Source organism: Dermacentor variabilis, chromosome 1 (assembly GCF_050947875.1).
Source record: "Dermacentor variabilis isolate Ectoservices chromosome 1, ASM5094787v1, whole genome shotgun sequence".
In the NCBI taxonomy this organism is placed as follows: domain Eukaryota; kingdom Metazoa; phylum Arthropoda; class Arachnida; order Ixodida; family Ixodidae; genus Dermacentor; species Dermacentor variabilis.
The window spans coordinates 72,173,804-72,245,892 of NC_134568.1; the positions used below are offsets into that span (position 1 = coordinate 72,173,804).

General features: G+C 44.0%; 3 protein-coding genes across 3 annotated transcripts in view; all 3 read left to right on the top strand.

Moving 5' to 3' along the window:
• Positions 1-4,316: 4,316 nt before the first annotated feature.
• LOC142576517 (uncharacterized) lies at positions 4,317-55,408 on the top strand. The gene is made up of 6 exons (XM_075686696.1): positions 4,317-4,412; positions 5,944-6,385; positions 19,511-19,754; positions 43,053-43,131; positions 53,304-54,426; positions 55,124-55,408. The coding sequence occupies exons 1-5, from the start codon at positions 4,401-4,403 to the stop codon at positions 54,405-54,407; spliced, it is 1,881 nt and encodes a 626-aa protein (XP_075542811.1). The 5' UTR covers positions 4,317-4,400; the 3' UTR covers positions 54,408-54,426; positions 55,124-55,408.
• On the top strand, positions 40,453-43,239 carry LOC142579246 (uncharacterized). The gene is made up of 3 exons (XM_075689269.1): positions 40,453-40,604; positions 41,677-42,569; positions 43,053-43,239. Exons 1-2 carry the CDS (start codon positions 40,593-40,595, stop codon positions 42,538-42,540), a joined length of 876 nt encoding a protein of 291 aa, XP_075545384.1. The 5' UTR covers positions 40,453-40,592; the 3' UTR covers positions 42,541-42,569; positions 43,053-43,239.
• A 9,001-nt stretch (positions 55,409-64,409) lies between the features above and the next one.
• Positions 64,410-72,089, top strand: part of LOC142571473 (uncharacterized) — a 12,433-nt gene continuing 4,753 nt past the window's right edge. The window contains exon 1 of the mRNA XM_075679844.1: positions 64,410-64,628. Within this exon, the coding sequence (XP_075535959.1) occupies positions 64,500-64,628 (129 nt within the window). The 5' untranslated portion in view covers positions 64,410-64,499. The remainder of the gene's footprint in view (positions 64,629-72,089) is intronic.

Below are 72,089 nucleotides of genomic sequence, written 5' to 3' on the forward strand. Positions count from 1 at the left end.
GGCCCGGACCAGAAAGTTGAAACACAGAGAGATGTGGCTCTCTTGCAAACTATATAACCGCAATAATTATACTTAAAACATTTGCAAAGAATCGAATAGCATGCTTCACAATACAAACAAGGCATATATAATAAAATGTCGAGCGGTATAGTATTAATAAAACTTTTCTTGCATTTGGAGATGTTTTTCTTGGCAGCAGGTGTCCCTGCTTTTTTCTTTGTTCCTGTTTTGCTTTCCTGAAATTGTAAAAGTGCGGCGTTATCAGATCATCTTTAATAATTAGGATGATTCCTATATCGGAGAAGCGAACCAGTTTACATGTTTACAATATACATGCAAAGCTGGCGCAAAGCCAACAGATTCGTTATCTATATTACGAAAGTGGTGACATACTCGAACGCTGGTCGCAATGCTGGTCACAATGTAAGTACGTGCGTTGAAGTGGCAGCCACCCCGACAAGCTGCTGATCTCAGTATCTTTTGTAGCTGCTCCTTACATATACGTTTTGTTGAAGGAGAATGAAATGACTTTCATTCAGTTACACTCAATTCAATAAGAGGGAAGAAGTCAATGGCTTCTGTTTATTTAGCTGCTCGCCTATGTGCCCGTCGTCAATGATCCCTTTTTTAATTGGACTGGTCAAAGTGAACAAATCACAAAGAGGGATATGTTTCTTTGCTGCTTCGTGGTAAACGAAATGACGGAATCAAAAAGAAACTATTCTTTAAACATTAGGAGCCTTTGCGAGCAATTATATCAGAGTAATATCACTGGTTAATTGCGAATAACATGAGAGAAAGAAGAGGAACTCTCATACTAATATGAGTCATCTTGTAGCCTCGGTGATGGCAGACAAGATGCTGACTGAGTCGTACTTTAGACCATGATTTTTTCCCCTGGGATATGATACCTGTTTCGAAAATAACTGTTGAACGGGTGTGTTTCAAGAAGATTTTGAGCAGTGAACAGGATGTAAGCAATAGTATGGTGATTATATTTATAAATCAGTTCCTATGCTCTATAGGCTCTAGGGGGGGCGCAAAAGAATTCGAGAGACAATCATGAAAGCACATTATTAGCTAAGACTTAAGACACATGTCAAACGTTTTTTACGAAGCTACGAACAAAACGCGCTGTCAATTTCTACCCATATTTTTAAACAGCGCGTGACTGTCCTGCTAGCGCATTATATTTTCGTTTTGTTGCATTGAGCATGCCGTAGACTTAGTATTGCATCACTGGATTATTCAAAGTGCAGATAAGTGCATTTATCTTCCCAAGGGAAAGTCCTCCCACGTATTGCCTTGGTGTAAGACCATCTGCAATGAGGAAAAATCGCACTTTACTCGGCAAAGAGTAACAGATATTGCAACACGCTTGCCATCAAAAAATAAAAAGAAACAGTCAATACACGTGTTTATGTTCGCATCCTGGTTTGTAGGAGCTGGTAAGCCTGATAAGGGGTAATTGGACGCTGGGAGAGGCCTTCCTCCTGCAAAGGACATAAAAATAGGCTGATGATGATGAAAGAAAAGCAACCAGTGACTATACGTTTCTGGTAACACTTCGACCATATCCTTCGCTCAGATTTGCTGGATCCGTTATACGCAGAAAACAACGGATATGGTTTATTACAAATTGCATTTCTTGAAAAATCACACGCCTTATTTGGTATTCGCCGGAACATTTTATGTTCACTATACTATCGCGTCCGTGACAAATATTGTTATTATACGTATACCTATAGCAACCATCCCAGACTTCATATATATATATATATATATAAGGAGACGAAATATATATATATATATATATATATATATATATATATATATATATATATATATATATATATATATATATATATATATAAGGAGAAGAAATGAAGAAAAGCAACTCTGAGGTTTCGCTTTTTCTATTAACTTTAGGCAAGTGGCCAAGTTTATCGGCAGCGCTGCATTGCGGCGCCTGTATTAGCTTCGGTGCTACTTTATGGCATTAAAACAGCAACTTACTGTGTCATGTCTGCAGCAAAATAGTATCACCACATCGGTCAATGTTGTGTGTGGTGAGGTACCAAATGACCGCAAATAATCGCGGCACTATAGAGTTCTGGTTGTGCCCTAATTAAGAAAAAGCTGTACAACCCTAGGCTTCCGGACGCAAATTAATTGACGGTAGTGTTTAGCTGTTTCACGGATAAATAAATGCAACTTCATAAAATCAGGAGACTAATACAATACCTTCACATTCTTTGATAGCCTATGTATTCCTGGAGGCAAGCCCGGCAGAGTTTCAGCCTAAAACCCACACCCGGACTCCTGCTCCTTCTTCCCGTGGTCATCCACTTTTAAAAGAAGTTATTTTTACTATTCTTCAACCTTTCATTTCCAACATAAATCACATTTATGATGGGCCGTTTAATTAGCAAGCTCGTTTAGGGCATGTTACCTCGTCACGTATCGTTCGATTATTTGACATTGGGTGATGTTAAAAAGGTTATCATTTGAAAATTATTTGCCTCATTCGTAACAATTCAGGGGTATGTCTTCAAAAACCACATAATCAACATTTGCCTTCCTTTTCCCCATTATGCAGTATTCCAGGCTGTATAATATAAAGGGTAGCCTGTCATATTATTAATGTTGTAATGCAACTTTCCGGCCCAAGTGAGGTGGCATGGCAAAAGTCCTACTTCTGAGATCGGAAACGCAGTGACAAATTTGCGAGAACATCTCTTTCGCAATCTGATAAAAATATCGACTTACACACAGGTGCACTCGCAGTATGAGTCGCTGTTACACGTACACTTTAGCTGTAAGGTGGTTGCTCTTCGCGCCATTTTGTTAGGAGCAGTACGGATTCGCTGGAAAAAGAAGGCACACCTTTCCGTTTCTACTGAAAAGCGGTGCCTTCTTCCGTCTTGCTTGCTTCCTGGGTTATATCTTTCCAGGTGACGGCTAAAGGCGCTGACATCACTTCAAGTGAGACCTTGAAGAGCAATACTTGCCAAAACTACGAGTCACTTATTTCTCTGCGTTTCTCTTATGACAGCCTAAACAGTTTCCTTCCCTATAAGAGGAAACAAGAAGTTCGGAACAAAGTTATCGTTACCTCTATACAATTCAAGAACAATAATTCCCATTATCTGTTGCATAGATTTAGCTTGTTTATGAGTGTATGGACACCTGTGTCACACGTGTGTAGGTTACCGCACATATTACTGATCTGTGAATTAAATATTTCTCAATGCACTCGAATGAAGGACCTATGCGCGGGAAAGACTTTCTTTAAGTGGCTTGTTTGTCTTCACCCTGCCCAGTTGCCTGCCCATTTTTCGGCGTTACGACTCGGCCGTCGACGCGTGTACCGTTCACCTTGAAAACGGTCAGGCAGCAGAGCCGCTTCGAGCGAAATGCATGAACCACGACCTCAGCTATTAGCTGCTGTGTCTATAGCTTGACCCCGCGATGTACAGGGGGAGCGGTGCAGCGTGCGAATCGGACGACGACTTACGCGCACCCGCATGGCCAAATGAGTGAGCATCACTGCAGGCGCCGCAAGCAGCTGAGCGGTGGCCCGCACGAGAGTTTGGCCAACTGAAAAATAAAGGCCCGCAAGAAGCACTTTGAAGGTCACCTGCCCGCTCTTCTTTCCTCCTCTCCAATCTGGTACGTTACCTCTCTCAACGTTTATTATTTTTTTGTAGCTCTCAGTTGAGTTGTATTTAGTTCATGCACGTGGTCTCTCGTCTACACGGTATGCTGCAGTTTGTTTATTTCTCTCGCCCTTCTTGGCCCTCTCTCCAGGAGTCGTCGGAGTCAGGTGCAACACGTGGGGGCACCCCCATATCAGCTGGCGCCATCTTAACCACACGGGCACTGTCTGTTTTCGTCGTTTTTTTTTATTCTTACGTTTTGTTTCCGCTCGCTCTCAAATACTCGGTGACTGCCTCATGGGTCGTCCGCTTTCACACTGCGGGAGACTCGCGCAAGCTAGGGGGCTGGTGTTCCGCGAAATCGGCTGACGACTCCGTTGCCTCCGGCTGCACGGTCGGCCGACCAGCAGCACACTCCTCTCCTCCCGACATTCTGAGCAAGCCCAGCACACCTTTCGGGTGCACCCCCCCCCCCCCCCTCGCTCAGGACACGCAGCCTTCTCCACCCCTTCCCGGGCGATTTCGCTTCCGAGAGGGTTGTTGCACCGGACGCGGGCACTTTGAGTTGCCGTGTGCGTGGTCCGCTCTCCAGCCTGGGAAACACGGCCTGCTGCAAGCGTGTCCCCGGCCCCCACGAGCCGACCACCCGCTCCTCGAGCCTCGTTATAAAAAGCGGCTTTCGAAGTCGGCCCGGCTACAATCCGCTGCCGAGCTCTCCAGACAGCTGACACCGCCACCAACATGAGCCGCCTGGTAAGCAGCGAATGGGGCTTCGCTCTCTGTGTGCCCGAGTGCGCGATTGATGCTTGTGGGAAAAGGAGTCGAGGTTGACACACTGTTTAGTATGCGACCGATAATACGAGCGTGCGTCTGTCGCTTTGTTTCGAGTTGTGGCCGAAGAGAGTAAGGTCGAAGTCTGGCAGGCAAAGCTGGAGAGGGTAGGTGGTCAATCCGCGTGTTTTGGAGGTTGGTAACTTATTCGTCCAGTGATTTTGGGTAATGCTGCCCATTTGTCAGTCGGAGTGAAGATTCCATCTCGTTTTGCCGATTTTGGTGTGTTTATTCTGTGAATAACTTTCGTAGTAGTTTATGTTCATGAGCAGTTGGTGCACGTAAGCTATTCTTGACTCATCGCTGTGAAGACACATCACATAAGTTTTAGTGTACTCTTTGAATGGGCTTCAGATTACTGATACGTGAAATTGCTCTTGTTTTAAAATTCTAAGCATTCGTCTCTTTACCTTAGTATTTCGCAGTTAGAACAAACACCTTTATTTTGATGGATTTTTTAATGCCACACGCAAAGAATATCCTTTAGCAAATATGTGACATAGCGGAAGCCGCGGCCACACCGTTAAGGAGATGAACCTGAAACGCTTTATAGGGTGACTCATATTTAAAACATGAAAAAAAAAAGAACTCTGAATAAATGTCTCCTCGACTAAAAGTTAAACAGATGCAATATGCTTAAAATTGCTTGAATAACAATGTGTGTAAGTGGCGCAGTTATGGTTTGCGTGAACGACGTGGGCTTTTCTCAAAACGGCGCGACCTGTCGCCTTGACAGAAGCCTTCGTCGAAATTTCCTTGCTGAACTCAATTTCTTGTCGTCATGACGAAACTTGTCCTGGTGGCAAGGACTCTTCTCTGACTAGCCTCTTAGCTTGGGTACACAGTGTTCAGCGTGCTTCCTGCAGAAGCTCGCGTCCGGCTGCGTACTGCGAGGTATAATATTGGGTCGTGTGAGAGCTACATTCACGTTTATTCTGAGATGCTTTGAGTTCCTTTAGTTTTCAATTTAGAGCCTCAAATGGCGCCGATTTTTCCCAAAGTGTAGACAGCTATCATGCTGCAGAAGACCTCGGAGTTGTCACTTGTTATCGGAGTCATAAAAAAGCACCTGGACCCTTTCGTAGTTGTGAATTAATTAAATTCTGGGGTTTTACGTGCCTAAACATCGATCTGAATAATAGTCACACCGTGGAGAGAGATCCCGGATTATTTTGACCAATTGGGGTTGTTTAACGTGCGTCCAATTAATGCAATGTAAACAAGCGTTTATGCATTCCACCTCCATCGTATTACGGCGCTGCGGCTGCGGTCGAACCCGCGACCACGAGCTTAGCAGCGCAACGCCAGCCACTGATTTACCGTGGCAGGCGCTTTCTTTGTTGTGAAGACCTAACAGAGATATATATTTTCCGATACTCCACTTCAAATTCAAAGCGACGCAAACGATCTTCGTTGAAGGCATATTTCACAATTGACGCTCTTGGTCTTTTAGCTGCCCTTCGCTGCCCTCTTCGCCCTCCTGGGTCTAGCCCTGGCTGCCCCGGCCGAGGAAGTAGCTCCACCCGCTGAGGTTCCTGCTGAAGAGGCCAAGCCCGCCCCTGAAGGCGAGAAGCCTCTTGAGGGACGCACAGGCTTCTACCCGGGCTATGGGGTTGGGGCCTACGGTTCTGGCTTCAACCGCGGTGGAAGCTTTGGCCTGGGTGCCTACGGAAACACTCACGGGCAGGGTGGCTTTGGCTACAATTACGGAGGCACCAACCGCCGCGACTACGGCAACGTGCAGACCTACGGAGATCGCGAGGCCTTCGGTGTTGCCCAGAACGCCGGCGCAAACCGCCGCTACGGACAGGGCAGCTTCGGAAATGCCTACAACAACCAGGCCCATGGAGCAGGAGCCAATAGCTACGGCTTGGGATACCAGGCAGGCTACCTCGGCTAGTAAACCAAAGGTGTGAATGAAAGTTGCGGCTTATTTGTTTTAGTGAACTGCAGATTTAGCTCCAAGGCTACTTAACACCCTATAGTTGCCACTCCGGTCTCTGCGACTTCCCAGATTCACATGTGGCATGCAAGCCGAGCAATGCTGGCACGCAAGAAGCATGAGTGGGTTAGCTAGCACGCACGAAGCTAAACAGATCGGCAAAGCGGTAACCGTAACGGTAGAGCGTAAGCGATATCCCCGATCTCTGCGAATGAAAGTTCAGGCGGACTCCAGAGCGTAACTAAAGAGTAAACTATGATTCTATCACTGCCCATAGTTTATTTTGCAAAATGCGTGCAGCGATGCGTAGAACTATACAGCTTTCTCAGAAAACGGATCGTGATTTGAAAGCGTTTATAATCGCACCTACACTGGCGACCGTGTTCAGCGAACGTTCTGGAATCACGGGCGCCAAACTCATGTTAGCACATTTTATTTCCCAGAGTAGCAAACACCTACTCTGGGCATTATGCGTCTTAGGACAGTGCATTCCTCTGTACGAGCTCGAGATAAATTTCAGCAAAGATTAGTACTTACAGCGACTGTTCCGCTTTAATTGTGCTGATGCTGTTCAGTTGAACGAAATAAGCTGAAAATATATTCTCATCAGCGTGTGACCAGTAATGCGCATACGTTAAACTGGGCTGTGCTAATTTAATGCCGGCATTACCAATTCTGCCTCTCATCTATGATTGCAAAAATATTGACGCTATGTCTTCTTAACAACTGCAGGTATCTTCCATTGATATACCATATATACTTTGCAAAAAAGAGCGAACTGAATGCCAGGGTGGTATGTTTTGTTCTTGTTTCCTAATCTAAATAAAATACAACCTATTTGTGTACCAAAAACACGAAAATAATTAATGTAATTCAGCAGGGAAGTTTTATCCACGGCGTCTGGGGTACGTTCTGCGGCATTGTAGTAGAAAATTATTTTTCAATGCTCGTTAGTAACGTCGAAGCATTCATTCATTCTCAATTTTGCAACCGTTATTATAGTTAACAAAATTTTACGGTCATCAGGCATTCCGATTTGTTCATTACTAACCGTACTGCATCTCTTGTTCCTTTTCAGAATTCACACGATAGCTCTCTGCTTTCATCACTTCACTCTCGCCTGTTTACGCATTGACCAAAATGCAACGGAATGTCGTTAATTGGTACAGAAGGAAATAGCAGCCATTCTGCTGGGCATATCATCGAACGACACCTATAACAACATGAATCACGACTGAAAAGAAAAAAGAAAAAGCATTCATGGGCATTAACGAGGCACCATCTGAGGCCTTCAGTACGACAACTGTATCTTGTCCCGGCCCCCATACAAAGATGTCATGGATCAATTCAATAAAAAGAACTATTTATTTACGCAATCAACAGAGTTTCCGGAGTGCTTTCTCTTGAGAAACGATCTTCCACTATCTTGCAGATTTTCGAGGTATTATTAGTAGCCTTACTATATTTACAATTGGGGTGCGTTTTGCAGGCATTTTCCAATCATGAACAGCAGGTTGCCACTATCCCTCAAGAGAAAAGTATATAACAGCTGCATCTTACCAGTACTCACGTATGGGGCAGAAACCTGGAGGCTTACGGAAAGGGTTCTGCTTAAATTGAGGACGACGCAACGAGCTATGGAAAGAAGAGTGATGGGTGTAACGTTAAGGGATAAGAAAAGAGCAGATTGGGTGAGGGAACAAACGCGAGTTAATGACATCTTAGTTGAAATCAAGAAAAAGAAATGGGGGGCATGGGCAGGACATGTATGAGGAGGGAAGATAAGCGATGATCATTAAGTGTTACGGACTGGATTCCAAGGGAAGGGAAGTGTAGCAAAGTTAGGTGGGCGGACGAGATTAAGAAGTTTGTAGGGACAACATGGCCACAATTAGTACATGACCGGGGTAGTTGGAGAAGTATGGGAGAGGCCTTTGCCCTGCAGTGGGCGTAACCAGGCTGATGATGATGATGATGATGATGACGATGATGACGATGATGACGATGATGATGATGATGATGATATACATTATTACAGCTATGTTCCATTATTTCATTGTAGCCTCGCATGTACGTAGTTGCAAGTTGGTATCCACAAGTACTGAGTGTCCGGACGGCATATGTAATGTAACGAATGCCATAATCAAGCTCGTTGATGCGAATCCTAGAATAGAGGCAGCGCTAATGTCGTCTTTTCCTTGTGTTCCCCGTCCGTTTTGCGCGTCCTGCATGCATAGGTAACGGTTACCGCATTAACAGGGCGCGTTATAAACGAATGTAAGCACCTCAATGTAACTACCGTTCATCCTACGAAGTCTCTGCAGTGTAAAATTGTACTTGAACAATTAAATCTGATAATGAAAACCTTTTTTATTCACATGTCTAAGTGTTTTCGTCACGATCGTATTTCTGAAACTTTCGCCGTGCTTCTTTGATTTGTGGGAGTTATTAAGTCCCGAAGGAACACAAGGGCTCTGAGAGGCGCCGTGTGGTGGAGGCGTTAGACCTTTAGACCAACTGGTAATGTACAGGCTCGTCCACTCTTAGGGTGAACCCGGCTCACCGTGGCCGCGCTCCGCGTGGCGCCAGTGCGTCCGGCGCGGCGGCGCATAGAAGCGAAGCGACGCAGGCGCACAGGCGCAGACCCAGGGGAGGTGCTTCGCGTCGTCTGCTACAGAGCTGGAGCGCGCCGCTCTGGCTTTGCTGTAAAGTACACTTCGCTTGACCCAGGTGACTGAGCGACCGAGGCGGCGTTGCGGGAAGGTGCACTTCACTTACTGGAGCATTTTCCAGCTGGTTCGGTCTACAGCTTGTGAACAGCCTGCTTAATCAATATACATTAACAGAAACAAGCTTATCACCATATAAATAACTTAGCATGTTTTTATAAGTGATGAGGGTAAAAATACAGTCATTTTTTCGCGCTCTTTATTAGGCTGGGGAGTAGAGGCGACGCTTGATAGTTGTGTCAGAGACGTCACCCAGCCAGAGGCTGTTCTTAATTTCCTGAGCGATAAAGGTCGGGTTTGCAGCAGCCGCCGCAACAATGGTCATGTATTCAGCTTCAGTGGTCACTGTTTGCCGGGCTTTACGGGGAGCATCCGCAATTCTTCCATCCTTCTTGTCAGCCTGGACTATTCGATTCACTGTTTTCAGTGGCCTTTTCGTCATCTACGATATAACGCGTTGAGGATAGTTTTGTAGGCACAGATCAACAATGCGTCGTCTTTCTTTTTCCGGTAGCCGCGACATGGCCAGTTTCCGAAACTGCACCGGGGAAATAAAATCCTGCACTGTTGCAGCGTTTTTATCGCCGAAGTCGATAAATGTCGAGCCCGTTGGCCGACCACCGGCATGCTATCGGCAGACGACACTGAATTATCGTGGCCACGTTCGTCTAACACACGGACCGGCCACTTCCCCACGACGGCAACAGCATCGCATGTTCAAGGCGAGGGTTCCTGTGCCGTATTCATATTTGGGTTTTACCCACTCAGCCTCGCCACCCTCCTAGCCCCTAAAAAAAAGAGAAATCACTTCCTCCTTTTCTCCAAATTTATCCGATGCCCACCTATATGGCGTAACGCAGAGGCCATGTGCCGCTTCGGGACGCATATCGCACAATTATATGCTAGTGAGAATATGCATATGACCTATTCCGAGGAAGTACTGAAATGAAATACAAGCGAGTGACGACTTAATTACCCGGCAAGACGTAATTTAAGCTAGAAAACAGACATGCAGATTATAGGTTTTCCACTTCAATTACCTATTCAAAACGGACAGAAAGGGCATTCGCATGCGGAATGCATCGACTCCAAGGAGAAAAAAAACAAACAACCAAATAAACGACGGCGCCACATGTTTCACTCCACCTAATCAATGTAATCAAATAACTGACCGACGATTCCTCTAAATAAGAATGCGACTTCTCACGTCAGGTAGCCGTCAAAGGACCGGCACCGCTTCGGAGATTTTAACCAATCTGTGAAAACAAAAATGAATTTTTTTTATATGATGTAGAAAGATGAAAAGGGGGAGTAAAACTGCCGCCAAATCAGTTGCTATGCAGGGGAGAGCCCTTTCCTACATCGCGTAAAGCGCTCCATGCACCCCTACCAGCGACATTAACGCGTCAATAAGAAAGTCGCGAAGTAGCAGATGTCACTTCTTAGTTGCTGTCGAAGTAATATTATTGCCCTCCTTAATGGTAAAATCGATGGCAAACATGATGATGCATGATTGAACAATCGCTCTCTAACTTTCTGTGGAATTTATTGCGGGTTTAGGTCGCTTCTTTATATCAATTAAGCAAATTCGTTCTAGCATCAAGACATGCGCGAAATGGCGCGCTAGGCTCCATCACATGATGACTCCAACGAAGAAGAGCGCGCCTAATGGGTTTCTCGGTATGCACTACACCAAGTGCTGCGAGAGTAAAATAAAATGGCACCAGCCTAATAAAGAGCGCGAAGAAATGACTGTATTTTTACCCTCATCAGTTATTAAAAACATGCTAAGTGATTTATGTGGTGATAAGCTTGTTTCTGTTAATGTATATTGATTAAGCAGGCTGTTCACAAGCTGTAGACCGAACCAGCTAGAAGATGCTCCATTTAGTGAAGTGCGCCTTCCCGCAACGCCGCCTCGGTCGCTCAGTCACCTGGGTCTAGCGAAGTGTACTTTGCAGCAAAGCCGGAGCGGCGCGCTCCAGCTCTGTAGCAGACGACGCGAAGCACCTCCCCTGGGTCCGTGTGCGCCTGCGCCGCTTCGCTTCAATGCGCCGCCGCGCCGGACGCACTGGCGCCCCGCGGAGCGCGGCCACGGTGAGCCGTGTTCACCCTAAGAGTGGACGAGGCTGTACACGCCCAAGTCTCGGTATACACACGCTTTTCGAATCGGAAATCTTTCGCGGCGGGTTTTGACCCCCTAACCACTGAGCCACGTCGGAGCTTTAGCGATTGTTTACGTCAGTAAAGCAAGAGAGATATTCATCCATTTATTTAGGTACCCTAAAGGGCATAGAGGTCATTACATTCAAGGAATAATAAAAAAAAAACATTGTTTAATTAATAGAAACACCTAAATATGGCGAGTGGAATCGCTGTTTGCTGGAAATGTTTTCACATCCCGGGATATAAACAAGACAGATAGAGAAATAAAGCTATGTGCATTCAACGTACATCTGCGAATTTGTGTGAAGCGTTTAACCAACTGCCTATAAATTTGGCCATTTCATTCCTGCGTCTTTGGCATAAAGGATAAAGGAAACTGGCACGCCATGCATGTGCTCTCACGCACCCGCGCTACTCAACGCGACACGCGGCTATCCTCTTGGAGAGCTAGTTGGCATTGGCTCAGTAGAAGTATACTTGCTGCTGTATAGCTTAATGGTAAGAACATCGGGCCGCTGTGCCGGGAGACCCATGTTCGATCCCAGCTAGCAGCTGCCACAGTCAGAAAAGTCCGGGAGAGTTCGAAAAGAAAGGTTTGTTAAAAAAAACACTCATATTTACAGTAGAGTGCGTACATGCTGGAGAGCTTGTTCGTAATCGCCAGTAATTCTTGATTTCAATGTTTCTGAAAACAGGCGTTGCAAAATTTACAACCGATACCTTGTTCACTGCGCGAAAACTTGAACCTTGGCTAATTGGTTTTAATTGATGTGCTGGTCGGATAAAGAAGCTGCTGAATATGAAGAGTCATTGAAGACAAGGTGAGCAAAAGGAAACAAAGTGTTCTTATTTGTCGGGGCATTAATTGTTGTGCTTAACTTACATTCTGATGAAGGAGTAGAAAGTTGAAGGAACAATTACTTCTCACCTGTTTCGTTAGGTATTGGCATATTCTGCAACCCCCATTAGACTTGCCTCGCATTTCTCCTGATTCAACTGAGTACTGACGAGAAGACAAACCTGAACATTCATTTTTGCTGCCAAAGATGACGTGCAAGAGAAGGACACCCCTATAAACCCTAAGGGCCTTTACTGATCTATTTGCGGATCACTGGGATACATGTATCCGAAGAGATAATTTTCTGCGCACACGCAACACGATATGCATCTCTCGTGACAGTATACATTTCTTCTATCATGCAAACAAGTGAGTCTCAAACTAGTGTGTCTCTGTGAAACGTAGTGTAATATATAAGGTGTCCCAGGTAACTTTCAAAATATGCAAATGCTACGTAGCTGGACATAAGCAAAGTAATGTTTGACGAAAAAGAGCAACAGCGCTGGACAACGACTGACACAGACGAAGCGCCGACTTTCAATCAATATTTTATTGCTCACACAGAAATATATACAGGGCCTTGAATAGACAGGAAGGAGAGGAGAACACATCATAGTAGGAATACATTGTCAGGAAGATAGTGACGATGGATAATGTGAAAACCGCACAACTCACGCACATATCGTCTTTCTTGTCCATGCAAAAGGCCTCGTATACCTCACGTGCACGCTGGGAAAACCATAGCGCCTCAGTATTTTGCATTTTTCAAACAATGCAGGACAGTCACACCGGGAGCTACGCACGGCTAGGTGGCTGCCAACTTGTTTTTGCAGCAAAAAACAAGTTCTCCAGTATGTGCCAAAAAGTGAATAGGGAAGACACGGGGTCCCGCACGTGTAATAAGAAACACACAATAAAGCCTGTTGATTGCGGCCACAACGTAATAAACGAGAGCGCCCTCTCGTGCGGTCGTTGAAAGAGGATGCACAGTTACTGCACGTAGTCCTATCTCGTGGCGATTTGCAAAATGAATTGTAACTTTTAGGAGCGAAAGTTCTTCTTCTCGAGGTATAACTCCCAAGGCCAATCTCGGCGTGCGTTTGATCTTCAGGCGCCGGCATGCACGTATGAAGGTGTGACGTCACTTCACGTGATCCACTGTAGAGAGGCGTCGCATATGCGCACTCTCGAGCCTCGTCTTCGTGTACCACGTGACTAGGCGAGGGTTTTTTAACAACGGCTTCGGTGGCGCGTGATCACTCAGTCTCGCCATGGATGAAGCACGCGCCGTTGCAAGCGCGTCAACTCTTCGCCGCAGGTGCCAGGATGAGTCTGAGCACCCTGCCGATATAGCTCGCGGTGAAGAAGCACTTAAGAACCGTGTCTAACCATGCTTAACAGAGCTTTCGCCCGTATAACTATAGGTTCAAGCAACGTTGAACCCCAGGCAATGTTTATCAGTGCGTTTGTCAAAGGTGGTTGTGCAAGTGACCATCGAAATTTTAAATTTTGCTGCAAGAAGGAACGCACAACAATTCCCCTACTCTTCTTCATAATGGACGCGACAAGGGGTCTTTGTTTGATCAAACTAAGAGGCAAGCTTCTTGGAACACCCTGAATATTTCGAGCTGTCACCTCCACAGACTGCACCCTGCACTGAAGCTGCAGGCGTCATCACACTTCCAGTAGTGATGTAACTTTACTCCGTCGCCTCGGGTAAAGGATGGTTTTACAGCAGTCTACTCATTTCGTAAAGGAATGACAGATTCTCCCATGTGTGACTCGTGCAGCTCTGAAAAGACAACGGAACACATATTGTGTTTTCGTCATTGTTATAATGCCGAACGCGATATTCTTCGGACTTGTAGAAACGGGTTAGACCCCAGAATATTTTCCGAGACAAATCTTCTTGGACCATGGCCCCATGTGCCGCAGGCTTACAAAAAGCAAAGCGGGCGTCACATTATCAAACCGACTGGCCTCAATGACCAATTAATGTTAGGTGCTATGCGCAGCCCAATGTATGCGTAGTGCTCGTGACTCCCCCTCTCTCTTTTTCTTTCTTTCTTATGATCCATTAACCTCCTTGACGCTGCGTATTGTTGACCTCCCCGCAGGAAACAGCCTGATTTCTACATGCACGCACAAATATTTGCAAATATTTACGATACAATTAAGTAATAAAAGCAACATTATCCCCGTATAGATAGAGAGCCATTGCATAACTACTCATAAGTTTAAGAGACATAAGCGTTGAAAGAGCCCAATACGGAAAATAAAGTAACATCCCAGGCTGAAGCAAATGTGGCGTATATTTATGAATGACATTGAGAAATTGAAAGCTAGAAAAATAAAGAGGTGGCGAAATTAATATCATTCGAGAACTAAAAACTTTCTCATGTACACGTTGTATTAGTCCATGCTCATGGCATTCTTCACTTCCATTATCACGTTCCACATTTTTCACTTCTCAGTGCTTGCCTTGTAGTCGGCGCTCACTCTTTGGAGACTCCAACGTCTCCCCTCTTTTTCACAAGAATGAAACCATTCGTAATCGCTCTCTGTGTTTTTCCCAGAAGGTCTGCGACATTCCTTTTTTTCCTGCTTTTATGCTCTGATATCTGCTGTAGTAAGAAGGTGGTAACAGCGACCTTCAGATCACGTCTGTAGACAGTTGGACGGCGAAAGATAGATCGCTCTATTATGTCGCAATGGTTTTCTGGAAGAATAACAAGTGTGCTTCTGTGAGCCTGGGATGCATACTTAACTTTAGCCGGAATAACAAAAAGAAAATATTAAAATAGAGAGACTGTCATACGTGCCACAGAGATCCGTATTGTGTCTTCTATAGGGGCAATCACTTATGTTCCTTTTCATGCCAACCAAACCAAAAGTCTCATTATTTATTTTTCAATTTGTGCCAAGTTCTCATCAAGAAAATTGTGCTATTGCGGTCGACCTGGAGTTCTACGTAAAAGACAACTCCGGTGTAAAGCCATGAGGCCGATATCTTGCTTAGAATGACAAGAAAAAGTTGATGGATGAGTTCCGGAAACCAGTCAATTACCTGTCTGAAAGAAGTTTGATTTGCTATACGGGCGGGAAAGGGGGGATACGAAATTGGAAATTGTATCTATTGCAATTAGGGATTCTCGGAAATTGATACTGTGCTGTCCTTGGGCATCCTGTGTAGGCGTGCTTTTTGTTAAAAAAATGCATAGACAACAGCAACCGAGGTTGGGTCTGGTATTGAACCTCCCGCTATCCATTTCGCGTAAGGCTCGCTTCGAGTGTGTAGAAGCGTCTACGCTTTCTGACTTTGACATTGTATCTCATGAAGCCATTGCGGGCGAGCGCCGTGCCGACAGATGGTTGTTAACGTCGACTGCGTGCACTGTCACGCTAAGCTGCGGTTTTAGCTACGCTTTTTTTATCAAACAGGACACACATGAACCTGAAGCAGGGGTTGCCTTTTCCTCAAGAACAAGCATCAGGTGGCAGTGAATTTAAACTTGGCCAGAGGAAAGGTAGTGAAACACGTGACTGCAAGTTCATTGTATTCCCTATCACGTTCCTAAGAGCAGTGATCTTTTTATTCCAAGTAAAAGCGTAGAAATGTCATCGGCGTTCACATGCACTGAGTCTACTAAAGAACATATATGTATAGATATACCGCGGAACGTAAAATCCTTTTGAAACGTACGTATGTGGATATTCGCTACATTTTAGCATAGAACTCAATAATACGCTCTTTTTCTCAAGTACGGACTGTCACAGTTTCGGTTAGAAACGCAGGAGTAAACATACATACATATACTAAGGGATGTAAAAGCTCTTTGAACTGTAAAGTAACTGGACATTCGCTACATATTAACATAGAACTTGGCTGCTGAGCACGAGATCACGGGATCGAATCCCGGCCGCAGCGGCCGCATTTCGATGGGGCGAAATGCGAAAACACCCATGTGCTTAGATTTAAGCGCACACCTTAAAGAACTCCAGGCGGTCGAAATTTCCGGAGTCCTCCACTACGGCGTGCCTCATAATCAGAAAGTGGTTTTGGCACGTTAAACCCCATAAATTTAACATAGAACTCAGAACACGATCTTGTGAACAAATACTGACTGCGACAGTTTTAGTTCAGAACGCAAGTTCTTTCTCTCTCTCTCTCTCTCTCTCTCACACACACACACACACACACACACACACACACACACACACACACACACACACACACACACGCGCGCGCGCGCACAAACACACACACACACACACACACACACACACACACACACACACACACACACACACACACACACGCACACACACAAATCAATGAACAAATCTTAGATGTTATAGTGATTATGTGCTTTTGCCTGATTGATAAATGTACATTTGACGGGAAAGGGTGAAGCGCACAGTACCAAAGTTACCGAGTTTTAGACTTACTGCCGAAACACGCACTTTTTTTAAAAAACCTGGTGACAGTCACCGAGACATTTCAGGGCTAAACGCCGACTTTCGAACTGTTGTTCCGAAACGAATGGGAGAGAAGGAGCGAGATGAAAAACTTTACCTTAGTTTGGACAAGCAATGCGCGAAAGTGGCAGGATCTGGCAATTTTATAACGCTGCGATGACTACTGCAGTCAATAGAAGAGGAAGTTATTTCGTGATTCAGTTTCCATTGTGTTTAGCAGAGATGCTATTTTAATTCGTGATGCTTAATTTAACTTCACACTTCTCAGAGCGACCATGAAGCGGTTGATGATTAATATCTCAAAGCAGGAAGACCTCACACTTGAATCAAAGAGCAGGGAGCAGCTCAGCAGTTGCTTGCTGTCGAGTATCTGATTTACGAACGGCTTCTAGCACGGATTCCGCACTCACTGTTAGCTAAGGAATCAAGGCAAGGCCCTGGGTTACATTCTATATAACCTGCAATCAACAACATCTTAGGCAAAGCGCGCCGTAGTCGTGAAGCAACAAGCAAGTTACGCCTATATATTTCAAGCAACTGGGCAAGATGACCTCCCCGCGCTTTGATATCTACTGCCGATATTTAGATTTGTTAGGAACCAAATTGGAAAACGATCTCTTGTAGACATTTTGTTACAGTTTGCGTTGTATAAACAAGACAGGAACATTTATACATCAATTGTTTTTTTTTTCGCCAAGACAATGGAGGCCAGACTTCCGTGCGGTAAGGCGCCCTCCTGTCAACACATTTCGAGCAAACTGGGTCAGCAAATCTTGGAGGACACTTGCAATCACGACAGTGTAACGAAATGTTAGACGGTGTTCCGCTGCTCAACTAAGGTTTATGCTCAATTAATCTGTGATTGATGAAACGCCTTGTCTGCCCTACATAGAAGCGACCACAGCTAAAACTAACTTCATAAACTATGCCCATTCGGCATGCTGCCAACTTGTTGGTATGCTTTACCTAACACCTGTCAGGTCTTTTCTTGCAATTCAATTGGTCTTTTTCAGCACCGGGCAGCGCATATCTTTCTTAACTTATTCTCAGTCGTGAACACAACATTGGGCCCCTATTGAATGTCTGCTTTCTTATGTCGTGTGAAAGAGAACATAAGAAATATCCACATCTATTCTTACTCTCAATGCTTTCTCAACCATAAAGTAACTGGAAGACATGATGTATCTTCTAAAGCATTCCGAAACAGGGGGCATGACAACACGACGAAAGCTGCTGTGGGAAAGTGAATGCCGACATTGACGGACTGATTATTTCCACGGCGAGCTCGTGTAGAAGCCATGTTTTACGGTGAACAGCAGTTAGCATTTGAGGAATGCCGTGAACGTGTACCTTCCTAAAAAGTTTGAATTAGTACATTTTTTTTCGTGTGGTGGTATGTAGAATGAAACCAGCGCTTAGGCGGCTTACCATGTCCGTCAGGCGGTGCAGGAGCTCGAAAATTAGAGAACGGGGAAAGAAAAAGAGCGCTATAGAAAACGTTTCAGACTGCTTTTCGCAGTGATCAAGTGAATCAAATCGAAGAGTCATTGAAGTATGCCGGGTCTTCTGACATTGATATTATGCAAAACACAGTATACTTCTTGTTTTCGTACAATTTTAGTGTCTTGCTACTTGAATGGTTCATCGACGACAGACTTAGCCGGCGAATGAACGCCAACGCCACCCCAAATATGTGTAAGCCCTTGGTATATCTTTAGCTTTCTAAGAATCTTTGTGCTTTGTACTTAAGCACCTCAGGTTCAGTCCCTCTTACCTGGTGTTGGGTTCTTGATGATTATTGATATCCATCACTTTTTGATTGAAGTGCTCGAAGATTGAAGTGCGTCACAGTCGCCCGGAAAAGTAGGAAGTTAAATTCAGTATCACTCATTACAATAGTTCGAGAGTCGGTGTTTAACCTTGAAATGCCTTGGTGACTGCCGCCAGGCCTTAAAGAAAGGTGCGTGTTCCGGAAATAACTGTAAAACTCGACCCTTTTAGTTCTATGCAGTTCATCCATTCCCAATAAATGTGCATTTATCAAGCAGGCAAAAGCACATATTAACTAGAACATCTACGACTGGTTGATTGATTTTCTTTCGCGCGTGATGTACAAATAAGGTAGATAGCGCTCTTGCCTTATCGTTTAAGCCAATTTCAGATGGGCTCACCAAATTGCCACTCAGGCGCACGTCGAGAGCTCCTCCGAGATGCTGTACCCTGACCGTTACATAGAGCAGTGAACAGAAAGCGCGCTCGTTGCATATCGCCATAGGTACTGTCGATGACGACGTGCTTTATGTTTTAAAGTAGGCCTTCTGCACTACTGAACTGTCGACACTGAAGTTATTTCCGCCCCTGCTGGGACATTCGATGCATAAAGGATACTACAATAGATGTACCACAACGTTGTGGGTCGGCTTCGTGTTCCTTCTGCAAGACCACCGCCTCTTTCAGTGTTAGCCAGCCATATAGCCATATCGGGATTCTGCAGAAGGAAAGGCCTAGTCTCACACGAGATCTCCTGCCTGTTTGGTTCTACCAGACCTTCACTTGGCCACGTCAAGAGGATATGCCGAATTTTACGCGCCGAGCTGTGGCGTCAGGTACGTCTTCTGTACGATTGGCTGCAATGGATATGTTTTTCCCAGAACTCTGCGAACATTGACGGCGTGAAACTTCATTCCTTCTGGCGGCTCGCCGCCCAAACTAGTGAGTTCCTGTGGCAAAAGACATTGCCAGTATTATCAAAATGTGTTGAAAGAAACCAACATTGCCAGTATTATCAATATGTGTTGAAAGAAGAAACCAAGACAGCAGCATGGCGCTCAGGGTTCTGAGGGTACTAGTATCCCGGATGATGTAGCTGCTGTCCTTAAGAAGGGCCCGAAGTTCAGCATCGAGCCTAGGATTCCAAGCCATGAGCTACTTTTCTTGAATGGAAGGATTGCCAGTAAAGCTGACCCGGAGGACCAGGAAAGGTGCTTGCTAGACGGCGTGGACAGCCTCAACAGGACCGCGCCCATCAACGAAGATAGACATGAGTCGACCACCAAAAGAGTCCTCAAGTTCTTAGCCTACCAGAAGCTGCGACTCACTCAAGCGGACAAGTAAGGCGGATTCGTCATCATTCCGTCTGGTATGTTCAACGAGAAGGCTCATGAAGCTGTGCACAGGAATTTCCGCAAGACCGTGGTTAATCTGGGAAAGCTGAAATCTAATGCGGTTTCTCTGTGTGAAAGTATTGGCTTGGACAGAATTGCTAAAGGTATTCGGCTTTGTAAAGGAAATAGCTTACACGTGTTTTTTACGGCGAAAACACATAAGGAAGGAATACCGTTCAGATGTATCGTCAGGGAAAGAGGGGCTTGGCAGAGCCATGTTAGTAGTTTCCTGCTAAGGCATCTTAATAATTTAGATGTCGAAGACCCATTTTCTTGCAGGAACTCTCTTGATGTTGTTAAATTTTTTAATGGCAATAAGTCTTCAGGTTATAGGTTTTCTATTGACGTTGTTCATCTCTTCTATTCTATCCCGCAGATTGAGTTGTTAGCCGCTGTACAGTCGTGCATTGAAAAGAATGGGGCGGTTTCCTTCCAGAACTCTGCCGGTGTTTCTGTGGCAAATTTCTTGGCAATGTTAAAGTACTATTTGTCTTGCACAGTGGTATTATTTGAAGAACAGCTGTTTCTTCAGAAACAAGGAATTTGTATTGGTTCCTGCGTGGCTCCTGTGCTACGCAACATCTTTCTTGCGCGATGGACAGGTCACTGGCGGATACTTTTGACGAAGCCAAAGTGCTGAAAACTTTTAGATATGTTGACGATTTTGTAATTATATTAAAGAAACAGGTTTCCTCATCTTACCCACAAATAGTCGAAGAAGCTTTATCTGGTTTTGAACTACTTGGAAAAGGTTTGGACTTCACCCATGAGCTTGCCCAAGGCAACAGATTGCAGTTTTTAGACATTGACATCACCCTTAAAGACCAAAGCTTTTGCTGGATGTATCGCCCTCGTGCACAAAAAGAACTAACGCCCTATGATTCCTCCCATTCAAAGACAGTAAAGCGCGCCACTGCTGAAATGTGCCTGGAAGCGTCGCTGAAGAAATCTTGTTCCCATGAGGCAGAGGAAAGCTTTCAAACCCAGATTCGGAAGTAGGAAAAAGCAGGCTTTCCAATCTCGATCTTAACCGGAGTAGCTGAAGCCTTGCTGTGAAAATTGGAGAAAGAAAGTAGAAAAAAGGGCGACCAAGATGAGGTCACCAAAAGCAAAAGTAGACCGGTTGTCATCGCGCACACTTTTAAGGTAGCGCACAATTTGAAGCATGTGGCGACAAAATATAAGGTTCCTGTGGCTTTTCCGCGCCAAAGAAACTGGCTGGCTTGTGCGTTAAAACTGATCCCAACAAGGTAAAGAAAACTGAATGTAAAAAGAGACATGCAGCTCCGCTTGTTAAATGTGCTGTGGGAGTCGTATATCAAATTCCTCTCACATGCGGAAAGAAGTACATCGGACCAACCGGCCGCTGTATTAACGACTGATAAGCGGGACATAATCGGGATTTACAAAATGGCACAGGTTCTCATCTGCCGCGTCATTGTAAAGCCTGCGGAGAAGAAAGGAAGATTAGGTGTGTGGCAAGGCTGAAAGAAGCAAATGTTTTAAACAGAAGTAAGGACCAGACAGCCCGTGAATTGTTGGAGGCCTTCTATATTAAAAGAAACTGTAGCGATTGTGTTAGCGCCCCTTCTATCTCCATTTATAAGAATGAAACTGCTTTTTTAGATACCCGGGTGTGAGATACGCGTGTGCCTCACCTATCTTTTATCCACTTTTTATGTAAAACCCTCGCGCGCATGTGTGGTTCTTGCTACCCATCTTGATTTGTCCTTATATTCATTCGCACATGCGGTGAATAAACAGTTGGAAGTTTGCGCCTGTCCCGTCTCGCTTGCTTTGCGTTGTCTTTCTCGGCGCTACAACCCTCTTCTGGAAACATGTACCAACTAGCCGTCCAACAAGTATTACTCAATTATAATGTCGTTTAATGTCGTCTGTCTACTCGAGTGCACAATTTACAGCATTCAATACATTGGACAGACAGAGACCCCTTTAAGAATACGTTTGAATAGCGAACAAAGCGCACGTAAAATTCACCCCGCAGCTCTTACTCTCACCGCATGTAAACACAGATGTGGCCCCCCTTCGATGCATTTAAGGTCAGCACACTGCAGTCTCGTTTTCAAACTCACTACGACAGGGAAGCTCGTGAGTCGTACCTAATTCATAAATAGAACACGCGTTCGAGGGGCATCAATGCAAACAACGGCAGACTTACATTTATCTCCGATTAATCTAATCTCAGTGTGAAAAGTTCGTAAAAGAACAAAAAAAAACTTTTTTTACTCCTACATATGTTCATATGTGCGGAAAACAGAAATCATGAACTTCTGGTAAACATATATCCGAACCCCTTCCCTGTTAACCTTTTTCATGATTTTATCTATCTGATTTTATATTTTCATGCATTTTTTATGATTAGTTGTTTTCCATTTTGCACGTTGTGAGTAATGTAACATTTTCCTCTACTCCCCCCTCTTTTTTTTCTCGTGTTCATTTTCACATTTTTTTTTACCTGGTATAAGCTTAACATATGGCCACTCATTTCCTTCGGCGCGCATGAAGTGGCGGAGACACCCAGAATCAATACACTTGCAGACTGGCCCTAACAGGAAACTATTAACCACCAACAAAAAATAGCTTTAGGCTGAATCCGCCTCTCCACTCCTGGAGGGTATTTCTTCAGATTTTCTGGATGGTGGTAGGCTCTCCCTTCTCTTTCCACCCTTTTTATAGGTATTTACTCATGGGACATCGATATCTGTGAAAAAGTGTGTTCCTTGTCAATTTACTTTCGGTGATAATGCAAGCAATTCCCGTGTGTTTCCTACGTGTGGATATTCTATGTGTCTGTTGCACTCACCTGAAAAGGGTGACGATCGTCTTTGCAACTCCTTTGCAACAAGTTCTTCCCCATTGTAAGCAATGGCGCATTGTGGGACCAATGCTCTGTCGCCTTTAGTTTGTGCATTTATGGCAGATTAGGGCGTTCAAGACGCATGCTTCTTTAAAAATTTGCAGATCTATTTATTTTACACTTTATTACTTTTCGTGCACGTTCCCCGCGCTTCGCATACAAAGACAAACGAAAGACAAAATTCACTTCACATGTGAAGTTTGTCCTCCGTTTCCGAATGGAAGGAGCCGGGACAAAAGGCTAGCAAGCTTCATGGGGTCATGGCTCTCAATGTGTTTGGTACAGAGCAAAAGTGTATACAAAATGAAACATAATCATACGTGCACTGTAACACGAGGCGAAGGAAGTAGATATTACGTCTGGGCCATACGTTATACACAGATATATTAATTGACACATATATTGCAAGCAGGAGGCGGCATTACTATATTTAAAAAAAATGAAAACAAAGAATTGTAAGAGTCAACACAGGGCCAGCACCATGTTTGTGAAAGAGATTGCCGCGCGATTGGCCGCTCGAGGTACTTTGCGTTTATTTTCGGGGTTCTTTCACGCTCGGAAAAACACTTTTATGCAGTAGGTATTGAGCAGCAGAACGCTGTATGGGGAGTTTAACACGTTGCTTGCTCTACATTTTTTTTTCATTTACACTTTTCGTCTAAAAAAATAATTGAGAATTTCGTTGAATAATTACGGCTAATTATCTAATTAGGTTACATGCGAAAAATAATCTCAGTACCTCCAAGCGACGGCAAATAACATTAGCTTCATTTTGTCCAGCTACGTGGCATCGCTTATATTTAATATCTGGCTCAAGTTGGAGTGAAACACCCTCTAAACTTTACTCAAACCGCTATGAATTCTAGTAGAGCGCTCCTTAAAATAATTTGTTTTTGCTGTTTTTGTTCTTTAGTTGACCTATTCCTGTATTTCTTGTATGCAGCAAGAACATTTTAATCACGGCTTTTAAGAAAATTGTCAAACCTCTTACTTTTTAATGCAAATTTTGTTATATAGCTCCTTATTCATTCATGGCTTCTTGAACTTCTTTCTACGAAACTTCTCTTGAAATTCTTTGTGCTAAATAACAAATATGATTTGTTTACATCATTGGGGCAATATACACTTTCCAGCATGCATTTTCGGTGAGCGCTTTAAGCTTACTGAGATTTATGGGACTAATTTTTCGTGTTATGTATGTACCTGATGTACTCATGTTTTTCTGACGTCTTACGAAAAGAGTAGGGTCCTATAAATTGCATTTGCCATCATGGCAGACAGAGTTAGAGTCAAACATTACACATTCTGATCCATGGTTGATAATTTATGTATAACTGAATGTGGATAACAACCTTTTACATATACATCTAGCCTTCCTCCTCTACCATGTGTCGTGAGCAAACCGTCATATGAATAATTGGTGAAGCTAAGCTTATCAATGTGCGCAATCAACCACGTTTCTCTAAAATACAGTACATCGAACTGCGTAGAAACGAGTAAAAATATATATCAAGGTGATCACCTTGGTTTTTTGCACTGCGAACGTTAAGCCTTTATCTGGGAAGATAAGAAAGGCTTGGCCTAGAACATTTTTATTGCTTTATCTCTTCATTATACTGCTCAAACATACACCAGCTGAATTATTGAAGAGTTCGTCTAAAAACTAAGCGAGATAGAGTAGGTCAAAACTATTGTTGACCAGATGGTTGAAGGTCAGTGTATGGTCAAAAACTGATATTTGATAATTGCTCTGACGAAGTCAATGCACGTTCTTAAGATGCATCTCCATGAGGATAAAAAATAACAGCTTGCTTCAACAAAAGAAAAAAAAACATGCATTGACGAGAATACGACCATTATGTGCGCTAAGAAGAAAATGACGGAGTCCTCCAGTTTTGTTATCAAAATATCTGCTGCTGCTCACGATTGACATTTTTGTGAATGCTAGTGTTGAGCAGGGACATAAATAGACGTAAATTTAGAGGCACCGAATAAAATATTGATTTGTCTCGTTTTTGTAGATGTTTTTGTTAGGACAACAATATTGTTCAGCTACACGTTAAAGGGTTAGAGTGTTTAGCAGAAAGCCTCTGAGCGAGTCAATTTGGCGTAATAATTTTCAACAGTACTAGAGGAACAACCTTGCATTACATTTATATCTATCGTCGATTGAATCGTAGAAATGTTAGTTTCATTGTTATTTCGATATGTTGTTAACGTAATCCTTAGTTTGAATTCTGATTGCTTCGCTCTGCTCATTGTTCCGAGTAAATATTGTACCACCACTCGTACGCACAAATATTCAGCACATTTGCTTTTTGCGTGAAACGGCAGCACCCAGCAACTCCTGATTGAACTGGGTAGAGTGCTCATTCACGTGCACCGCATCACTCCCATTGAGCCCGAGCATACCATTTTGGAGGCTTTTAGAAAGCCTTCGAAAAGAATACTTGCCGCGAAGCGCGCCTCACAAATGAATAATGATATTGCGCTTACCAGGCATGCGTGTCGATATCTGGATAAATATGATGTGCATACACCGGCTCTTTCATCAGCTCGCTAACAGTTCTTATGTCGTCAACAGCAGTCTGGACAGGTTGGACGTCCTTGATTAAATAGTTGTCACCAGTGGGGACCTGTGGGGACTGATGCGAACGGAGAAGTTCCCTTCTTCGTCCACTTTCATTTCCCCTTTTCTTCAGTATGCTCTATATTTCTCTGTTGTTTTCATTACAAATGACGCAATGTTTTCGGCACTCAATAGTTTACCGTTTTGAAGAGCAGATGCAACAAATTAGCAACACTTGTCAATTAAATAAACCAAAGCAATGAAATGTGAAAAAGAAAGAAAACACTTTAACTTTGTACTTAACGCGTGTCAGTGACGAGCTAGTGCAGTAAGTATTGCACTGCTTCTTGCGGAATTGATTGATGCTAGCAATCGCAGATGTGCGAGACCAACGTTATTTCGAGAAGAAGCAGAAAAAACAAAATGTAAATTGATTGGTTGATCGAATAATAGAAAGCTACATTGGAAATAATCACCTGTGGTCTAAGGTGGGGGAGGAGAATCAGGTGATGGGAAGGACGTCTGCGCCTCCTCAGAGAAGGCAAGCAAAGCGTTTTTTTTTTTCTGATGGCGTCTCCTCGGGGTGCTACCCAGTCGCCGTATGACGCGTCACTTAGGAGTAGGGTATGCTTGTCCCTGCGGCTCAGTGTGGCGGAACAGGACCAGATCAGATGCTTGAAATGGACTCTGGCGATCGCAGGAGAGTTGGAGTACTTTGTGTTCCCCACCAGCTGCTCAAAATATCCGGCGTGATGGCTGCCTTAGCTCTTGCTCTTGCCTTAGCTCTTGCTTTGAGGACACCAACCTGGGCACCTGTGGGAAGGCCAATGGAAGTGAAAGGGAGGATGCTGGGAATACACTCCCGTAGCAGATTCTTCCTCTAGTGCTTGAGTCTGACAATTTGGTGGTCTTGTACCAAAGTGTATTACTGGGAGCCATTGGGGTTGTCCAGCTTTGGTGGGCACATTTTAAGACTGCTCTGGTGGTATTCTCTAATTCGCTTGCCCGCAGCGTCATGAGCCATCGTGTTCAGAGTGATAAGCTTTCATGAACCTATCACTCTAGTCCAAGTCGGCTTCGTTTTTTGAGATGACGCTACCATGTGGGGTAGGAATGCGCAGACAGGACTTTTTCTTCAACCGCTTTCCTATCTCGTTTTTGCTTCGCAAAAGTCTGCCACTCAAAGCTCTGCGATTTTAAGCATGATGTCCAATATTGCCTAGTGACCTGTGCATACAGTTGGGGTCAACAAAATTATACCTAATCGCAGAAGTTTTAGTGACGTAAAAGAATAAAATTTGGTGGCAGCGTCAGAACGCTGTTTCTTCGCATTTAGGTAAGCTACGGCCCAGTGACGAGATATTACAGATTGTTTTAGTGAATAGACGTAACGACAAAGAATATATACATACATTTTTTTTATCCGCAGTGCGCCAGGAAGAAGAAAAGAAGACGATTGGTTTACTGAAGAAATTATGGTCGAATATTAGTCGTAATCGACGGGGACGTGAAACGCCGGCAGCGCGGCATGTCAAGGCTGTGAGTCATCAGGCAAAAGTAACACTGCAGGCCCTTGACTGGTTTCCTGTTTACTATTACTTCTATTTTTTTTCTCATCGATACGCGGAAACAGTTGTCGTGGCGAAACTAAGTTCGTAGATACCGGATACCATGTTGATGTTCAGTAAGATTACCCAGTTGACACGAATCAGAATCTTTCTTCAATATATAGGCGATGTATAGTATTACACTGAAATAGATATGACGTAGTGGTTCTGCGGCAACCCGCAAGGTGGAGAGAAGTAATGAATAAAGGGAAAATGAGACATCCACCCGTTCGTAGCAATTGCTACAAATGAAACCCATACGGGTTCCTCGAAGGAAAAGCCTCATAGTTGAAGAAAAATTCGTCCTGGTCCGGGACGAATTATTCCCTTTATTCATGAAATAGATATTATGAGGTGGACGATAGCGCAGTCCACCCTTTCCGGTGTGCGGGTGTTTTCACCCATAGGTGGACGGTTAGTAAAAGGGGGAAGTGTATTCATGTCCTTCAGGGTATATGCCTCACAGCACGTTGCCAAGTTTTTCGACTCAACAATACTGATGCAAGCTGTCTTTCTACGTTAGCATCAAGCGACTCCCACCTAAATGCTCCGTCATCAGGCCGCAGTAATTGCATAGTGCGGTGCTTTTACACTGCAGGACCTACAAAAATATAATACGCAGCTTCGTACCACGCCGTTCTCTTTAGCACTGCGGGTTTTCGCAAAGAAACAAATTGCACAGTATCAGTGCATGATAAAAAGCGTACTAAATTTGAGATGCTAGAAAATTTTTTGACAGCATTATTGTAAGCATTTTGGCTGCACTGTTCCCTCTACACACCGAGTAACATAAGCCGCTGAAAAGCCTTTTGACGGCAAATGAATTAGAGAGTTTTAGCATACGGGCTTCTTTTTTATCGCGATTGATACTGTCTCACTAATTTGTCAGCCTTGGACGTGCTAGCAGCGCCATGCCACGGGCAAGAGTCATGGAGTTTTGTACGAAGATAACAGTGCACACTCATGATACATTCGACTGTTTTACATTCGAAGCAGTCGAAACGTTCAAATGCTCCCAGGGCCAAGGATATCATTTGGATCTCGCTCTCGCTCTGCTCTCAAATGAGACATATGTTGCGCTCTATGCGCACTGAGCTGGGGCGCAGAGCGCTGAAAGAACAAGACGAATCTGTTCTTTCGACTAATCTGAATATAAAGCGATCTCACTATAGCGCTGAAAAACAAGCACTCATTGCACAATTCAAGATTGTCCTCGTTGCCTAAGAGGAATACGCAGACATAATTTGGCAGGGAGAGAGTTATAAAGAGAAAAAGGAAAGTTTCGTATATCCAAGGTCATGTAATAATGGTCGTAGTCATAATGAAACGCTATAAATGTGCATGCGGCTCGATCATTCGATCCTTTTATCTCAATTTCTGCTAAAAACAAAATTCTTCATTCGTTTATAGAATCCCACGTGATCTTCTGGAGTACTACTGGAAAACAGTGAGATAACACCAGCGCCACTACAACAACACCTTACCACTCCCGAACAACATAAGCGGTTCGCCCTATATGTGAAGAAGCACATAGGGAAATTAGACAGAAGAAACAGACGCTTTCTTCGCGCCCGCCAGCTTAGTGTGTGTTAGCTATAAGTTGCGCCAAGAGCAAGATTCCCAGGTCTTTTCGATCACGAGCTGTGATAGCGGTGTTTGAAAACTCTAAATTGCGAATTGTATGTGTTTCGCCGCTTTGGTTTTTTAACTCAGCATACGCACTCGGCTTAAATTTCCTCTTCCCTTTCTCTCGTAAACTGTATAACCTCTAGTTAACTGTATATCATCTGGAACTGTATGATCTCTGGTATGTGTGTGTATAAGAAGCACAGACACAATGGCACAGGTCCAAGCACGCAGAAGTCTGTACGAGCAGACGGTCTCGACAGGGCACTGGCATTAATCGTGCACATAGGTCCCTAAGCACTATTGCTGACAGTACTAATTCATTCTTTTTCAGTCTACTATGTAGCCATAGTGCTTACAAAGCTTTATTATCATGTGATGTTACCGTATCCATCAAGGGATTAATGTACACGCATTTAGACTGCTTGGAGACCTGTGCTTTAAGTTTGCTAGACGAAACGTAAATGAATGTTCGCTGTAGGTAAGTTGCAGACGGGCGAAACGCTAGTGGCGTAAAAGAAAAAGAAACGACCTCTAAAGGGAATTTTCTGTTTTAAATAACAAAGTGCACATATTTCCCTAAGCAGCATACATTAAATATAGCGCAAATGTAAAAAGAGCGAGCGTGGTGGCGTGTGCCCCCATCATCGTTTCAGAGTTGATGATGAAACAATCAATGAAATTATTTAACATGCCCAGGAACAACACCGAGGTCTGGGTGCTGGTGCTGAAAAAAAAAGAACTAAAACAACGAAGACAAAAATGTAGAACAAATACAATCAGAAGTTATCGAATAAAAAATAGACTGAAAAGACAAAAGAAGAAATGACTGCATGAACATCTACATATTGAGCAAGGAATACAGCAATAATACACAATTGTGAGGCGAATAGCATGTACGGAAGCAAATAAAACTATGAGAAGACAGGAAAGGAGTGTAGCTTGAAAGAAGGCTCAAGAGAAATGGCGAAGCTCGGTACAGAAATAGGACAAGACGTTTTAAATATTAGGAGGAAATTACAGTTGTAAAGACTTCGCATTGTGTCGAGAGGCGAGTGTCGACTGAATGTCTGCTGAGTCAGGAATGTGGACGGGCCAATGTTCCTTGGTGATCTTTTGCGGAAACTGCCGTGAAGATGAAACTAGATACCATGAAGAATTTCCTATAATAATAATAATAATAATAATAATAATAATAATAATAATAATAATAATAATAATAATAATAATAATAATAATAATAATAATAATAATAATAATAATAATAATAATAATAATAATAATAATAATAATAATAAAATTAGCAATAATTCAATGATGTTAATAATAATAACCGGAAATGAGGCATCTCACTTGCACGTCCCGCGGAAGGAAAAAAAGAATGTTATCTCCGTAGTGGATCAGGATCGCAAGCCTTCGTGCAGAACCGGTACCTGTTTCTCAAAGTGGCTTGAGAAGGAATCTTTTCGACCAAGTGGCATTTTAAGATCTCAGTAGTTTCGTCGCGTGCCATCCGACACAAAGTTCACTGTCGTGACGGCTGTGCCGATTCAGCTCTAAGTATGGCGATATCGGCTGCACACGGACACAACCAGAAGAAAGGCTGTAAAGATCCCATAAGAGGCTATCCAGGCTGTAAATCGGCAGTGTCAGACTTAGACTCAAGAATAAAACCCCGTTTTGTTATTTCTCATGAAGCGATATTCTGCTAAACATCTCCCTGTAGCCGTCATTTCCCTTCTTTTGGGTTTGTATACTGAGAACGAAGCTTCTGAGTGGCTTTTCCCTTCAAGGAACTGAAATACTTCCATTGACTTCCCAAATTCCAAAGCGTATGTTTTTCTTAACTGGATTCAATGAGATGTTGGTGCCTGTTAGAAGGGGTCGGCTACTTCTTTACTCTTCATTCATACATGTTTTAGGAAAAAGCTTCAAAGAAAGAATGCATAAAATGCTATAGTAACAACAGCTCTAAAATTTTCATACACACCAGAACAACAAATGTTTCTGAGCAGTTCCCAAAATTCGTATGTTTATGTTGAAGCGCGAATTACGTCCCTCGTTGTCAGAAAGCCCAGCACTCACACAGAAGAGTCACGATAACACGATAACAAGAGCGATTAAGGAAATCCAGATATGTGAAAAATAAAAAAAAGATGAATCAGTTCTAGACATACAATGCCATGATCAAGGTTACAATAATAAGATTTACTAGCTTTTAGATATACTTGATTCATCAGAAAATTGCACTAATGCGCGTGCCGCACTGTCTTTCAGGTTTTCTGATGGCCACGAACCCACGATTTTATCTGTGTATTGATATCCTATAAAGAGCATGCAAGTATGTTCGCGAAAAGCCGCTTACGGTGAATGCACTAATTCTCCAGTGTAGTAAGAGATGTTCTATGGATTCTACAGCCTCCCCACAAGAACACACAGTGCTGACGGTTTCTTTCTATCTGGTACAAGAAACAACTGGTATATATGCCCTGCCAGTCCGAAGTCTATAAATTGTTTCTATTGAGCGGCTGGTTTTTGAAGATGTGGTGAATTGTATGTTGGGAACTATCTCGCAAACTGGAGCTTTCCGCACTATTTAGGAATCAAGTTTCTCCGGACATTCGACCACGAAGTTTGTTTAAAAAACAACGTGTATCACTAGCCGCTAAGGGTAGCACGAAATAGTACACTATTTCCACGAGTACCATGCGTCCTGGCATCTGCAGCGGCATGTACATTACCGTAACGTCGGAATGTGTTGGAATTCACCGAGATATGACGGTGTGAAGAAAACTCATTGCTGCACTGTAAGCTTTGTGTATTTCGTATAATAATGTACTGTTTGACTTACCAACTTGGTTTATATTATGTGCAACTTGAAACTTGCAAAGCGCTCAGAATTACCCCTAGCAAAGTTTCTTACGTTAAATATATGCAGCGCAATGCGGAAAAAAGTGCATAGAGCTCTGCGATTGTAGATGTCGTAAAGTAAGTCTAAATGTCCTTGATTTTGACATGCCTCTATAAATAACAGCGATGTAGAGCTTCCCTTCTTACACGAGAAATCTGCTTAGACATTAATATTATCCCGGCATGCATCTTAGAGGAGGAACATATTTAATAGTTTGATTGCAATCACTGGCATGTCAGACTAATAGGTGGACCGAGCATAGAAGGGAGGAATTCTGGAGCTCGAAGCGGCCATGTATAAAGAGTGCAGCGCATTTGTAGGTGTAAATTCCTGAACATGCCGTTTCTTGTACTGTAGCCTCACGGAAGTGGGCCGTGTTATGATTTTGAATTGCTCGACTAAAATGATAATTGGTAAGCTTAATTGCCAAATCAAACCAGTGACGACCTGTTTCTAGAAATATTGTAATCTGAAAAGGTGTCTGGAAAAAACTCAGCAGCAGCCAAAGAGTTGGCAGATGCCTTAGGTACACCCAGACATGCGAAGGCTTCTGGCGAGTAGTCGTTGAAGGGTTTCTTCTAAAGTACATGACAGAACCCACGAAATATCATACCAAATTATACTCATTTGTCAAACAATCACACAGTGAACCAGTATTAAGGATAATGTTGCGCAGCCCCATGTGATTCCGGCTAAACGACAAAGAACATTCATATTGAAAGTTACTTTCTCCTCTAGTGCTTTTACCTTTGAAGCACATGAAAACCGCTGGTCTAGAACGACATCCAGAAACTTGTGCTGCCACGAAAGCAGCACGCACTCAGAATCTATCTGTAAACAATATTTTTGAGTTATCTTCTGGTAAGAATAACAACAGCTGTTTTCAGATTTGATAGTCTTGATAGGCTTGGTTTGATTGAGTGGTCACATTTGATGCGACAGGTTTGTGTACAGAACGCTGTATGCATGTTTGTACAGAATTGAGACCACGACTTAGTGCCAAGCTGCAAAACGCTATATCCAGTCAGCCACAGAGGCGAGTCTGTCCATGCATTCTGCTGTCCATGCATTCTGTGATCCAAAATCACAACGCTTGCTCACTTTTTCTGTGTGTTTTCGGTAGCATTTGGGGGAAAAAATCCTGCGTTCATAAAATTCAAGGTACTCTTCAAAGTTAAAAACTACTGTAGGAACAATGTTCAAGCTCGGCAAAGATTTGTGCTAAGAACCATTTGCACACTAGTAATTTATCACTAGGAAGCTGTCAAGGTCGCCAGCCTTGCGCGAGGCTCAGAGCGATATTGATACGGTGGCACTATTCACCATTCTGAATAGCTACCCGGGAGCGCTAGTTTTCGAACGGCAAGGGACAAGCAGAGGCAAAGGGCGGACCCGCAAATGGTGGACAAATAAGCGGGTCTGTTAAACATGTGGGGCCCTCTGGGCCATGATTTTCGGCGACAAGGTAGCCTAGCCGCCCGCGGGATTATCTTACTGAGCCATGTCGAATGCTCCGTTCCGGTAGCCGGAAGTTCAAATCTCGCCCCCCCCCCCGTTTTTTCTTTTCTTTTTGCGCCGGTGTATCTGAATTTGACATTCTCCAGTGCACTACATCTGCAGGCTTGGAGTGACGCCTGACACCGGCGAAAGATGCCGAATGCGAGAGCACGTGGGGCTATACTAATCCTGGTACAACCAAATTATGAAGGCCCACTAAGCTTGAACAAAGACGCTCCCTCACCAGAACAGGAATTGGCCTCCCTGGTGCAATATTCGGCCACAACCGTCCTGATGATATCTACTATTAATCCATGGCCCTCAGTCCGCAGCAGCTGTGGAGCACGTGACCCAGGCGGCGGTCAGACCTCCAACGCAGCTGAGGGTGCTAAGAATCTATGGGTCCGGACAGACCGCCAATGGAAAATGACCCTATACAGCTTTAACAGCCGAACACTGTCGAGTGAGCTTAGCTTAGCAGGACTTTTTGAGGAACTATCAGACGTTGTTTAGGATATTATTGGCCTTAGTGAGATTAGAAGAACTGGGGAGGCTTATACATTGCTGAATACCGGACGTGTCCTCTGCTATAGAGGTCTCCTCGATAAGAAGCAATACGGGGTAGGATTCCTAATACACAATGACATAGCGGGCAAGATTGACAAATTCTACAGCATTAATGAGAGGGTAGCTGTAGTCGTAATCAAACTTCAAAAGAGGTATAGATTAAAGGTAGTACAAGCCTACACTCCAACATCCAGTCACGATGATGAGGAAGTAGATCAGCTTTATGAAGATGTTGAATTAGCGATGAGAAAAGTGCAAACTCAATATACTGTGGTAATAGGCGACTTCAATGCAAAAGTGGGGGAAAAGGAGGCTGGTGAACAAGCAATTGGTTACTACGGCGTCGATTCTAGAAACGCTAGAGGAGAGATGCTGGTAGAATTCGAAGAAAGGAATAAGCTTTGAATAATGAGCACCTTTTTCGGGAAGCGTAGCAACAGAAAGTTGATCAGCAAGAGCCCTAATGGTGAAACAAGAAATGAAATTGACTTCATACTTTCTGTTGATCCCAGCATAATGCAGGATGTAGATGTGATAGGTAGGGTAAAGTGCTGTGATAATAGGTTAGTGAGGACTAGGATTCACCTCAATTTGAAGAGAGAAAGAGCTAAATTGGTCAGGAATAAGCACGTAAACCTAGCGGCAGTAAGGGTAAAAGCAGACAAATTCAGAATGGTACTTGCAAACAAATTTGCCGCCTTAGAACAGAGAGATGATGTTGACATAGAGCTAATGACTGAAGCCATAACTAGGTTGGCTTCAGAGGCAGCAGTTGAAGTGGGAGGCAAAGCACCAAGGCAACCAGTAGGCAAGCTCTCCCATGTAACAAAGGACCTAATTAAGAAACGACAAAGAATGAAAGTGTCCAATTCAAGAGATAAGATAAAATTAGCAGAACAGTCAAAACTGATCAACAAAGCGAAAATATGTGATATTCGAAATTTATAACATGAGAAAGACTGAAGAAGCCATAAAAAATGGACGCAGCCTGAAATCAGCGAGAAGGAAATTTGGCGTAAGACAAACCATGATGTATGCACTGAAGGATAAGCAGGGTAATATCATCAGCGATCTCGAAGGTATAATAAAAGCAGCGGAAGAATTCTATACCAACCTGTACACTACCCAGATGGCTCAGCAGTACTCCATTCGAAACAATGATGAACTAGATACAGAAACTCCTCCTATAACTAGAGATGAGACCAGAAGGGCAGGCAAGACAAGAAACGGGGAAAAGCGGCAATAGAAAATGAAATAACAGTCTATTTAATCAAAGATCGAGGGGGCATACTGCTAAAGAAACTGGCGGCTCTCTATACGAAGTGTCTATCGACTGCAAGGGTCCCAGAATAACTGGAAGAATGCAAACATTATACTAATTCACAAAAAGGAAAAACGTTAAAGAACTGAAAAATTATAGGCCCATTTGCTTAATTCCACTATTATGTAAAATATTTACTAAAATAATCTCCAATAGAAAAAGCAACACTGGACTTTAGTCAACCAAGGGAACAGGCTGGCTTCAGGAAAGGATACTGTACAATTGATCACATCCATGTGATTAATCAGGTTTTAGAGAAATCCACAGAGTACAAAAAGCCTCTTTATATAGATTTCATAGATTAAGAAAAAGCATTTGATTCAGTAGAGATACTAGCAGTCGTAGAGTTATTGCGTAATCAAGGCAAACAAACTGTTTACGTAAATACCCTGGAAAATATCCACAGAGATTCTACAGCCATCTTATTTCTACGGAAGAAAAGTAGGAAGATACCTACAAAAAAAGGGCTCAGCCAAGGAGACACAATCTCTCCAATTATATTCACTGTGTGCTTGGAAGAAGAATTCAAGCTATTAAACTGTGAAGGTTTAGGAGTAAGGATCGAGGGCGAATACCTCAGCAACCTTCGGTTTGCCGATGATACTGTTCTATTCACCAACACTGCAGACGAGTTACAACAAATGATTGAGGACCGTAACAGGGAGAGTATAAGAGTGGGGTTGAAGATCAATATGCAGAAGACAAAGATAATGATGAATCACCCGGCAAGGGAACAAGAATTCAGGATCGCAAATCAGCCTCTAGAGTCTGTGAAGGAGTACGTTTACCTAGGCAAACTAATCCCAGGGAACCCTGACCATTAGAGGCAAATTCACAGAATAAAAATGAGTTTGATCGCATACGGCAGACATCATGAGCTCCTGACTGGAAGCTTACCGTTATCCTTGAAAGGGAAGGTATACAATCAGTGCATTTTACCGTTGCTGACAAATGGGGCTGAGGCTTGGAGACTGACAAAGGAGCTTGAGAACAGCTTAAGGACCGCGCAAAAAGCGATGGAACGAAGAAGGCTAGGCGTAACATTAAGAGACAGAAAGAGAGCGGTTTGGATCAGAGAGCAAACTCGTATAGACGATATTCTAATTTACATTAAGAGAAAGAAATGGCGCTGGGCAGGTCATGTAATGCACAGATTAGACAACCGTTGGACCATTAGGGTGACACAATGGGTACCAATTTGGCAGGCATTCGCAGATCAAGAACAGCAGGTTGCCATTATCACTCAAGAGAAAAGTGTATAACAGCTGTGTCTTCCCAGTACTCACGTACGGGGCAGAAACCTGGAGGCTTACGAAAAGGGTTCTACTTAAATTGAGAACCACGTAACGACCTGTAGAAAGAAGAATGATGGGTGTAGCGTTAAGGGATAATAAAAGAGCAAATTGGGTGAGGGAACAAACGCGAGTTAATGACATGTTAGTTGAAATCAAGAAAAAGAAAGGGGGGGCATGGGCAGGACATGTAATGAGGAGGGATGATAACCGATGGTCGTTAAGGGTTACGGACTGGATTCCAAGGGAAGGGAAGCGTAGCAGTGGGCGGCAGAAAGTTAGGTGGGCGGATGAGATGAAGAAGCTTACAGGGAAAACATGGCCACAATTAGTACATGAAAGAGAAGTGGTTCTTCTCTCTCATGTACTAATTGTGGCCATGTTTTCCCTGCATGACCGGGGCAGTTGGAGAAGTATGGAAGAGGCCTTTGCCTTGCAGTGTGCGTAATCAGGCTGATGATGATGAATGGGTACCAAAAGAAGGGAAGCGCAGTAGAGGACGGCAGAAGACTAAGTGGCGCGACGAAATTAGGAAATTTGCGGGTGCTAGGTGGAATCGGTTGGCGCAGGACAGGGGTAATTGGAGTGCGCTGGGAGAGGCCTTCGTCCTGCAGTGGACATAAAATAGGATGATGATGATGATGATGATGATGATGATGATGATGATGATGATGATGATGATTTTATCACTTCGCACTGCATAGTCGTCCCACCCCTAGTCGTCCAAGGCGCTCTTGACGATTAGACTTTCGACCAGCCTATCAGATAAATTTCAGTTCTCACAGACGTTTCGCACTTGCTCAATTTTTTGTGCATTTGCTTTATTTCTCCGCAGTTCCTTCCATTACTCTTTTCTGTTTACTCTTGCCTCAGTTCAGGGTAGTAAACCGGGAGCTCTTGCGGTTAACCTCCCTGCCGTTATCACCCTATTTCTCTTTCTATGTCTATCTAGGACTTCGCAAAGTAAGACCTCAGCAATAGTGCAGCATAATATTTCTACATTAAACAGGCAATAAATGTATCATACGGGCAATTGAAGACTGATTCATTGGTTCTAAAAAGAAAAAAAATGAATTAAAAAATTAAGGAAGAGAAAGAAATGATGAAAGAAAGAACTAAGTTCCTATATAGCGGCACGGCTGATCATTCTACGAGCCCCTTGTAGATCCCGAATGATAGCGACTACTTTCGGCAAGTGTGCACGTGCAGTGAAAAATTAAAAGAATTTCGAAGCATGACGAAAATATTAATTTCACAAATTGTACTACCAGCTCCCGTAAGAGAGCAGGAAGTGTCAATGAACATCTCAGTGCTGCTGAGAAATAGTACTGCCTGATATTTTAATGCAGAAACGTGTCTCTGCATGGCACTGTTTGTTGAGAAGGCATTCGTACGATATATGACATCAATTTCCAAATAGAAAGACGACATAGAGGCGTGCTGATAACAAAAAAGAGAAACTAAAAAAAAACTATTTGTGGGAGCTGATCACACATGCCGCTTTCGAGAATTCGTAATGGCAGCGTGAAGCACATGTACGTGTTGCTACCTGACTTGGCACCACGCCCAGTTACAAAGGGAAATTAATCTCTAGCAAGGACACAGAGTCGAGGTGGCGTTGCTTTGTTGTTAGACTGCCTGCGCAAATGCGCTTTTCATCCTGCTCTTGCTCGATTGCGCTTCACTGACGTCGGAGGCATAAGATGCAAGCAATGGCAGGAATTGTCTGTGACTCACTGCCTGAAAAACGGAGCTACAATAGGAAGTTCGACATCACGGTATTGTAGTACAGAAATATTTCTAACTCTTACAAAGAATAGAAATAAATATGCGATATAAATTTTTGAAACATATATTGCTGTGTTTTATGAATGTGGCTCATTATTACTGTCGCAAGGAATTTCAAGAGACAATGTTTTTGCGCCGAAGTTATTGAGTATTGGCACAGCAAAAAGAACTTGCAGAACAACAGGGCTATGCGAGTCATCGATTAACCTTGCAATTGATCCACTATTGTTTTAATTGTGCTAACTTTATTAGCGCCATGAATCGGTTGAGATGTATGTCATCAAACTCCGGAAAATGTTATTCTTTTGTCCTTACTGCAGTTTGAAATTTAATGATTATATGTGATTTTCATTGTCTTCAGGTGAACTGTGCCGACATGACACACGTGAAATGAAACGTCCACTTATGCAGTGTCTCGCTCGCGTATTGATGTAAAGTTTGTTTTAAAATAAAAAAGTACATAGTGAGTGCTCTATATGTCGACATTAGATCAAGGTACGATGGGAAAACTGCGAGATTCGCCTGACAGTGCCACTTTCACTGTAAAGGTAGAGTTCATGTGAAAGGAACACAAATTCTTCAGTACAAAGATCGGAACACAAGGAACGGTGAAGCAGATATTTTTAGCCATATTTTACAGAAGTCATTGAAGTAACAATTTCTTAATCGTATCCAACATCCAAGAACTCTAACGTTTGGTGAAACTCACCAATAGTGCAAAAGGAAGGATTTACTTTTCTCATCATATATTGATTTCATGGTTGTTGTTTTTTTCACTTAAGCAGTACCGTATTTTTCTTTTGTTACAGAGTGTTATCCTCACGTCAATCTTCACGCTCGTGAAAATCCGACCTGTTGTAGTTTGCACGAAATCTTACCATCTACTGCTAGCCACACGTTGAGTGAATGAAAGTTTTATTGGATTCAAAAAAGAGAGAAAATGTATACTGGGAGGAATACAGTCCATTGGGATTTACTTAATGTTTAAATTAGGCATAGATGCCGCAAGAGGGAACACAGTTCAATTTTAATGAGGCCAGAGTGTAGCGCCAGTAACATAACATATCGACGAGGCAAGGTTTCAACAGTTAAGAGAAACTTCGCAGAAATAAGCATGACGGCTGCACAAATCTTAACTCTCAGTCATTACGAACGCCAGTCGACGTCCTGAAATCGGTGTGTTCATATTGTTTAGATCCAAAAAAGATACATCTAATTTCGAAACGTAATGCCACTTCACATGGCTAACGTTTCTTCGCATAGATAGGTGCGAAAGGTAAAATTAGAGTGGAAAAGTTGAGGCAAGATAGTTGTGCACATAACTCTTAGTTGACGTACGAACTGCGCGAATGCTGTTTGCCCATTCTGGAAATGTTAGATAAATTAAACGTGGTTGTTGTAAATAACTGCATGACACGGTTATTCAGTGCGACCTACAGGAGTTACCACACTCGGTGAAAGAAAAAGCTCTTCTGAGGTATAATGATGCACCTTGTGCCCATCAACTCGGTATGGTTTGCGTACGGACCACTGCTTAATTTATGGCGGAAATGGAAATAGAGAAAGAAACTGGCGCAAAATAAACTTCACCCATTAAGCCATATTTAAGAAACTAACTGCATTTACTTAAATCTCTGTCACAAGCACGACGGCGGGAATCATTCTCACACCCACCTGACGATCTGGGACAGTATTCTGTAGCAATTCTTTTTAGTAAGAATAAATTTTTTCTGTTATTTATGGACTTGCATAAAGCCGCGTCCCTTGATTTGGTCACTCGTGGAAATGGATTATAAAAATAAATAAATACACGGGGAAAAAATCCGTACAACATTCGGTCCCTGCGTCGACTACCGTCAAGAATACAAAACCGTAGAAATCCGCAAAGTGTCCTTTATTATTCTATCGTTCTAAATGCACCTAGTGTGCCCGCAGTCACTACTTGAAACCTAAATATCGAAAACTGCCGGAGGAAACTTTGAAAATCACCTGCATCCCATTAAATATTTGTTAGAAAAGTGAATCATTAGAGCTTAGGTTTTGCCGACACAGTGAAGGTCATAAATTACTTTCATCATCAGTTCTGATGTTCAGCACATGACCAGCCTTCTGATTGATCTTTTGCCTGGTTGGCGTAATACGACCTCACGGGGACATATACCGGACGGAGTTGAGTCGCTCGATAGCGGCTCTCTTCCAGTTCCGGTGCTTCCCTAAGGCCGGTGCAGGAAACCACGAGTGCACTTATCGCGGTCGGCCACAGCCAGACGTCGTTGTCTGTAGATGCCACACGGTGTCGGCTGTCCTACCGGTCGTGCTGAGCAGGCAGCGAGGGCTTCTTGCGTCCGCTTCCCTCCGCGAGCTTTTATTTTTTATTTTCGGATTTATTTTTCTGCTACGGTCGAGACGGTTCCGTCCGCTACAACGCACGTTTGGCGTGGCGAAATCTGGAAGGCCCACCATTGCGTACCCCTCAGTGGACTCCCGGTGCATACCGCGGCGGTCTGATATCTACAGTGGTGGAAAGAGTGATTTTAGCCCTGTACCTAGGTTATGAAGAAAAAGTAAGGGAGGCTCATCTAGGAAGACGAAGGGTACGTGTGGGCCCAAATCTACCCGGCGCACCTTCTCCTCATTGCGCGACAAGGGAGGCGTATGCATATAAAATAAGGGCGCATTTGGCCTCTAGTCACCAGTCGTCACCAGTCCTCCTAGAGCCGTCACCGCCATGAAGCCGCTGGTGAGTGCAAAGCCTTCTGCAAGCGATATCTTGCGCGAAGACCATTGTTACTTCTAGAAATTAATTCGCTCCTTCCTCGGTAAATATCACCTACTTCGAGTTTTATTTCGTGAGCAGCCTGCAAAGTTGTTGCAAGGGACGTTTCTCCGAACCTGGCTTCTAGCATTCGTGCCAGAAACCATGTTTTGGCAGAAAAAAGCTAGCAGCAGAACAGATACTCAAAATTTTAGAGTAATCTGCATTTATTACAGCTGTACGTTGTCTATGGTTCGAAATAAGTAAATACCTCAGGATTTATGTCCTTCGAACCAAAGCGGACGTACAAAAGGGTAAAACGTTCAAGGAGCCAAAAGTGAGTGCATGTTTGGAGCAGTTCCTGAAAATATTGTAAAGTGTTTTTTGATGGCATAATAGCTTCATTGTCATAATCAAAAAGCGCAGTTTCGTCTGCTATTGCTCCTTCGTTGATTTCTACATCATTGGATTATATATCTAACAATACTGGCATATCCCTACGGATGATTCGTACCACGATTTTTTCGGTTGGCATCTTTCGAATCGCAGGAGTTTTTTGCAACTGTACGCACCCTTCTGAGCACTGGTTTAAAATATTTCAAATGAAAAAGAGTACAATTCATAAACACCTTCATCCATGTAAAAGTTAAACGGCCCTTCTAGCAAAAATACACCTTTAGAATGGGTTTGTCCATGAATGTTCATCACCAGTGCGACTGCTTTTAGTGAACAATAACCTCGCTTCGCACCGGGAAGTGGTCATTTGCTTCAAGTGCCCGTACGTGTTCTTAATGTTCTGATTATGATGGACAGAAATCTGCCTCGCATTATTGAATACCATAAGCCAAATATTCCTTATAACCTCAAAATAACCTAACGCTTTTACAACGTGTTAGATACCAATCGGGCCGTCAATAATGTTCTTTTTTGTCACGTAAATCCAAGGCTAAATACAGGTAAGTTCGAATGGGCCACTATTTGGCGCGAGTTTCGGTGCTTTTCATGGTAGACAAAAAATAGTTCAAAGCATACATGAACTATTTGAACCGTTTCGCAGTGCGTTGTCGTCTTGCTGGCGCTGTGCGCCATCTCCTCTGCCAAGAAGGAGAAGGTCGAGGGCCGTGGGGCCCTACTCGGAGTTGGAGCGGGCGGCTGCTGCCCCTGCACCGGTGGCCTTGGAGTCGGTGGCCTGGGCCTAGGCACCGGCCTCGGTGGAGGCAGCAGCTACAACAGCGGTAGCTACAGCTCTGGGTCGGGCTATGGCTCTGGTGTTGGCGCGGGTGCAGGATTGGCCTCAGGTGCTGGACTTGCCTCGGGCGCTGGACTTGCCTCAGGTGCTGGACTTTCTTCCGGTGCTGGACTTGCTTCGGGTGCCGGCCTTGCTTCTGGTGTGGGACTTTCCTCAGGTTCTGGACTTGCCTCGGGTGCCGGACTTGCCTCAGGTGCCGGACTTGCCAAAGGTGCCGGACTTGCCTCAGGCGCCGGACTCGGTGCTGGAGCTGCCGGTGCTGGTCTCGGAGTAGGAGGAGTCGGTGTTGGAGCTGGCGTCCCTCTGGCCAGCCCCGGAGTAGGCGTTGGCGTTGGCGGTGTTGGTCTTGGAGGTGGCCTCGGCGGTGGCCTTGGAGGTGGTTTCGGATCATCCTCGGGCTACTCGGGCTTCAAGCAGGGCTCTGGATTCAACAACCAGGCAGGAGGAAACAAGGCCGGTCAGGGAAGCTTCGCCTACAACGTCGGCGGCTCGGATAGCAACAAGTACGGCCACAGTTCCTCGTACGGAGACTCCAAGAGCTTCGGCAAGAGCGAAAGCGAGGGCTTCAACCGCGCCTCGGGCCAAGGCAGCCACGGTAGCTCGTTCAACAAGGCCGCCGCGGGATCCGGAGCCCAGAGCTCCAGCTCCGGCAGCAAGGTTGTTTCCGGTTAAGCGCTACAAACGACGCCTGTGATTCTTGTGTAAGTAACGCTCCGCTTTGATATGCTTTGCAACTTTCAGTCGTTATTCAAGTGATTACAAGTAGGGTGCATTGTGGTGTGTCATTCGGTTCAACACAATTGGGGAAAGCTTTCCTAGGAAAAAAGTTGCAGGTCATGACTTCGTTTTCTGTGTGGGAGAAGAAACTACGAAACAAGAGTCCTAAGAATGTTGGGCATGCAGGCCACAATTAGGATGAGGAATTGTGAATTTATACGTTAACAAGAAATACTTTAAATGACGTGTTGAATAACGTTGCCACCTCTTTTGCTCAGGAATCACTGTGTTATGATCGCGCGCTAGTACTTTGAGATTCTTCTGATGAGTTCTTAGATAACTGCACATATCTCAATACAATATGGGCAGTAGCTTTTACAATTAATTTAGTTTTCGTTCCCTCTTTCTCAAAATCTTGAAATGCATAGTGATTCCACTGGCTTAAGAATTGTCCTTGATCTTTGCAGGCCCCTCCTTAACACTCAGATGGTTGCTGAACGGCTGGACAACAACGACTTGAATATTTCAAGTTTAGATGCAGCAGAAGTGATATGACGTACCGCATAGTAACACCTTTTTATGTAAAGGAGTTTGTTCATCCGATGAACTACTGCCCTGCATCAATAAAGAGCCATATGTTACTATTAAAAAGGAGCATTGCTTGTGTGTTTTTGAACTAGACCTGAGTAACCTCGGCATTTGACCGATGCTTACTGCGGGCACTCGAGCAGAACACCACCTAAGAATCTAGTGTGAGCTTCTAAACTAGCGTCTTTTTTTAATTTGACGTAAACATTATTTTAAAAACATTAGTACAGGTCTTGAAGCCAATATGTAAAAGTAGTTACCAATTCTACACCACATTCTGTGCTGTGCCAGTGGCACTTTGGGCATTTCGGTGAGCACGCGCTGATGACCTATTCTACAAATTATGGCGCAGCCAAAAAAATTAAACAAATTGAACCAATGCTACATACTACGAATAGCTCTAATTAAATGTAATCTCTTTACAGCTGCTCCATTTCTTCTGTTATGTAGTGTCCACGAGAAAATAGAAACAGGAGTGATCATTAATAAATGCTTGCTGGTGCAAATATCAGCAAATATCTGAGTACATGAACTCAGTACTTGACGTTATTCATTTGAAATTGTCACTTCGCTTCATAGTTACTAATCGAAATTTAATGTCGTGAACCATTGACATGGGGTTGAGCACTTTTTTTTATTATCATGATAATGCTCTTGGCAGAGTACAAAAAAAAAACACACACACAATCTCAATCATCTTAAATGAAATAAAAAGTAAGGTAGTCGTAGTGCTTGAAGTAGCCTACACAGTATTTTAGCAATATTATAAGCCTACTACCTTAGAGTTCTTTTCAAGACTTTTGTGTTGTGGCGAGCTTAAGAAAAAAAAGGTATGAAAGCATAGTCGCAACACGTACGCCTTTGTACACATTTACGAAAGGAAAAAAATACAGCAGCCATCAAACATTTAACAAATTTGGTCACTTAATTTCTAGAAAAAGGGAAAAGTACGCTAAATCATTCTATAAGCTGCCTACAGGTTCTTTAAGGGCCTTCACACAAGTAAGCGATGTGTATAAGCCAGACTTGTGCACCTTACAGCAAAAGTAACCGATTACAATTACAATTACTTCATTCAAAACTGTGATTGATTACAGCTGCCAATTACTGCTTTACGAAAGTAATTGAGCAATTAATAAAAATAATAGGTTACTTCTACGTTTCCTTTCTCCGAAATTTTAGTAACAATGAACAGGCACCTAAACAGAACGAACTGGCATGACACACTCAATGCGTCGTTTGCAGCACTTCAAACATTGCTTATCTTTGCAAACAACTGCTTTTCAAAAATTTCACCAGTCATCTTCCCTCGTTTTTCTTCGTGAATCCATCAGCGGCGGCACTGAAAACTCGCTCCACGTGCGGGCTGAGAAGGAGGGTGGTGCTTAATTTATGGTCATCTTGCGCACAAGATCCTCGTTACTCAGCATTTCGTTGGTCTGTGAGGCGCAACGTTTGATTCTCGCTGGGACCTGAGAAGGCCTTCCCGGTATGGCCAGTGAAAAGCTGTAATATCGTCCGTAGGTGACGTCCTGGCGTTAACGTCCTAAGTGTCCCTTGTTATCGAGCCATACAAGAAGAACGGGTTTAATTCGTCGGCCAACGTCTTGCCGTAGCGTTAACATGAGGAAACAAATATTCAGCTCCCGAGTTTCCCCGTCTCAACATGCGCATTCGCGGGGCTGCCGCGCAGCATGATCTCGGGCCTTCTGCTGCAGTTCCCACCAAATAAAGGTTCCCCAAATTGCGTCACCCATTGCAGCTTGTCTGATCAATAAAGTAACTAAATACGTTTAATTGATTCATGAAAAAATGTAATTGAATTACAGTGAGCGTTACCGACTACGGAATGTCGTCACTAAATTACAAAATGACCAAAAGATGTAATACGATGAGCAAAACGAGAACCAGGTAAAAGCAGGAGTCAACGTTTCGACAAGTGGACTTGTCTTTTTCAAAGCTACATATGCTTATGTCGTCTTCAAGAAGACAAGTCCACTTGTCGAAACGTTGGCTCCCGCTTTTACCTTGTTCTCTTTATGCTAATCGTCTTGAATTTCCATCTCCCACCTTCCCTGTGTTTTCTCCAAAGATTTAATAGATTACAAGTAAATAATTACGTGTAATTTGTCACGTACAAGTCTGGTGTAAACGTGGCATTATTTTTTGTTTTTTTTTTTGTGCACGCTACTGCGTTTATTTCAAATATGTTAATTACCATTTGCCAATCCTGCGGGATAATGCTCAGCTAAAATCAGTTTTAAATTATTAGTGCATTCAGGCGTAGCCATGGACTACTATAGCAAATAGTCATTAGGGACACGCTTAAGGGGAGCATTAGCTTAAACTGTATCAATAAATTACGCTTATTGCGCGAAGCAGCCAGTCCTATCAAGAAGTGAGGTTTCGCGAGCCACACAGAACGTGAGAACGAAAAAGTGGTTGCGACGCGTCATGAAGTTTCCGCAGTAGCTCGCTTTGACGCCATGGATTTTTACGTCTAGTCATGTCTTGTTATTTCCTTATCAGCAAATAAGAGCAGCATTGTGTTCTAAAAAAACTATAAACTAAGCCTTGCAGGTTTTTAGAATCTTCCTTGCACCAGAAGAACCCACGTGCGAGAAAATACTTTCATATCCATGACGTCACACTGATGCACTAAGCTTTCAGCAAGACAAAATTAGGAAGACGAAGTTTGGTCTTCAGTTATAACTAAAATTTTCGTTTCTAATGTATCAAAATCAAGTGTTAAAAAAATCATTTGACAGTGTAAACTGATTTAATCTTTATGTTAATGCCCCACTAGAGTTCACGTCTTTACTCATTCTAGTAAACCTAAAAAATTCGAATGCTCGCATTGATCGCTGAGTGCGCTAAGATCAATGTTTATCACAAAAGTAATTGAAGCAACCAGTTTGTGAACTAATAATGCGTTTTATAACCATTATTTTTATGTTTTACTACTGGACCTGTTCGTTTTCAATGGGTGAATGCGAGTATATTGTAGAGAGTCTTTAAGCTGATCAGCACTGGTCTAGATAAAAAAATTATGTGGAGCTAAATTAATTTTGGTTAAAAATTAGAATATATGCGTCTGGCAAGATCGACCGCGAAGAAAGCCCAGGTGACCCTGGAAAAGGAGATCTTTTACTTATAGGTACTTTGTAACTGCCGATGGAACTCATCATGCGTTCGAAATGGTTGAAATGAAACCAGCTTGTGTTCAAAATTTTGGCGTGTAATGAGCGTAGAGATGTAATCTGAATTAGTTTAAGGATTTTACAGACAAGATTACACGTCCTGTTCAATATCGTCTGGCGTCAAAATACTCACAGAAGAGCGCAGTTATCGCATTGCATAGCGTGGGCGTTTTTGGAAACACTGACGCGAAGCTTCGCGTTTATTAGCGGTGCAGGAGCACCGTTAATCAAGCACAAAAGGAAGTTTAGCGGTCCCATGCCGCCAACTTCCCAATAGGTGGGTGTCCTTTCAAGCGTCTCGAACTCCCTTAGTTGCCGAGCACTAGACCGGGGGCGCACCTCTACCTATTTCACCGGTAGGAACCCAGTGGCAGCGCTCGTCTGTCTCCCACAGGGCCAAAGCTGGGATGGGGACACCGGGGGGGGGGGGGGAGGGGGGTGCCCAGAGGCTCTTTAAAATATTTATAAGGCCTCCGTTTGAAATGAGAACTCAAATAAACAACCGAGTGCCAGGCCGTGGTACATCTCTACCCATTATAAAAGCCACTGAGTTTGCGGCGGCACCCGGATTCGGACCCAACGTCTATACCGCACACGAGGCGGACGCTCTGCCGTTTTACCACCACTGACAGCAGCGCCAACACATCGCAAAAGTGACATCATAGAGTAGTATACCTTTAAAGAAGAGAGCGAGTGAAATATTGATACCACATCTAGAACCAGCAGTACTCGGCAACTTCCGTGGCCATCCGGTGCGAAGCAGTTTGTATCCGAGTGACCGATTTGCCTCTGAGCAACCTCAGCAATTCACCATAATACGTGCCCCACCCGTGCACTGGAGAGCCACTCAATCAACACCAGAAGGCACATTTCAAGGCGGCTACAACAGTTACGCTCGAGTGATGATGGCAGTAGTGCACTGAACATTCTGGAACGGCTATGATGCTTGAAAAGTAGCGCAATTGTGCAAACACGCTCATATCAAGCGCAGCAGTTGTTCAGAATAAACCATCACAGTGCGCGACCTGAACTCCTGCAGAGTAGCAAGGCCTTATGAACTTAAAGCCCTCAGTCGAAGAACAACGACGTTTGTTTGTTTATACGAGGGAGAGGTACTGACAGATCGCAGGGCCATTTAAAAATACATTCGGCTGCATCTTACTTCTGTTGTTTACTAAAGCAACTAATGAAGAACAGAGTTCTACTTGCCGCGCGTGTCTGCATAATGCACGACAGCATACGGATTCTCTTTTTTTTTTCGTTGTTGTTGTTTTGGACAATATTTGTGCCAGCCTCCATTGTTGACTCGCGCAGGCAACGAATCTCTTTTCTCTCTATTTCGCTCATTACTGTTCCTGCGCAAGATCCCTTAGTAATGATTAAGAATTGCGCACAGCTTTGTAAAGACGTAAATTTTAGTTAAACAAAAGGGTCGCCGATAATAAGAGTCCACATTGAAAGAGCAAAATTAACATCCCTGGATCCTAACTAAAGAACACTAAGACAACTCAATTGAGCCCTTCAAGTAAACAAACTTGCAAATGAATGGTAAGAAAATTGTTTCTTCCTGTATGGCTCATCTATGCGGTATAGTTTATTCTTGTTGCGTTCGTTGATTTAGGAGTCATATTTTACATTGAAAGTGTAAATTTCATTCTAAAGCCTCACTTTTAATTCAAACCACACGAACGACCCTCCATTTTACTACTTCAACACAACAATCATCGAGCTCTGTAACGACTCAAACAGAGCTCTTTTACACGCGCGCGTCCGAAGCTTCCATACCTCTTACATAACACTCCTTACGAGAACTTAATGATCTTGAGGCCGTTTATGACAGAAAACATGAGATGTTCCCTTCGACACATGACGTGTTGCACTACACAGGTAGCGATCACCATACTCTGTAGAATATTTCCCGCGAATGCACGCACCTGAACCATCTACCAAGAAATGTTACCGGGTGGTGAGAAATACGAGGTACTAGAGACGCAATTATCTCCGTAATGGCTCCCCTCGCGTTTTTTTCCCGCAAAAGATTGCTAAACAGGGACACGGAAGCAACACTCATGGATATGTATGCGTGAATTGCGAAAATCACTTGCCTTTAACTAGTCGTTTGTAGCGCCTCTGTTATGGACTAAGCCAACAAAAAGCGGAACTAACGTAAATAAATACTTTGACCCAGATTGACAGGCATTTGTATGCAATAATCGCTGACAGGCTTCAACCAGTATTGCGGTCACTAAGTAAAATGAAAATGGCAGCGGTCAATCAGCGGCGTAACTTACGAACAAAAAGCTTGAAAATTCGTCGTTTGGTGCCGAATGCATACGTTGAATTTACGTAAGGGTCATCTGTTTACCTGATGTCTACAGTCATTGTTTTCGTCAAAAAAATGTTTGCTTGCATAATATGCTCTTGATAGTGTATTGACACAACACAATATTACATCCCAGGTTGTTTCAATGTTAGAGGCCTAGCGGCTGATAGAAAAAAAAAGTCATTTGACCAGTGGTAAACTCGTGTCAACGCTCAAGAAAAGAACTCAGATGACGATACAGCCCGTACGTGTTAGAAGTGACGCAGATGGAACGCAGAGTATGGCCACAGTTCGTTGAGTGTGTGTCCAGGTTGCGCCAATTATTCCTCCTCCCTTTCGCGCTTTAGTCCATATTTTCCTTCACTCCATGCAGGATGAAGAACTACAATCACCTCTGGTTAAGCTTCCTGCCTGTTTCTTTTTCTACATTATCTCACCGATCACGCAAAACAAAACCATTGACGCGACCGCGACCAGGGCACACATACGCTCGCAAACGCGCTCACGGGCACAAACACACAGGCAGCATAGCAGAGGGCTGTGGAATAATTTTGATAATGTGCATTCGCACATCTCTTCACAAGCATTCTTCTGCTGCCACCTTCGCAGCTGACTACGAAGGTAGGGCCGGACATTAGGTTATATAAAAATTACAATAATAATAATTATCGGCATAAAATTAGAAATTAGGCAGCGAATCAGGCAAATGTACAATGCAATTGATCTAACGTGTTACCCAGCTAACGCTATCCAATCTGTTCAACGAAAAAAAAAAACGAAGAAGACATGTTGCAAGATACAATTATGAGACCTACGGTGTTCGATCGTCAGAGGCCTGGCGACCTGACACCGTGGGTATTAAAACTGTATATTGCGCAGTGTCTTTTAAATCTTTTTTTTTTCGTTAAATAGCTTGGCTAACTTTAGGTGGGACACCCTACAGAAGTAATTAGAAACCCTCAGGGTTGTTGGACGGAGCTTATTAAGAACCTAAACCCATCTTTTATGTGAGGCCTGTTAACAGTAATGCACTGGAAAGAAATTCCTGAAAGTGCTTTTACAAGATTCAACATAAACGCCTACTAATAAGAATCCGACTCATAATTTCAGCTTGTTAATGTCACAACATTGACATTAAAGCTACTACGCAGTAATTTTCGCTATAACAGCTGCTTTATATGTTCTGCGACATTCAGGAGAAAATAAAAACGATGTCATTTGAGTTATACTGCCAGTATTTATAAGCGGGGGGTTCGCTCTTCCGCGTTTGATTCGACACGCTCTGACACTTGATACCTTCTGAATATTCACGTGTGAGTTAGATTTTTCCCTCGTCAAATAAAGGACGCTTCAGAACGCGTGGATGGCACATCGCGCCGGAATATCCAAGTGACTCGCTGCTTCTTGTCAGGAAAAAGAGAATATGCGTCATTTGCCTGGCGTGTAAGCGGACTGTCTCGCTCGTGTAGCAACGTTGAATCTGGTGTGATGCGCCGTCCTAACGTTTCCCGTACCCGTCTCTTGCACTTGGCATACTCCAGCTCGTGCAAGCGGGTACTAAGGCTTCCATAACCGCTCGGACGGTCACCGATGGCTCAAGGACGGTTGCGGTAACTGAAAGATTCATAGTTGTTTTTATACGAGTCCGCGCCTTGACTATTACACGCTGCAGTGGTCAGTGTCGACATCATTGTTACATTTTACAAACTTGTAATATGCCATAGTAGACAAAAAAATGCTTTCTAAATCAATTTATCGGAATAATAGCTTCATCGAATACTAAATTTCACGAACAATGTGCTCTTTCCCACTATTATTTTTGTTTCACTATAACTACAAGGCTGAAAATAACAAAATGACTTATCTGCACACGAGAAGCATAGCAAGTTAATTGTCACATTTCGAACAACTTCGCCAGGCGCATCACATCATAAAACTTCATGTTCGCTTTCAGTGAGATTGTGCGTTCTTATTTTTATTCATAGCCTGACTTCATCATGTACTGATTTAGAGAGGAATATCAGTCACCACCGTGTGATTGTATATAAGATTAATTTATATTATTATTTGAATGAACAATGAAATATATCAGGCAAAGTATTGGCACTTACATCGCAGACGAATTTCGATTCAACTATTTACGGATGCAACGCTGAAGAGTGCGTTTCTTGGCGGCTTGCGGTGAGTAATGAACTAAAATTGCTTCGACTAGCACTCTAAGCACTTTCAAGCCCTTTGGGATACGAAGTGCCGTGTTCACGTCTTTGTCGAATTTAAATGTGACAACTCCGCATATTCAATTACTGAGCATTCCCTAGTGTGCGAACTCTGAAATTGTGCTACAAATTTTCTGCGAATCTGATGCCCTTCGCGGCGGAACACCATCCGCAGAACTAGTTTTGAAAAGCCTTCGTATAAAAAGAACCTTAAGCATTCGTAAACAAACAAAGAAACGGAAATAAAGAATTAGAAAACAACGTGACAGAAATTCGATCGATATTTCCTTGTATCTCATCGCTGTTCACCACTCAGTGTATAAGCCTACGCTAACGATGCGATTAGTTGTCAAAGCAAATCATTGCTCCTCTATTAACAGAAAATGTAGTATTCTCGACCACATTTGATAAGCTTTTGAATACATTTGAAGTGCTGTTCAAGGCTTAAGCATTTAGGTAAAAAAAATTGTGTTTTCAAATTTCGTGTCGCCATGTGATTGCTGCACCAAAGAATGATGCAGAACTTGAAGGCATAGCCCGGTAGCGATGTTCTAGAAGTGAAGATGCTTACGTTGAAAATGTAAATTCATTCTTACTTAAGCACGCCTACAGGGAGCCAACGGATAACAATTACAGCAGCCTTCTATGAAGAATTCGGAAGATTTCTGGCCGCGCCAGCCAGCTGTTAAGCGAGAGCCACGATAAGCGCCAAGATTTGGGAATACCTCTTGGATGCATGACGCAATCAAGCGATTTGAATTTCAACAGCCCACTTACAAAACTTAAGGTACGCATTACTCACAAGCTTACAAAATAGCTGCGCAATCTATGAAGTTCTAGTTTCTGTAGAAACTGACCTGTCCCCACCATACGCTCTCTTTTCGATTTGTTTCGTCAAAATTCTCAATAATTCAACTCACGTTTCCATCACACCTCGCATGTTACCTACCTTGCAACCGCCTTTCCACTTCCTGTATGTGCAACGATTAAAAAAAAGACACGCACATCTCATCACCTGGCTACATTTCTATTTTACTTTCTTAATACAGAAGTGCGAGACAATGTAGGAAAAGCCGAAGTGCCCCATTAATAATTGCCCGAGACATGTCGTTAATTCCAGGCGGCTACAACGTCATACGCATGCCCGCAAGGTTAACGTGGAGTCACGAAAAAGCCCTGACGCGTCTATATACAAACTCGACTCACAGCCGGTGAACGTAATCGCCTACGCCCTAGTGTTACAAGCAACATGCATGCGAACTGCGGCAGGCGGCGGCGCCCCCTTGGCACACGGGTGTTGCGCAGCCCGCGCTGTCTGTGCGTATGAGCGCGGGAAAGTGCCTAGGTGGGCCTGTTGATTGAGAAAGATGGCCAGGAAACCTCTGACCGGCGAGAGTAAACCGGCGTCGCGTCGAAGGCGATTGCCGGCGCCGCTTCATTGTCAGGCACGAGGAACTAGACATGTAGCTGGAGAAATGCCTTCCGAGAAGGAAGCCAACGCTGGCCTGTCCAACGCCTACGGGTCCTTGAAGCCAGAGAGGAGAGGCGTGAATATAAAACAGCGCGCCCCATGGCAGCGACTGGGATCAGTCCACCAAAAGCTTCAGAGCCATGAGGACCATTGTAAGCATGCTGGCCCCGCTTTGCGTTTTTCATGCACAAATGCTTCATTCCATTTGTTTGTGGCGCTTGCTTTCAACGCTCGAAAATTTTCCTCCTCTTTTAACCGAACCTTGTCATGCTAACCCTTCAGTGAAATATTCTGTGCTATATGCGCTTACTTAGTAGTTGTAGTGTTAGAAACGACGTTCCTTGTACAGTGCAGTGAATTACGACGTTCACAAAGAAGCCTGCTTGTACAGTAGCCGGCTTTTTTGGCGTCATGTAGTTTCTGTGCCTGTAACGCGGTAACAGTGCTTTTGGGAGCCATGATATTTAGTAATTGTGTTTTATGATGTCCTTGGATAACCATATCATGTGACGCCATATTTGAATGATGAGTGCCGTATATGGAACACGCAAGCTTCATCATCTCAGGTGTGGCTCACGAAGAAGATTATTTGCAATTTTAAAGCAGTGCACCCCTGAAACCGAATACCAATATACACGTGTCCTGCTGCAGTGAGACTTACATTACTGATGATCAGAAGGCCGAAATATCTAAGGATTATTTCAAGCCATTTTATTAATTTCCTAACAGTCCCGTTGAGTGGCTGACCTCTTCGATAGCTGAGGCGCGGCTCCGCGAGGACCATTAACGAAGGGCAGACATAATGGAAAGCGAAACGAATTGTTACGTAATTTAATACCAGTATTGTGTGCATGAAGTTAAACAGCACTCTGTTCCGTGTTTTTCCCTGTGTGCTAATTCGCGATTTATATGATTTGCAGCTAGTTTTATCGTGTCTGCTTCCCCTGTGCCTCCTTGTGCTTGCCGAAGACAAGCCGGCCGATGAGAAACCAGCTGAAACAACAACAGCGGCATCCGCTGACGATGACAAGAAGGAAGGCGATGAGAAGATCGAAGGTCGCGGGCTCTTCCTGAGCGGCGGCGGGCTCGGCGGTGGCCTTGGCGGCTGCCCGCCATGCCCCTGTGGCTACGGACCGGGAGTGGGCGGCGGATATGGTGGAGCAGGCTACGGTTCCGGCTTGGGTGGTAGCTACGGGGCCGGAGGAGGTGCCTACGGAGGAGGTTACGGTGGAGGCTACCGCGGTGGCTACGGTGGTTCCTATGGAGGTGGCTACGGTGGAGGCATTCGTCCAGGTGTAGGCATCGGAGGCGCTAGTTACGGTGGAGGCGTTCGTCCGGGTGTGGGCATTGGAGGCGCTGGTTACGGAGGTGGAGTCGGTCCTGGCTACGGAGGAGGAGTCGGTCCCGGTGTTGGTGTTGGTCCTGGCCTCGGCAAGGGTGTCGGAGGAGGACCTGTTGGTCCTGTTGGTGGTCCTGGTGTGGGCGTTGGTCCCGGTATTGGTAAGGGAGTAGTCGGGGGACCCGTTGGAGGACCCATTGGAGGACCTGTTGGAGGCGCTGTTGGGGTCGGTCCCGGCATCGGTAAGGGAGTCGTTGGAGGACCCGTCGGAGGACCTGTCGGAGGTGCTCTCGGTGTTGGTCCCGGAGTCGGTGGCGTTGGCGGACCCGGTGTGGGTGTTGGACCGGGAGTTGGCGGAATCGGAGGAGGCTACGGAGGCTACGGAGGCGGCGTCGGTGGTACGGCTGCTGCGAGTTCGGGCTACGAGAGTGCCGGAGGTTTCGCTAATAAGGCCGCTGGGCAGGAAGCCGGCCAGGGAAGCTTTGCCTACAATCTTGGAGGCTCGGACAAGAAGGTCTTCGGGCACAGCTCGTCCTACGGAGATTCGAAAAGCTTCGGCTTGAGTGAAAGCGAGGGCTTCAACCGCGGCGAGGGTCAGTCAAGCCATGGTAGTGCCTTCGGCAAGGAGGCTGCCGGGTCTGGATCCGTGTCCCAAAGTTCTGGAAAGGAGGTGGTCGTCGGCTGAATTATTTTTATGGATGGCTGTAAGTATACAACAGCTGAGTTTCCCGCGCATCTAAGGTCAGACAGCTTTGTCACGGCTATTCCCATTCGCGCATGTTTAGATAGCAGATCATTAAATACTGTAGAGGAAATTTTAAAAGTTAGATGTGCTAGTGAGAGCTACATAATAAAAAGCGGTGCAAGCAGGAAAGTCGTGTTTGTATATGTGAGACAGCCAAACAATGGACATGATCGTGGAGACGCCTTGAATGCTCTTTATAAAATAATTGATTGCTCAATAGCAGGAGTCGAAAACATTGTGCCACATTCAAGTAAAATGTGCGAAAAAAAAAGTTAATTTACTATTTTAAATTAAAACCGGAGTTGTATGCACCTTGTCCCAAGTTTACTCTGTGCTTAGACGCTTAACCACTCTGAAGGAAGGAGCGTATATAAAGTATTAGGCATAGAGTAGCCTCAATAGCAAATGTTCCAAAGCATTTTTTCTATCCTTTTCACGCTAGACTTGTTTACCGCCATCTTGGATAATGAATGGACGCCGAAATTTCTTAGAGAATATTTAAGCATAGACATTTGTAAAACAAATTATTTGAGTGAACCGGTAGTATTACCGAGCAAAAGAATTGAATGCTTTTTACGTTACGGGGTATTCTTGACGAAACCTGTTACACAACTCTTTAACCAATCGTTGTTTTCGTTTTTTTTTCTTTCTTCTAGGTTTGTGTGCTGGTCGCCAACGCAGTTTTCCATTAGTACAATGAAGCTCGCAACTATATTCAGCCTGTGCCATAGTCTTCGGAGCTTCGTGCAGTAAGAAGCGGTACTTCTACACTACATACTAATTAATAAAACGGTACCACTCCGAAGAACTACAACGTAATAGATATATTGTTTCCTCAATGGGAATACCCACATTTGCCAAACATTGGAGAAGCGAGTGCCAAAAAACGAAGCTATCCTGCACAGAAGTATCTGCAATAAAGATATCTTCATAAAGTTCGACAGTGCTTTCAGTTTCTTTACTTCCGGCGATAACGCTCCTGTAGCGGGTAACTCTGCACCTTTTTCCGAGTATTAATGATAGTAAAACTGTTCGGCAGTATGGTAAGACAAATATGAGGTTGAAGTTATGTCAAGAATCTTACGAAAGCGTCGCATAACAACACCGCGTGAGCCCGGCTATTACCATAAGCTAAATAAATCAGGCTCAACAACCTAAATTATATTGTTAGAACTAATGCTGATTGATGAATTATTCGCATATATAAATAATTAATTAATTACGATGCTATCGTCATACTCGGCTAGCTTGTGCTCTTATGACCGTCAGGGAGGTCTGACGTGCATGACGTGAGCCGGTGAAAAGCGGTGAACGAAAAAAGAAAAGGCATTTATCAGCTGGATGTGTGAAGCGTGAGATTGCGATCGCAAGGACGTGGGGGGTGGGGGGAGAGGGTCTCGTGCACTGCATTAGCAGTGCATGTTTCTACACAGTAAAGAAACATAAGTGCCTCTAACATAAGCACCATAAGTACGTGTCGCAGCCCTCTCAATCGTGCTTCGAGCATATCGCTTATCAGAGACGACGGCGCTTCCTGTCCTTGTGCCACCGACAAAGATTCTGACGCACTGTGAAGTCGATGCCTACAGCCTCGGCCTCTCACTTCACCATGGTCCGTGCACACGGTTTTTTCGCCCGAAGCAGGGTTGAGAGCGCTGCAATACAATACCGCATGAGCGCAGTCACGTGGTATTATTTAGTATTTCGCGGGCTTCCTTGAAACACCGAAAAAGTCACCGCACAGCCCGTACGTTGCCACAAAAAATTGGATCGCTCGTTTCCGAACCTGCTCTACAACTTAACGAAGCGCACTTGGCTCTAAAGTGAACTTAAAAAGTATTCATAATTGATCTTAGTTAACTAACTAATTAAATGGAATGTAAAAATAACACTCTAAGGAGCCGCTCATGACGGCAAACCATAAATCGTTGATTTTATCCAGCTGCGGTTAACCACTTTGTTTTACTTTTGTTTAAGTTACTTGAAACACCATGTATAGCGCGGCCTTTTGAGCATTATCGTGCCAGTGAGTGCATCTCTCTTTAGCGTGACCCAACAATAAATTGGAACATGATCCCTGAGTATATCCAATTGTTTCATCACTACCTCTCAAACACAAATTTCCTGATAAAAAAGCGCGAAGGTTAAATTGTTATTGCGATAGCTGTTATATGCACACTACAGGCGAATTTCCGGCGTCGTCGTCGCTGTCGCTGACGAAATGATGTTCCATATAAAGTCCAAGTGCAAAAACATCGCGGCCGCGCAGTGGGCTCTAGGTGCGAGCGAAACATTGTGAAAGTGAGCAAGGGAAGAAGGCGCCTCCCCCCCCCCCTATCTCTCTTGCCTTCTTCGCTAGTGCTCGCAAGGGAGGAAGACGGGGAGGGTGCGTGCGCAACGAGGAGGGAAAAGGGGCAAGTTAGTGCGCATCTCCTCTTTTACGAAAGCTGCGACGGCTGAGTGTGGCCGCGCGAATTCTGCCGCCAATCTGCGCTGTGTTCGAAAGCTAGCCGTCTGGACATAGCTGATGGCTTCGTGTGCGCTGAGTTCTCGCGCGCGTGGTTCGCGTTGAAGCCGGAGGCAGCGCAAAGGGGAACTGCCACTGCTACCGCTCTTCCTCAGGCTAGCGTTCTGATAGCGACTGCCCGCAGTCATCGAGTGAGGCGTGTTTGCGTTTTCCGGTGCGCGTGTGACAGCATGCTTGTTAATTTAGCTAGTAAACGAATGTCTACAGCGGTTTATGCAGCTGGTAAGATGATTAACCTGACTTCGTATAGCTGTCTAAAATTTGCTATCGTAATCAATGCTTCGCCTGTCGGGCCAAACTGTAACTTTATTTTAGATGACGCTGTGAACGGAGACATGCTGCAGTCACAGCAAATTAGCTCGATGCCAGATGAATCGTTGAAGTATGCGTACATTTAAAAATATGATATTGACACGATGGCCTCCCCGCATTTCTTTTCTTCCCTGTTCATACGGCGTCGCTCACTTTTAGCGCGAACAATTAGCGCAGAACTAAAATGGAGGCAGCACAGTAAAATGGCGCTAAGAGGAGACGAGGCGGATGTTAGGACGAGCTTGTAGAGATAGTCGCGTTGCGTCACACATAAGTTAATAATAATAATATGTGGGGTTTTACGTGCCAAAACCACTTTCTGATTATGAGGCACGCCGTAGTGGAGGATTCCGGAAATTTTGACCACCTGGGGTTCTTTAACGTGCACCTGAATCTAAGCACACGGGTGTTTTCGCATTTCGCCCCCATCGAAATGTGGCCGCCGTGGCCGGGATTCGATCCCGCGACCTGCACACATAAGTTGTACGTGTCAAATGCGTGGCGTGCTAAATAAGTGAGCATCCTCTCTTTATTGTAAAATTTCGAAGCAATCCTATTAGTTTAGAAATGCTGCAGTCAACAGGACTGCAGGATTGCTATTTGTTGCATTTGTAACACAATATTTTCTTGAAACTAATCGGTGCGTAATGTCAGAAAGCTGCTATAAAGAAGAAGAAACGAAGATTAGACAAGTTTATGTGGTAATCGTACTTCCCATGCTGACTGAGCCAGCATGCTTGCCGCGTCCGTAAAAACTAGTGCCGGAGTTCCCTCTAGTGGTTTCTCCACGAAACTGTGGGCCTTGCACCTGCCAAATGACGCTGCGACGCTTTCATTTATCTGCAGCATCCCCGCCACCTGCCGTTAGGGCAGCAAAGTCAATACGCCAAACTACAAGACAATCACTCAGGCTTAAGTGATCGTCTGATACGTGCTGAGCCAGCCGAGCTTTGCCGAGCTCAATCTTGTTTGGACTCCTGATATCGAGTGCGACGACGCCAAGTTATATGCAAAGCATTTCTACAATTTGAGATCTCGGACACTCTTACCTCGTCATAAGCGAACGAAAGTGTAATTGCAAATGTGATGTCGTATCTCCTTTATTTTGCTTCGACCTCTCGCTAGGCTTTGCATTCTGGCGCTCCTGTCACTTTGGAAAGCTTCAGCTCCAGGTGCCTAACTTAACTTCACTCGCAGTAAGAAGTTTATTCTAAGCCTCCATCTCGGGCCTGATAACGCGGACATACATTTATTATTATTATTATTATTATTATTATTATTATTATTATTATTATTATTATTATTATTATTATTATTATTATTATTATTATTATTATTATTATTATTATTATTATTTAAAGAAACATACAAGCACACAAAAGAAACAGGGAGGGGGCAAGTTGACAACTGCCACCGAGAGGGGCACGACGCCTGCTTACTCTTTTGGGAGGAGGGAATGAGAAGAGAAGAGAAGAAGAAGATAGAAACAAAGAAATAGGAAAGAAAATACGAAATAAATAAATGACAGAGACACGAACAAAAGAAAGTAGGCACAGGGAAAAAATGTCTATACACGGGAGGCCAAATTAGTTTTCTGCATGAAACTTAGCAAGGCTCTATGGGCCTGGTCGCGTTGAGTGGCACTCGCTCTCGGAAAGAGGCAAACGTCAAGGGTTGTACACTTGAGTCCAATCAGCCCATATTCTTTAATTAACAGTGCACGTTATCTGACGAATGCGGGACACTCCAATACAAGGTGTTAAAATGTCTCACAGGAGCCACAGAACGTACACGACGGACTGTCCCCACGTCCTTGACGATACAAACGTTCGCGCGCCAATATAGAGCCAACTCTTAATTTCACTGACACTGCTCTGGAACTACGAGGCAAGCCACGACCGCGAACACGGGGAGGGAACGAGCCGTTTGAAACACGCTAGTCTGGGTGCTGCTTCAGGAGCTATCGGCGGATTAACACACGGGCGTTGTCAATCATGCAAGAAATTTCAGGGCAGTCACTACCGCTGCGAGCACAGGTTGAAACGAGGCGTTCAGCTTCTTCATTTACAGCATTACCCTCGTGCGAAGGTATCGACTGGGCAATGAGGGACACCCCACTAGAAGTGATTTTGTCGGCGGACTGTATTATATTGTGTAGAATCGGGCTATTGACATCATTTTTCAACAGCCTGCTAAGGGCAGCACGGGAGTCTGTAAGGATGACGACCTTCGATGTGCGTATTTCTTCCTGTACGCACGTCAGATCAACATCAATCGCTGCCAGCTCCGCAGTTGTTGATGGTGATGGATGAGGTATTCGAAACACGATTCTTATGTCAGTCGAAGGGCAGAAGAAAGCTGCCGCAGCACCTTGGGCATCACTGCTTATCGAAGCGTTCGTAAATACTAAAGTATTTAAATATGATCTCCATATCTCCAACGTCGCCACTTGTGCTGTCTCTTGACATAGCAAATACGAAAAGCAAATGCTTCCGCAAGAATTTGGGGCGATCGGCCGGTCGTTATGCACAATGCAGCCGTAAGATGCTTGCAGATTTCGGTGATGCGGAGAGCCTTCAGTACGTGCTATAAACTTCCGAAACCGCTTGCCGTAGGCAGCGAATTACAAAGTGCGGCCCAGCTCTTTCGACGAACTTGTTTTGTGTGCCACCGTATAGCTGCATCTAGGCGGCTATATACCGTCCAATTAGAGCTTCGTTTAGAGTGCTGCGCCCTCCTGTAAGCGCGGCGACGACAGGCGCGTACACTCAAGAGCTTAAGATCAGGGTTTGTTTTATCTATGCGCCATCGTCGTCCTACCGTACCTTGTTGTAGACACTCACTCAACAGTTTGAACAGCTAGTCTTGTGATGGCGCCTTTGAAATGAGCTGACGGAACTTGTCCCAATTCGTCACAGCGTAGGCGGCAGTCTGGCGGCTAACAGCGTTTTCTGGACCCAACCAAATTGGTAGGTGATCTGAGCCCCATGAGTAAGTTTCACATGACCAGGCCAGGCGCACATCTCTCGTTGATATCGCAAGGTCAATGGTGGATTGTTCCTTTCCTCTGCCGACAAATGTCGGTGAGCCGTCATTGAGGGTCTTTAGATCATGTCTAACAATAAGTTCATTCATTTCCACGCCAGGACTGTCTTGTGGACGAGAACACCAGCGAGGATGGTGAGCATTGATGCGAGCACAGCACAAATGATGGGCCGCAACGAGAGACTAAGCACTCCAGTAACGTGGTGTCTGAAGACCACGTCGGCCGATAGTATATGCTTGCCATAGCCGTCGTTGTATCTGAGACTTACAGCAACAGCGGAACATTCAAAATCGGCGTCGAAGATCTCACCTGTGTCAATAACTGCGAAATGTGGATCAGCTCATACGTGTAACGATGCTTTTGAAGCATTTCGTGGATGTGCGACGCCCGTGCACTGGAAAGTACCGCATGCCGGCAATGTGCATCGAGTGTTGCTGTGGGCGCCTACAAAGCCTACAAGTCTGAACTCCTCTTTTCTTAAATTGGTTTCTTCAAGCACTGTAACATCTAGCGGAGTGGCATTGCGAGAAGCCGGAAGACTAGATCAACGTGCCGCGGTCGTAGGGACCTGACATTTCATTGCAGCACAAATGGACGACGCTTTCGACAAGTGTTCATATTGTTTCTAGTGAAGGCCGTCGAGAACTGGAACGAGAGCCTCGAGAAGTTGCTCTGCGGCTATTGCTGCTGGTGTGTGACGACCGGCAATCAGAGACCTAATGATGTTGACAAGCATCTTAAGAAGGTTGATAAGCTGGGCATCGTCGCCGACTGAGACCATTTTGGGCCCCCCATTTACAGTGTTTTCTGCTGTAGACGGGGACTTGGCAGAAGCTGGTTCGGACGCTTTCGGAGGCGTTATCTCGGTAGAGACAGGTTCTGATGCTATCGATGGAAGCGCCGGCCACGATATCGCTGAGAGGCAGTAGTTCCGCCTCCCTCCTTCCCTCTGATGCATGGTGTCTGCGCTATTCTTCGAACGTTCGGGTACATACTCAGCTGGGGCATTTGTAGCCGCTTGAAGGGCGCTATGGCTACGTGTCTTCTCTCCTGATGCCTTCCTTTTAGCTTCCTTTTTCAGAGCTTTTAGTCTTTCCTTCAATGTGAAACAGTCTTTGTTTGTTCGCCAAGTGTTCATCTTCGCAGTTAGGGCAGCGAGGTGTGGGTCGCAAGAATTTACGCCATGATTGTTGCCACATTTGGCACAGACCACAACACTTTTGCAGTTAACCCTGTACATGAACAATCTTCAGACATTTGCGGCACTGTAAATACCTTGGTACAAAAGGTCGAATCGGGTATTGCACAAGTCCAGCCTTTGTATGGCTAGGTAGCTTTCCACAGACAAAGAGTGTCTTCACACACTTTGACGAGCCGAGACTTCGAGTGCTGATGAGTTTGAATGGTGGTGTGCAAACGATCATGCTTTTCAAAGCGTCATCTTTAAGTTCTAGGTCAACATTAGATATGACACTAGCTGTTACAGTCGCTCCTTGCGGTATATAAAGCCATGTGTTCACACCACAGAGTTATTGAGACAGGCCAAGTAGAGTTTGCACCCTCTGCTCATCTGTTGTGTCTACGGCAGTGATATTTTTCCATGGTTTCACTCGAACCTCTTGAATAAGACCAGGGGCCAGCTTAAAGAAAAAGTCATGAAGTTTCTTTTTGGAGATGTCATTCAAGCGTACCACGACGTTGACAGGCACGAAGGCTACTGTCGTAGTCACGATGCTGTTGTATATGATGGTCGCTTCACTTGATGACAATGTCCAGGAGTTCCGCATTGAAGGCTGATGTTTAGCAGACGTTTAGCGAGCCACCCGACCTTGGCATCAGGCTCGGAATCGACAGCTTCTGATGCCACTGAAGAGCTGAGGCGCTTCCTCGCAGCGGAAGGCATGTCCCTGCCGCCATACGGTTCCACCACCATCTCCTCCATTGCAACCTTTGCAATGAGGGTCTCCCAGCAAAGCAGGAGTCTTGAGGGCTAGTACAAACAGCACTAGGGGCTGCTGATGCATGATGAAGCACAAAATTATAAACAACTTCAGCATCAGAAGAAACCACCAACCGAACGCAAGAACTTCGTCGTCGTCTTCATTTCAATCAAAACACGAGTGCTCCTACTGTCACATATGCCAGTAAACTCTGCTTTGTTAGCAGGCTAGTCAGTCGGGAGATCATGTATAAATATAAATTCTGTGCGGCTACGCTTTTTAGCTGAGTAGTACAGAGGTGCGTCTGTACTCGGAAGCCGTCTTTGTTCATACTGCATGACGCCATTCGCCGTTCTCCAAGTGTTGGATAGGGTAAGCTTGTACTATGGAATGACCTACCAGAGCAAAGGGCTTTACGGAGAGCAATAATGCTTTGTGGCATGTTAGCGCAGTCCAATTTAATTACGTACGCTTATATTTTCATTAATATTTAATTATTATTGTTGCTTTTTGTTATTCTCTAGATATTTCTACGCGTATATATATATATATGCATATATATATATATATATATATATGTGTGTGTGTGTGTGTGTGTGTGTGTGTGTGTGTGTGTGCGTTAGTACTTGTCCAAAGTACTTGTCGCAGTACTTTTAACGTGTCTTGACACACATTAGTGAGCTAGCGCTCCATCATTGCTTTCCTATTTATTACTACGAAGTCGCGTACAACTACCCAAATTTATGCGCATTAACTTCTTGCCCCTCTATCCTCACTGAAAACCCAAATTTCCGATTCCGAAATTTTAATATTTTGTGCCGTTCTCGCCTCCAATTTTCACTATTTGTCACAACGTTCATTAATATCCCACGGATGCCTGCTAAACATGCCCTATGTTAAACGCAAACTAGAACCAAATTCCCCAGCACGTTAAAAGCCTAGTCTAAGACAGTGTACACGCAGGTTGTACCCACCGTGTGACACATTACGTTTCAGATAAGAATGGAAGCTAATATCACGAATGGCTCACAAATGTATATGGTTTTGATATTGTAAATTTTAAAAAAAAATTAACGAAAACGCTGCCATTACCACCCACCGGAAACAATGGAGAACCCAGAACCTGTCGAAGGCTATAGTGCGGGTCCAAGGCATGGACGCGAGAGATGTGGCGTCAGCCACGATACGCTGAAGGTTTATGATGCCGTGCTGCGGGATTTCCAGTATATCTGCAAGCCCCGAGACGTCAACTTCCCCTGTATGGGTGCTATTTAAATGTTGTTAACAAAGAATTATTTAATTACTAGGCCTGCGGATTTACCAAGTATGCGTCTATAGCGTATACTATTGATTTATGACCAATTCAGCCGGACTGAAATTTTACTGTAGCTAGCTTTTATGTTACCCTACACATATAGATTACCTTGTGGTCAGAGTTATATGGACCAGCTGTAATCCTTACTACAGTAGTTTTTTATATCTTTACAATATCCACTGCCTTTCACAGTTTTGCAGATGTAATAGATGATATGAATTGTTTTTATTGTGAAATATATTACAGGTAGTGCATTCGATGTGTTGCCGTTTGCGACAATCTTCTCTTGAACGGCAGCTTTCAAGAAAATGCTTAGATTTTATCAGGTGAAATATATCCTTTTTTTTAGACTGACAACACTCATGCGAACTTGCACAGGATCTCTTATTGTTGAGAAACCACAAAAGCGTGAAGATGCTGCAAAACTTCAAAAATTTTGTGGTCCCGTTGCTGCCTGAGCTCTGATAAGCACAGCGCACCAAAGTTTCCTTTAAAGCCTTAACCGGGTATCATGCTCCTTTCCAAGGAAAGCAACAGAAAGCTAACTCTGTCGCCACGACAAATGGAAATGCTGCGGTGCGGTTCTTGCATTGGCAGGATCACTCGCATCATTTGTGGCTGTGTATGCTTGCGGCTGCTTCTCCGCTCATGCGCGCTGTCCAATGAAGGCTTCGTCTTACGTGCTTCAACTGTTAAGCGACGAGCAGGATCTCAGCGGGTGTTGCGAAATGACTTGGGATTTCTGCATACAGGGAATAAAGAAATGAGATTCGAAGAAGAATGAAAGTCGGCAAACTTTGAAGGTTGCGGCGCGTACTGAAGAAAGAGAGACCAATACATAACTGCAAAGAGGTAGGGCGACGTAGCCAATGCAAGGTTTCCTTTTACGGCAATGGCGAGAGGAACTGGGACACTTGCGATAAACGTGGGCAGCTGCGTGAATATAAAGCACAGCGTTCTCCGCCTCCTTAGCGAAGAGTTGCGGTCAAGCAACGAGCCACTGCGCACCATGAAAGCCATCGTAAGTGAATGCATTGTGTAAATTTTTTAGGGAACGCGTTACGTTACAAACGTGTGAGTTGTGATGACCCCATATTTATGACGGCGTCCACACAACACGCTTTGTAGAGGGGCATTATGCGCTTAGGTGTAGTGCAATTTCATTGGATCTAAATCTTAGATCAGGCGTCGAAAAGGAATAAGCTGCGAATGTATTCGGAAATGTTCCTAGGATCAATCACCACTTGAGTACTGTCTCACGTAGCCACTGTTCCTAGGTTTGATGGAATCAATGATTCCGTAGGTTTTCCATGCAGATAGGGAATCAGAGATTCTCTATTTACATGGAAAACCTACTTTTAAAATAAATATTTCACGGGGATTTTGACCTCATATCGCGCCTAAAATGTGTCCTCATATTTCACTATGCACATGCTGCTGCGGTCTTTTCCATCGTAATATGTCTATCGGGTATTTTAAATTAAATTATGGGGTCTAATGTGCCAAAACCACAATCTCATTATGAGGTACGCCGTAGTGGGGGACTCCAGAAAATTTCGACCACCTGGGGTTCTATAACCTGCACCTAAATTTATGTGCACGGCTATTTTCGTATTTCACCCTCATCGTAATGCGGCCCGCGACCTCGTATTTACCATCCCAACATCACAGCCACTAAGCAACCACGGCGGGTGGGTATTTTCCTATGTTACGCATCAAAATTGGTCGTACACTTTCAAAATAACATGTGTACCATTTATCGCCAGCGACATCTACCTAACTTACAGTGCCTGAAGATGATAATGATTTATTAGCATAACATTCGAAGTGGAGTGACAAACAGTCACCGATCCTGCGTGAACTAATCAGGTAATTCATGCATGCTTATCAGTCTAGAATTTTGCCTGTCTCCGTAACCTTTTCTTTCTTTCTTAAAACATCTGTATCTGCTCTGTACAGTTACCTACAACTCTAATAGATCCGGCACTATCAGTCTATTTCCTCTTTTATTTTACCACCAATACTCTAAGCGTCTCTTGCTTACCTCCGACTGCTGACCGGTTAATATTTCCATCCGCTTTGAATCCCAGTGCTTCTGGAAGGTGTACATTAGCTACGGGTCTCGGTGTGTGAATACCTTCGCATTTCATCAGGGTGTGGCTGGTTTTTCTACGGATTTTCGATGCAGCAGACAGAAGCCTCTTCCTGCTGCGAATATTTGCTCCGGTATGTTTTTGTCTTTATTCAACCAGCTTCGGCCTCAACTATTGCAAGGCACTGCTCTCTGTGTTATCGCACAGATTTTCCTTTCTGATTTCTTGCTTGCCGTCTTGTAAATTTCCATGATCTTTCTTTTTTTTTCCATCATTTCCATACAATTTAAGCTCTCTGTTACTCACTTTCTTTTTGATGACTCCTGGTTGTATATTTACACTTTCAATTACCCTGTACCTGGTTGCTAACTTTCTTGACCTATTCCTCCAGTTTGTTCCCACACTTTTTGGTGCAGATATTTGTGTACTTTAGCCGCCCATTTATTTTCATCCATGTTCCTGAGCCTTTCTGCAAAAGTTATCCTGCTCTGCGCTTCTCTGACTTCAAACAAGGCTCAGCCCATGTCGCCCTGCCTGCCTCATTTGTGGCTTTACCGCAAAGCCAACCGGCCTACCAATTTTTGGTTTATTTCCAACCCCGAGAAAGCATCTGATTTGAAGCTTAGAATGGCAGTTCCGACCGTTAGCGCTAGTAGCATTACTCCTTTCCAAATTCCTCGTGCCACCTCGTATCTATTGTACCTTCGAAGAGCTCTATGTTTCTTATTGCAGCATTCCGCTTCACCTTCATTCTTATATTACATTGTTGGACGCTTGAGTAGATCTTTGCTTCGTTTATGTACACATCTAGGTCTTTATATTGATTTACTCTGGGCATGACTTGCTGTTGAATTAATACCATGCCATTTCTTGTCTCTTCATTAGATATCATAATTCCCGATTTGTCTGTGCTAAACTAAAGGCATAGATTTGTCACTGAATCGCCACACATATTCTCAAGTCTCTGTAAATACCTTGTATTGTTCGCTAGTAGCCCAACGTCATCCGCTTTTATCAGCCCAGGAACCTTCTCTACCAGCTTTTGCACATTACGATTGTAAGATAAACTGTAAGCTAAACGCATGTAAGTTTTCCAGTCGTCGTTCTAAGCCCATAACAAAGCATGCGCAAGAATGGAAGCAAAGAGCTTACTTGCTTCAGTCCTCGGTGAATTTCCACTATTTATTTGCATCCCTGGCATTCCCATACAATTTGTACATGGTTGTCCGCATATATCTTCCTCAAAAGCTCCCCAAAATTGTCGTGTATGCCCTTGTGCTTGAGAATATTAAATAGTATTTCCCCAGATGTGTTCGTTGTTCAATGGAATTGAATTCTGGGGTATAACGGGTCAAAACCATTATTTGATTAGGAGGCACGCCGTAGCGAGGGACTTCAGATTAGTGTTGGCCACCTGCGGATCTTTAACGTGCTCACATTGCGCGGGACACGGGCGTTTTGTATTTCGCCACCCATCGAGATGCGCCCGCCGCGGCCGGGATTTGATCCCTCGACCTCGTGCTTAGCAGCACAACACTATAGGCGCTAAGCCATCTCAACGGGTTATCTGCGACGTCACAACCTCCCTAATATCAAGAAATGTTATATACAAAGGTCTATTCTCAGCTATTTCAACCTAGTTAGTACAAAAATTTCATTTTCTAAGCACTTCCCTCGTCTTAACCCATACTGTGCCCGTTATAGTTCCCCTGCTATACCATTCTTCTTCACTCACCTCGACAGTGCTGACTTTATGATTCCATGGCTATTATAAATATCATCAACGGTATTGCAACTGGTCTGTACGAGTTCATCTTGTCCTTATTACTTTTGCAGTTGAAGGTCAGGTTCATCTTGCTTTCACGCCATTCAATCGGTATTTTATGTGTTTTAATCACTTGCTCTATGGTACTAGTCAGCTCTGCCTTGCTCTTTGGACCCAGCTGTTTGATTATCTGTATTGGCATTTCATCTGGTCCTTGTGCCCTATCCTAAGAAGGACAATTTTATTTCGTTTTTTTTCTAGTAAAAGCTTTGTACCGGAAATGTTAACCTCTCAGGCTTCTCTGCTACTAGATCAGGTTGAGTCTGGACTACGCTTTCTTTCTTGCCGGAGTTGTCAATAATAACGTATCTCTCGTGTACCAACGCGCATGGTCTCCTTCGACAATGCTGCCGTCTTCATCCCTTATAAAAAATGTGTGCGAATTCTTAGTTGATGCTCTTAGCGCCGTTATATGGTTCCATAGTCTCTTTTGCGAATGTTATGCACTGAACGTTCACTTGCATATTAATGTTTTCTTGCACTTTTTTCTTGCTACAGTGCCAGGAGACGCTTACAGCAAGAACAACGAATGAAATAAAGGTGATAGTGGGGCGTAGGCTCTAGATCAGAAGGTCGCGCGTTCGAATCACATCCGGGTCACCACTATAGAGCGCGAAAGAAAAAACGACCGACACGTAAGCTGCAGACCTTATACTGGAGCCCAAGCACCACTACTATATTTCATTCGTTGCTCTTGGCGGGAGCGCCCACTGGCATCGTAGCAGATCCGGACGCTACACAATTATTCACTCACCATACTTTTCTTTTCCCGGTACTTGTTGCAGCTAAGCAGTACCTCTTCACCGTGTAATTACAACTTGATTCTCATTCCGAGACGCCTGCTTACGCTTTTCTATAGCTTGTTTTATTTCCTTGTTCTACCACTAATGTGGTTTCCTCTTTCCACTCCAACAATTTTTTCAGTTCTGTGTGTCTGATATTCTGGGGGGGGGGGGGGTATTCTGTAAGAGTCCACCTAGTGGACGTTCCCTTTCGGCCGCTGCTGATGGGAAGCAGCTGTACTAGAGAGGAGGTGACGATCGACCCTAGCCAGTTAGCAACTGCGGAAATGGACAGTCCACTAGGTGGACTCTTCCAGAATAACCCCCCTGCAACATGACATCTACCAGTTCCTTGTAATCACAGACAGCAGTAGAAAACGCGTCCATTTTCTTCTCTATACTTTTGCTATCTCTGCCATTTGCTTTTCATTATTTCAAAGCCTTCTGCTGCTATTGTTTAGGGTTTTGCTTTGGTATCTCTCCCAAAGATTAAAGGTATACGTTTAGGATCGTTACCCAGGCTACCTTTTGTATGTTCGTCCATCGTCATTTGGTCTAGTAATTTGTAGACCGTTTCTGAGAATCAGGCATAGTGAATGTTTGGCTGACTATTTCCGCATTGTCACGTTTCTTGTATATGACACTTATTATCCCTGTTAACTACTATAATGTTCTGTTCATCGCACAGATCCACCACTAGAAAACAGTTCTAATCAGTGTATCCGCCTAGATCCTCCATTATTCATATCTCCTATTCATATCACTTGCCCTTACTTCCTGAAATCACTAATATCAGGTTTTATACAGGCAACAACCTCAGGCGGTCAAAATTATTCCGGAGTCCCTCACTAGGGTGGGCCTCATAATTATATCGTGATTTTGGCACATAAAACTGTAATGCAATCGATCAATTCCTTTCTTTGACCTCTGCTATCAGTATACCTGTCCAAAGGTATATTTCCATGTCCCGCTAATCCATAAAAGTCTCTTTCACCTTTAGCCATTTCATACCTCGCCTAATGAGCATGCCTATGCCGCCGCTTTTCTTGATACAGTCACTGTGTTGCCCCCTTTGCGTACAAAATTGTCAACAACAGGTAGCTGCTCGAAAACTCGTACACGAGTTTCGGACAAAGCACACACATGGCACATCGTAGGCACATCCATGGCGCCTGATGATGACGATGATAATTAATTGGCATCCCCTTTGAAACGGATCGGTGACAAATATTCACCTAGCCTGCTGAGTTAATAAAGTGCTAATACATTCTTACTGTTCTAGCATTTTGCCTACATCTTCTTAATCTTTTCTTTCTTAAAAATTCTATATCTACCTCGTACAGTTACCTATACCTGCAACGGATGCGGTCTTATCAATCTCTCCCCGCTTTCTCGCCCTTTCTCACTTTTCATGTGGGTATTGCCTTCTGGTGGCAATTAGTGGCGCATGCCCAAGAATTTGGAACATAACCCCTTTGGCAATTCGTTGAAATTCACGGTACACCAGCGTAACTCAATGGCACGGCATGGCAAGAACTTTATTTTGGTCCAGAGAAACTAGGGCCCGAGGGTACAAGCCCCCAGGCTAAGTCAGTGGCTCCGCCCACGTAGGCACCGGTAGGCCAAAGACTTTCCCGATGACGTGAGCTCTCAATGGGCAGCATTTAACAAATATATTGTCACGTAGTAGTGACGGTGAAGAAAGCGGGAAAACTCGGAATGACGAAACTAGCATTTTATTGGGTGAACTTGTGCCCCTAAAAGAAGGCTACACTCGGAGAACGGCGACAGCGGCGAACACATTCGGCGATCGTCGAAAATCTGATCAGTGGGTCAAGCGCGTCAGCTTTTCTACGTGAGTCATCGAACGTTCCACAGTAATCGCTGGTGCCCGCGTGTCTTACAGAATGTTCAACGCCATTCGCGTCGCGCATACATGCAATCATATTAAACAAGGTTCGGTGACAACAGACAGCAGATAGAACCATCGATAACATTCTAGAAACTTCCGATACGTGCAAGCGCGTCCTGCGCTGTGCGATAACATTTGTTAGGCGGTGAAACGTGGTCACCCGATAAACAAGTTCACGTGTCAATATCGCAGGGTGTTTCAGCGAACACTTTCAAAAATGTTTAAAGGTTGCCTGTGGCAGATATCTCAATTCTCGTTTATGAGCAGGTTTACTCGAAGCGGCGGACACTACTTGCCCCAAAAAATTGCATTGCAAAATCAACTAATTAACAAGAGTTCACTAATTAGCTTTCTAGCGAATTATCTTATGACCCATACTGCAATTTACAAATTCTAGCAGTGGAATTCGCAAGGCGGATCCACTTGGAACGAATTCCCAGGACGACACCAGTTACGAGATATAAGTTGCCGAACTTTGCGGAGAAATGAATTTGCGTTCCAGTTACTTATGTGCTTCAGGGTATGAAACGACGTTTTGTTAAATTAACTGGAACGCCAATGCATTTCTCCGCAAAGTTCGGGAATTTATATCTCGAAACTGGTGTCACCTTGAAAATTCGTTCCAAATGGATCCGCCATGCGAACTCCGCGGCTATAATTTGTAAATTGCAATATGGGCCATGATGTAATTAGTTAAAAACTTAATTAGTTAATTTTTCATAATTAGGCAATTCTGCATCCCAATTTTTCGCAAAAGTATTGTCCGCCGTTTCGAGTAGACCACCTCATGAACTAGAATTGAGATATGTGCCACAGGCAATATTTATAGATTTTTGTAAAGGTTCGCTGAAACACCCTGTATATATTTCAAAAGGTCGGCCAAGTTTCGGCGAGTTTTTGTTAGCAACATCGAGAGGGTACTTTATTCAAAAACAAGCGCACTTACGCTAATTATTGGGCAATAGTGCAGCGTTATAGCACCTTTCTTTTCCTGACCGAAACACTGCCGTAATGCAGCACTAAGTGCCGACTAAGTACCGTAAATGCGCATGCTATTAGGAAGAAGTATCCTCTTGACGTTGCTACTTCAGGCTTGTTGCAACTCTGCTGATGTTTTGAAACATAATTTTTTGGTAACACTGCCCATTGAGTTTCATTGGTGTATTGAGGTGAAGTTTAGCAAATTGCCAAAGGGGCAATGTTTAAAATTGCTAGGCATGCTAGCAATACGGGTAGGAATATAGTAAATGCATGCAAAACGAGTTTATAAAGTGATCTTTCTTCGTAATTACATTAACTTACGCAGTTTAATTATGTAAAAGAACCTATTAATGAATTTCGTATAATTTTTAACTGCCACTTTCACTTGAAAACCTCGATATTGTCGGAACAACCTATTGTTTATGTGGCCGTAAATATGGTAAGGTGCCAGAATTACCTTAAAGAAAAAAGAAGGGGGGAGGGGGGACTGCTCAACACTAGCATAAATGTCACATTTTTGCATTTACCGCTTGTTAATCAATTTAGGTTAGCACATTCAGCTTTCTATTCTCTTTAAGGATATATTGAGTTCTTTAAGTTGACATTCAATTGCAGCCAACAGCTGAGATATCTGAAACAGAAAACAGCTCAAATGGGCTCGTGGTAGCCGATAACTATGATTCATACAACACGACACCACTCGCTCGCACTTGCGCCGGTATTGTAGTGGCTACGCGAATGACTATGAGCCGTAATATAGGAAGAATATTTTGTCAAGTTCTATTCATTTCTTCTCATTCGGCCCGTCGAATGACTACTCCTAGCCATAACAGAACGTAGCTGAGTGAGAGCCAATTTCGAATGGTGAAACGAATAAAAAGTTAAAAGA

Coding starts and splice junctions, on each gene's coding strand:
- LOC142576517 (XM_075686696.1), top strand. Junction 6,386..19,510: donor ATACCAGGCAGGCTACCTCG/GCTAGTAAACCA, acceptor CGGATGATGTAG/CTGCTGTCCTTAAGAAGGGC. Junction 43,132..53,303: donor CAAGTTTAGATGCAGCAGAA/GTGATATGACGT, acceptor TATGATTTGCAG/CTAGTTTTATCGTGTCTGCT.